Source organism: Botryllus schlosseri, chromosome 5 (assembly GCF_051294905.1).
Source record: "Botryllus schlosseri isolate E-star chromosome 5, Bs_hap1, whole genome shotgun sequence".
Taxonomy (NCBI): Eukaryota; Metazoa; Chordata; class Ascidiacea; order Stolidobranchia; family Styelidae; genus Botryllus; species Botryllus schlosseri.
In genome coordinates this window covers 157515-215088 of record NC_137240.1, presented here as the reverse complement: position 1 = coordinate 215088, position 57574 = coordinate 157515, and the positions used below count along the sequence as shown (strand labels likewise).

At 40.2% G+C, this 57574-nt stretch overlaps 2 protein-coding genes and 2 long non-coding RNA genes across 10 annotated transcripts; 2 read left to right on the top strand and 2 right to left on the bottom strand.

Annotated features, from left to right (window-relative positions):
• Positions 1-2087: 2087 nt before the first annotated feature.
• Positions 2088-12099, top strand: LOC145438484 (uncharacterized). The gene is made up of 3 exons (XM_080315814.1): positions 2088-5187; positions 10090-10234; positions 10769-12099. The coding sequence occupies exons 1-3, from the start codon at positions 4567-4569 to the stop codon at positions 10948-10950; spliced, it is 948 nt and encodes a 315-aa protein (XP_080171940.1). The 5' UTR covers positions 2088-4566; the 3' UTR covers positions 10951-12099.
• LOC145438478 (protein Hook homolog 3-like) lies at positions 12089-42668 on the bottom strand. 7 transcript variants are annotated; one of them, XR_013914944.1, is made up of 21 exons: positions 42528-42668; positions 38531-38616; positions 36233-36305; positions 36077-36127; positions 35179-35311; positions 34385-34449; positions 33406-33564; positions 30611-30771; positions 28952-29180; positions 27769-27882; positions 26413-26523; positions 26137-26288; positions 25356-25496; positions 25072-25159; positions 23413-23447; positions 22695-22847; positions 21615-21753; positions 20729-20800; positions 18933-19057; positions 17419-18181; positions 12089-12312 (listed from the first exon to the last, which is right to left on the bottom strand). XR_013914944.1 is itself a non-coding variant. In XM_080315804.1 (20 exons), exons 1-20 carry the CDS (start codon positions 42567-42569, stop codon positions 12270-12272), a joined length of 2172 nt encoding a protein of 723 aa, XP_080171930.1. In that variant the 5' UTR covers positions 42570-42668; the 3' UTR covers positions 12089-12269. The 7 variants fall into 7 exon arrangements, 5 of the variants coding, with proteins under 5 accessions (XP_080171930.1, XP_080171934.1, XP_080171932.1 ...); XR_013914943.1 differs by lacking the exon at positions 12089-12312 and adding an exon at positions 15595-15730; XM_080315804.1 differs by lacking the exon at positions 17419-18181.
• A 235-nt stretch (positions 42669-42903) lies between these two features.
• On the top strand, positions 42904-44446 carry LOC145438489 (uncharacterized). Its single transcript, XR_013914949.1, has 2 exons — positions 42904-43035; positions 43150-44446. It is a non-coding gene; the product is annotated as an uncharacterized LOC145438489 (long non-coding RNA).
• Positions 44447-45402: 956 nt separating this feature from the next.
• Positions 45403-45802, bottom strand: LOC145438487 (uncharacterized). Its single transcript, XR_013914948.1, has 2 exons — positions 45655-45802; positions 45403-45598 (listed from the first exon to the last, which is right to left on the bottom strand). It is a non-coding gene; the product is annotated as an uncharacterized LOC145438487 (long non-coding RNA).
• Positions 45803-57574: the final 11772 nt, after the last annotated feature.

The window sequence follows — 57574 nt, the reverse complement described above, 5'->3', positions numbered from 1 at the left end:
TGTTAAAACAAGTTTTTATAACTCTGTTTGGTGATATCGAATTGTTCGCATTTAAAATATACTGATTTTCCTCACTTCTAATAGTTTCTGGTCGCATTTTCAAGTTCCAGTAACAATAGGCAAAATACCAACAGTGTGGTTACTTTACTATTCTTCGAAATTGCAATGAAATGTCGGTGTTGGACGTCTGAGACTCATCGAGTCATATGACTTGGTTCGAGTCATGCGCAATGACTCGAGTCCAAGTCGAGTCAATACGCAGATTGACTCGAGTCGAGTCGAGTCATTTCCGTATTTTGTGAAAATGACTCGAGTCAAGTCGAGTCATCAGAAAATCGCGACTCGAGTCTGACTCGAGTCGAGTCATGACTCGAGTCATTACAACCCTGGATACGAGCACTCGAATCCGAATTGGAGTAGGCCTATTAATTCTAAAATCATTCGAGTTGAGAGATGAGTTTTTCGAGTTTTGAAATGATACGCTCATTTTGCCAATAAGAAATAATTTATCGACGAGAATTGTAGTTTCAATACTGTGCGTTTCTCTCTGAGCATACTGGGTTTCTTATAACCAGAGGTCCGTGGACCCCTTGGGAACTAAATCAGGGGATACGAGATGCTTTGTGGCATTAGGTTTCTATACACGCTAGAGCTCAAAATTATTTTCCAAACCAACAAATGAGTGGATACTTTCTGGGCAGATTTAATCATCTCAAAATTTTTCCCCGCGCTTAAGGCGCTATTTCTTGTCAATCGTTTTATGATTTTAATAAATAAGTTGTGTTGAAACTGGACATGGGGTACGATAACATTGATTGAAAACACAAGGGGTGCGAGCCCTAAAAAGGTTAAGAAACACTGCCCTGAGGAAAGTTGTAATGTTTGATTGGCCGTATTCGCAAGATGAAACAGTACAGCGAGCTACGCAGGTATTAGTGGAGATCACATTCTGTGAAGTCGTGATCAATCCACAGCATTGTCACTAAGTGCACTGAAATAGGTTATAGTTATACAAAAACACGAAATACTCTGATGTAGAACTGATATTATATACTTTGTGGTCGCAAAACATAATATAGGTTATACAATATACATATTTGAACTTTCCGCATCATTCATTGCGTCAGGATGAGTGATTCTCAAATGCAGAATCGGGGAAGCACACGCTACAGATTCTGCCTATCCTTATACTTATGAGCAGGGCCGTAACAGCACTTCGTCAGCCCCCCCCCCAAACGTTGGTCTTGGGCCCCCATCACGTTGTTCGCTTTTGCCGCGAAATTAGCTGTACTATTGAGTGAGCAAACGCGAAGCGCGAAAATTTTCGATAATTCATGATAAAATCGGTTTATAAGATGGGGAAATGCATATATATTGCGTTCAATTTCCTGTCCTGTCTGCTCACGTAATCAGATTTACCAGCAGAGCGGAGTGAGGTGTCTTGGAAACTGGAGGGCCCGTAAATAATAATCAAACATCTTCGAGCGCGCGGACCCGTCGGTATCACTTCGTTACATGATGTTATTTCGTAACCTCCAGTCTACTATATCAAAAAATAAAGAATCGCATAAACGTAATAAACTAAAAGACGCACACGATTTCAAATTGGTGTTTCTTCACTTGTATATAATTTTTCCCTGCAGGATGGTATTATTCTTGTGAGATTCAGATTGCCAAGACCCGGCGCCAGTCATTTAGGCGTCTATGAACAATCAAACCTATATGTATTTTGTATATATACCGAAGTTTTCGGTCAGCATAAGGGCAGTCCTTTTCGGACAAGGTTTTCTCGCTGCCGATCGCTCTGGCACACTTCTTGGAGCCGCATGTTACATGGCCTAAAACTTTATGTCTTGGTTCGTCGTGGCATGGTGATGGCCAACGCCGATATGCCCACCTCTATAAATCTTGCGTATTTTTTCATGGGGAAGAGTACCCAATAATCCAGATATTCGGCAGCTTAAAATCGCACATAGCACGAAAAAAAAATTGAAAAAGCTGCCTAAATTTTCAAAAAATACTCTATAATTTATGCTAATTCACGAAATAATTTTGGGCTCCCTTCGAGCTTGCCCCCCCCCCAATTGGGGGGTTTGGGGTGCGGCAGTTACGGTCCTGCTTATGAGTCAAGGTTGAGGTTGGTTGGCGTAGCGTACCTTATGATAAATAGATCAAAATCATTGAGCGATGGACGCCGTCAACTAGCGCGGCATTGATTTGCAACTGTGACGTAGGACGCACTATAGTTCCCACGAGAGTTGAACTTTCTTACCACAGGTATTCAAAGACGAGCGACACCGACGCTTATACATTTGAAGGGCCTCCATTCACTGCAAATTCCAATGCGTTCAGGCAAATATTCTCCTTTTCACGACATCAAAAGAATTATGTTTGCTGCCATCCATCAAATTCTACTCTGTTTGCGGCGTTTGTTTGAGTAAGTGAAAAAATCGGTTCGGAGATAAATTGTCATAAAAGCGAAGTCTTAAACTTGTTTGGATCGCATTTGATAAATCTCTGTCGCCAAGACATTGCGGCGATATCATTTAAGATAATCATATTGCCGTAAGTTCGTTGCGATGAAATCCAACGATGTGCAGTCGTATATTAGTGCAACTGTCTGGCTAGTAGGTGGAACTAGCCGCTCAAGCTGCGCAATAATCGACCAAGTTATTACGTTGAAGTTGCCAGACGCAGAGTCTGGTTATTAGGAACTTTTTAGTTGAATGATCGAATAGACCCATACATGGAGTTTGGTTATTATGAACTTTATAGTTGAATATATTATCCATTTGTATATTGAAGATCTGCACCTCCAAGACGCTCTTCGACCCTGTAGTTGTTTAAAGTCTTTAAACGATAGGTTCTCAACCCCAGGTCCGCGTCAAATTCCCTGCAGGTCCGCCAAATTTACTACAATGCCATATCCCATTACAAGATGCAATAAGTTGGACGCTTGTCCATTTATCAGAGAAATGATCTCAAATTTAAATTGATTTCGAGATTTGGAGCTCATATTTCCATACGGTGTCGTAATGAATAGTTCATGGTTTACTTGGAACTTAGCGTGCGTGTGCAATGGTGCAAGAGTTGTGTCAAACTGTTTAAAAGTAGCCTACAACTCGTCTTTTAAGATCAGTGGAACTGTTCAAACAAAGTTTGTTATATTTCAACAGTACAATTTAGCGACATTCGGAAGTATTATAGAATTTAGCAAACAGCAATGAGGCAGTTCTTTGTGCAAATAAACCTGACAATCAAAATCAAGTCGGATGGTTGTAGCAGGACTTCGCCTTACAGGAACTACATAGAACACCTCATAACAGATGTAATACCGAAAAGCCAGCAGAAAATTTCTCGTCCAATTATAATATAATGTAGTAACCACAAACTTGGGCAATGGGGCGAAGGAGTTTGATCCTGGATAAGTTACCAACAACGCAATCCAACTCAAGGTCTCAACAATAACTGTGATTAAATATAGACGCGCTGACAGATCGTAGGCGAGGAATGAGTGCATCGTTGTTCTGTGGTATGGGTGAGAGAGAGATTGACTGTTTATTTATGTATTTCTTCAGCCATAAAATACAGGAGACAATATTAATAACCTATAACCATGCAAGTCATAAGATGCGGATATTATTTTCAATCGTCAAACTGATATTAGATGGTGGTATTGACAGCGAGACCCGATATAACTGAATTCTTTAAGTCGTAACGTTAACTGTAAATTATGTAGGGCTTGGATTTCGTACTATGAAATACAGCGACTAGCAATGATGGTGGCTTACGCGTAAAATAACTGACGGGGTTTATATTGGGACAGTCGAGCGTGACCTTGTCAGCGACATATAGATTTCTGGATTCATTCGCGGCGCTGTAGAACTGGGTTTTGGATTCTAGCTAGATTAGAACCATGATATTTTCGAAAAATGCACATATAGTCGTTGAGTAAGTCTACGCAGATATTTTGCGTTAACCGAATCTATTTTCGAGCCTACTTTCCTTGAGTACTTTTCAGTTCACCATTTCCACTTCTACTTGAAGAAATTTTGAGATGTTTTTGAAATAGCTACTTCTACTTGTAATCGCGGAGAAATTTTGAGTTTTGCTCCAATTTTTACTATATATGTGCAGGATTTTAAATTCAAGATTTGCAGTTTATTCTCGTGCTTATGAGAATCAAATTTGATTTGATATGAGCTGAACTTGATTCAATGTCTAAGTTTTCGCGACTTCAATAATTCTAACCTAATTTAGAGAAAACTGTGCAGTTATAATGCTTATCTAATTAGGAATGACCTATGCAGCTATAATTCTAGTCTAACTTGGAAAGAACTGTATAGTTATATTCCTGATTCTAATCTAATTTAGAGAAAAGCTGATAATTTTCTGGTCCAGGTATATTGCGTGGCTGCATTGCTCAGCCATAAGCAGGATTTTATTGGATCCAGATTTTAAAATAACGACGGAAACAGGATCGGGATTCCATGTTGCCGAACTGGATTTGATACTGATCCCGAAAAACCATGATTCGTACATATCTGCGTTTTCATTTAGGTTGTTATGGCTCTTGAAGTCCGTAACCTAGTTGTCAGCGACGTGGTCTACCGGCCAAGCAGCGACGTCTTAGACTTCGAAGACCTAGACTCCATTTTCCTCGACGGCTCTCAAAAGTTTCTGGAATCGATCCTAAACGACGACGTAATCAACGATCAAGACTCGATTCAATCCAGACTACCGGAGGTGGAGAGTTTCAGCCGAAAGACCACAACATCTCCGAACGAAAATCTACAATTTTCCGGGCGTGCGTACGACTTTATCCGGCAGGAGCCGCAAATCGACACCGAGGTCGCTTTTCGACACTTTGACAGAGTAGTTTGTCCGAGCCATGAAGGCCCCTTTTCAACAAGAACTAACCATTTTCGTAGAGAAGTCTACGCCCTCGACACGCCCGCTGCAGTAAGAACCGATTGCTCTAATCAGACGATCTGCTGTCAATCTTACATGCAGCTGCATAATGTGACGCCATCTATGAAAAATAACTGTGCAGGAGTGGAAAATTTGAGTCTACAGGCGCCGAACAGCCATGTATTCCACGACTCGAGCGGAATTGAATTCGAAAAGTTTACGAACGAAAGGCCTCCGCCTCCCCCGTATCCACAGAACAACTTATACCCTCAGAAAGTAAGTCCCCCATGCTTGAATTTAAGGTGATACACATTCATTTTCCTATGACTTTGTTGGAGTTTATTTGTAAGATCTGCATTATTTGATGATGCTCTTGGAGATACAGAACTTCAAGCACAATTTAACGTTGCGAGCATTGATTTCGTATTGAAATAAACCCTGATATTTTGGGCAGACGATTTCCCCTGACGAGTGTCAGCAGAAAATATTTGGGTTTAGTTCAAGGTGAATATATTAGTCAATTTTTGTTGTGCAATGTGATTATTGGTGTTTTCCAACCGATATACATTAATGACTGGCGGGGGGGGGGGGGCGAGCTCGAAGGCGTCCCAAAATTATTTCGTGAATTAACATTAATTATAGAGTATTTTTTAGAAATTTATGCAATTTTTCAAATTTTTTTCGCGCTGGGCGCGATTTAATATTGCCAAATATCTTGATTATTGGGCACCCTTCCCCCAACAAAAATGCGCCTGATCTATAGAAATGAAGACTTCGGCCTCGTCCATTACTGCGCCACGACGCACCAAGACTTATGAAGTTATAGGCCATTTAACATGCGACTGCTAGCTTTGACAGCCAGGTCCGTAGACCAATATAATTAATAATCAATAATCGTCAGATTACATTTTCCCCTGCCCAAAACACACACACACACACAATGTACAATGCGAGATACAAGACACACAATGCGATGGAATGAACAGATCGGGGGGTCTCTTAAACTGGCATCCACCTCGACCTAGTGCCCGATGTCAAAGTTTTTTTCGATGTTATTCTTTCTTCGTCGGTCCTTTTTTAGAAGCTATTTCTTGCTCTTCTTCTGACATTATCGGGGGACGAGGAGCCCATAATAACTTCCGACAGCGGGAATCTGACCCGGGTCGCCTGGCGCCTGCGTAGATGGCGCGGACGCTCACCAGTACGCTATCTCCCCCGACTGGACACCGGACAGGCACAACAAAAAAAGGCCATAAATGACGCGAAATCGGCAATGTTCGGGAGGTTTCTTTCGGGCATAGGACTGGACTTTCTCTTTTAGTTAACACAAAAGGATTTCCCGTAAAATGTTTAGAAATAGCAGTTTTCTAGTTGGGCAATCTAAGCTTTGTGATTTGAAGAAGTTCTTCAAAATGCAAATTGCGTACCTTTTATGCGATTTCACAAAATAATCCGCGATCTATACACCGAATTACTAAAAATTTGGCAGTTTTTGACCATGCCACAAATTTCTTTACGCTTTGAGACGATGTTGTACGGTTGTAGGCTGGTGACTGCTACGTTTCCAGTAACGTGAGCATCTTTGTGGTTTATGTTTTGAGTGCTATGACACGGTCAATCGAAGTTTCGAGTATGGCAACCATAATTTCAGTACTCGAAAATTGCTTTGCTTCATTACTCGAATCGTATCATTACAATTCATGCTCGATTCAGATTCGAGCACTCGACCGATTGTGCGCAGCCTGAGTCACTGCAAAGCACGCGGTTTGGAACAGCGAGGTGAATAGCCCTGCTACATTTTTTTGGTCAATTTGACGCACTGTCCAACAAAGGCATGAAAGGTTAGATTGGGGAATGATAATAATTTTTAACAGGAGTCTCTTGTTATACTTTTAAATTCGACACTGAATTTCTAACAAGAAAGTCAAACGCTGAACCCAACATTCTATGCATTTCCTAGTCAAAACTCGCAAAGATCGTCATGTCTTCAAACAGACTAAGAATCGCCAACAGATTTCCTTTATGATTGATGAGAAATGTACGTGGCTTTTCGATTATGACGTCAAACGCCGGGTTGGCGCTCTCGAAATGGTATGGCTGACATGATCCGAATTGAATCGAGTCGCTGCCAACAGCGGAACGGCAAATAAGCCGAGCGGACGTTCTGATGAATTGCGTCGACTTGGGTGTTCTCGCGTATCTTGCGTGAAAATGATTCGGTGCGTTCGACGAAGGTCAGCTGTTTATTCACGACTAATTCAACCGCGTACACGGAGGTCTACCTAGGCTCCTCCTCGCCATCTCATCCGTGTACGCTAGGGGTGTTCAAAAATGACTTTTATTCTCAAATTGTACTGGCTACTTGATAAAATTGTTAGGTTACCTAATTTAAACCAAAACACCAAATTTGGTTCAATTCCAGCCAGTAGTCGCATTGTTATATAGGAGAAGAAAGTTTCTATTTATTATATAAAAATAAATAACAAATACTTCAAAATTTTCATCCCATGAAAGTGTTAGGTTGTCCATAGAACCGATTTTTACCAATTTTGGTTCAATTACAATCAGTGGAAGCGGAGTTATTGCCGTCGAAAAATTTGGATTATCAATAAAATAATATTTACGGTGACCAATTCTTCAATCATTTATTGTGTGCCCACCGTAAATACTATTTTATTCAAATTTAAATTTTTCGACGGCAATAACTCCGCTTCCACTGGTTGAAATTGTCCCAAATTTGGTGAACATCGTTTCTATAGAAAATGTAACACTTCCATGGGGTGAACAGAACATTCTGAAATTTTTGGTAATTTATTTTTATATAATAAATAGAAACTTTCTTCTCCTGTAGCAATGCAGCTACTGGCTGGAATTGAACCAAATTTGGTGTGTAGCCTTAAAATAGGTAACCTAACAATTTTATCAACTTGCCAGTACAATTTGAGAAAAAAAAGTCATTTTTGAACATCCTAGTGTACGCGGTGTCTTATAATTGCCTAGAAGTGGGCCGTACTGCAGGTCGGCCTCACGGAATAAAAATCAAGAAAATTGGCGTGGTGTAAATGACCATAGTAGTCGACAAACACCATGAATACCACAAACAACAACAACAACAACAACAACAACTAATTCAACCCATAGACTCGTACTAACTACTTGATCTTCAAAATGCGCAACTAGAACTAGAACTTGCACAACTAGAAATATAGAACTAATCTCTTTTCAAAACTCGCAACGAGAACTATAGGGCCAACGGCCTTGAATAATACGCAACAAACTGAAACACAACTAGCTAGATTCAATTCCGAAGCAACTCATTCATTTCTATTTTATCGGACCGACTTCCCACATGAATGTTTGATATGGGAGGGTTTTGAGTGACTTTCGCCACTGTTAGTAGTGACGACTCTGAGCTAGCAATGGCTGCAAGAACGTCACACAATTGAAATCCGGTATCAGAAGACCGGGATCACCATTCGCGCCAAAACAACGACGCGTGTTTTCTAGTTGTTCGGCAACTAATTACTTTTAAAAGCGCAGATAGAACTAGAAGACCGTCAACTAACGCCAATGGTAGTTTATACCAAGTCTGTTCGAATCGAAACGGCAAGAATTCTATTATCATTCCTTCCATTCTGCTGTGATTACTGAAAATAGACCAAAAAGGTTTTCATTGGTCCTACACATACGACGTCTATGCTTTATAAAGTTTGTGTTTAAAAGCGCATAGACTCGCAGCTGTGATTCCAAAACTGTGCGAAACTAGCCACAGATTCTCAGGAGTGCCGCGAGTTTTTCTGTGATATTAGAAAATACTCAATAGTATTGAAGATAAGGCATGCAGACAAGCAGGTGCTAATTTATAGCAGTCTATCTTCTTGAGCATTCTGATAAATAAGCAGATGTGACCATGTCCATGAAACCAATCATGGCTTATTGCTGATGAATAGGGTAATGTTCACGTCATGATAGGGCTGCTATGTCTCGAATAAATTTATTGATTCGTTTCAAATCAACTCATAAACAAGAATTCGTGCCGTAAATCACGAGAACATTGTCTGGACTGCAACATACACTTCAACAATACTTCTCGGGATTTGCTGTAAATAGGTGGTGGTAGTCCATTCGGAAGCCATAAATCAAGCAATGGTTTTGAAGCAAAACAGCTCATTGATTTACAAAACGCGCCGTTTTTTAAACGCTGTTTTCACAAAAGAAATGATCAGCTTTCGACGTGTCCTTCCAAATCCTGTATTCCATAAGTGCAATCCAAGTTTTATTGTCATTACCACCTTAATGGTTATTTGAACATTTCATCATTTTGACTGAAATTAAAACTGCAACCGAGAGACATTGCTTAGAAAACGACGAAATGCGGCTATGTTTGTCAATAATTTAGCCTCGTTTCAGTCGAATATATGTTTGCATAAACAAGCATAGCCATCGCATTATACAACGTGAATAGATTTTGAGTAACAGGTGCACAGAAAAACGTAGGAGGAGATTGTGGGATAGGCAAAAACGTATACGACTGGGGTCGAAAGGTTAAAAAGTTTAGTCAATTGTAGGGACTGTTTCTCAATGTCACAAGTATATAAAATCTTATGCAAGCTATAAACGAAAGGGTAATACAGAAATATTCTATATCTGACAGTATAACGTATAGGCTACGTTACGACCTATAAGCACGCCTGGAGCACGTCCTACGAGCGTGCTGTAATTTCGCGGCATTGCTCACCCGCAGCGAGGTCACGTCTCACGTCTCAAGACAGGCGACGCCCTCACTGTCAATAGAAGACTCAAACAAAAGGCACTTTTTTCGCTCCCAACTCGGGCCGACGTCGAAACTTGTTCAACTGACGTTTGCTTACGAGGAGTTACGAGCGCCCTTTACGACGTAGATTGATTGTCGTCACATTACGTTTTGTTGCAAGCGACTTTCTGCAGCAACTCGTTTTCGGAGACCTCTATGTAGCTTATGATAGACTTCGGAATGTAGTTCGGATTTTATCACAATAAGACTTTGACTATAATAATTCCGACAATATATAAATATATCCTTAATTTTGATGGAAACAAACACATTATAGCCTTTACGCAATGTTATGGGAGAACGTGCCTCGAACCTTTCCAAACATGCTAACGGAATATTCTATACAGTTTTCTCCAATATTTCAGCTCGCCTCACTCACGTCATCGGGCGGACCGAAACGAAGACGATCGTCGAGACGAGAAAAAACGATTCATAAATGTACGTTTAGCGGATGCGACAAAGCGTACTCGAAAAGCTCTCATTTGAAAGCGCATTTCAGGACACACACAGGTACGGTACACGTCTACAAGTTAATTGAATTTGCGGAGTAGTTTGCTAGGGCGGATTTGCCGCAGTCTTCTACAAACTACCCAATCTACAGTTATAGTTGACGGTCAACTACTGTTTTTGAGTAGTTCTAGTTCTTGTTGCCAATTTCGGAAAGTGGGTAGTTCCAATGAAGTTTGTACAAGTCTGAGTCGTTGATACAATTGATCTAGAGTCGTGAGTCGGGGTTGCAGCAAAATTTTACCAACTCGTTATTAGATTATTACTTTTAGGGCATATGCACTGTAACTCTATCGGTTCAGGCTATATAATAGGCCCCATGAGTGGGCAAAAGGTGTGTTTATCAAGATTACACCACTGCCTTGGAAAAAATCAGGTAAACGGCACTTCCAGGTACCAAATTGTGCTTTCACACTCTAACAATGGGTGGAAATGGATGAAATAAGCCAATTATTATTACCAAATGTTGATGTCTTATTTTGAGTCTTTCGTGTTGCGGTAATACCTCAGTGACAGAATACCAGTGCTCATTTTCAGGAGAAAAACCATACCAGTGCACGTGGGAAGGCTGCCGATGGAGGTTCGCTCGCTCAGACGAACTGACGCGCCACTTTCGGAAGCACACAGGCTACAGGCCTTTCCGGTGCGATATTTGCGAGAGAGCGTTCAGCCGGTCGGACCATCTCACTCTGCACATGAAGAGACACGAACCGTACTGAAAAACTATGCTCTCGCGGTTTTCCCGTCTTACGGAAAAGCTCGGTACTAACCAAAATGCGGATAAAAGTCAGTGTGGAGAAGAGCGTTATTTTTCTTGGTGACACACAACTTTTAGAAGATGGGTTCCGCGTCATCCGTGGAGAGATTTTTCATGAAAACAAGTTTCGTCATTATGAATGAATTTGTCGGTCCAAATCTTAGACCGCAATTATTATCATTTTCATCGTTTAGCATGAGAGCTGGGCGGAATCGATTAATTGATCAGCGATTCGATTCCGATTCGTTCGCACATTTGTTATTTTTTTAAATCATTTTGGGCGTTTAGGCCAAGCTTTAATTAGAGCATTCGAGTAGGCATACCAATCATGGTGGTGACATAGCAAGACGTAACATAGCCTATCCACTATATACCTTTTATGAGTGACCAACGAAATAGGGAAATGAATTAATGCCAAAGGCTCCGATGATCAAATGAAATTTCGTATTCATAATCATGACCATGTTGAGAATCAAAACGATAGTAGGCCTATATAATTTTCATTGGTAAAATAATTCTTCGTCGTTGCACGATTATCTGAATTCGGTAATCAAAACATTTTTATCCCACTACCGGATTCGGTTCATTACAAATAATTAGGATTGCATTAAAAAAAATCCATTTTATACAAACATGTTCAAACCAAGGCCCTTGTTTAAAGCATGTTTTTTTAAAGCCATGACGTCACGAATATTCAATTGTGATGTCATAGTGAATTGACAATCGAAAATGTAAGGTAAATACGTACTATAGCTGTTGAACCGACTATTTTGAGGGTGCTAACCCTCCTATATCGAATACGTCGGCTATCGGTTGGTTAATTATCCGTAGGCTCATACAAAATGTTTTTGGGAAAGTATTTACACAATTATGACATGATTTTACAACTTAAAAAACAAACAATATTTTTAAAGTCCTTTGTTTAAAACACTGTTAAAACATGTTTTAAACAAAGTGTTTTAAATGCAACCCTACAAATAATACTATTTTCGGACCCGAGTACACGAATCGTTGTGCCCAACCTTATTTAGCATACATATATATTGATATATAAACACGTCTTTCTACCATGCCCGCGTTCAAAATCAATACACGCTGTCATATATATCTATTCATTGGTAGCAATGGTTTATTAATGAGACTGAGAGATATATTTGGCAATAAGGAATCAGAGTTTGCAAAACGCGTGTGCCTAAGCAGAAATACAGAAAAGTTGAAATATGAGGTATACAGGATAGAATAGAAATCATTGATTCGATGCGGATCCCAAAATAAGTTCCGTCACTGATGCATCCACGAAGGTTTGGGCCACGAGGAAATAATTCTAGAATGAAGACGGAATTAGTCGGTTCGTGAATCGCTCTTACTTACGAAATCGACGATGTCAGCTGGTTTGCACATAGGCCTATTCCACACAAGAATTTCGTCACATAGCCTACTATACCATACTTCCAAACCATGTTATGCCCTGTACAATTTAGGCTAGGCTACATATGCGCGGTACGTAAGTTAATTGCGTTGGAGAAAACTTACACCATTTGGCACCTTCCAGTCGTCTTTATAGAGATGAGTGCATGGATGCAATGACAACATGGCACTGCAAAGCTAATTCCTGACCCCTTGACGTTAACGCTTCACACGAGGACCGATCACATAGCGATATGCTACCATCAAACAATGCGGTTATAAAATAAAAGATTCTGCCGACGCCGTCAGCATTCTCCCAAAAATGACACTCTCATGTGCAATTTATTCAGAACACTTCGCCAAAGAGGCGAGAACGACTGTTGTTGGAGGCTTATCTAACCTCCTCGCTATCTGATCCGGGTATATTAATATGCGGGAGATGACAACGAGAAAATTTTCAGCTTTTCTAAATTAGATTAGAATTATAGCTAGGCCTACTGATTTTTCCAAATTAGACTAGAAGTAGAATTATAGCTATGCATTTCTCCAAATTATATTGGAATTACTGAAATTCGCGAACACTTGGTAACTGAATCAAGTTCAGTTGATTTCCAATGAGAGTTCATTCTCATAAGGTAATAATGGTAAATGCTCGTACAGCAATCTTTACTCTTTTCGTAATAGATACAGTTCCACTGCAGCACTTCCATAAAAGCCAAAAATTAAATCAGAGATAAAACGACAGCAGATACTCGTCATTTCGTAGATTAGATTACAGTTAGAATTATAGCAAAGAATCATTTTGCAAATTAGATTTCGCTCGAACTAGACAGCTCGAATTATCTAGAGTCCAAGTCTCGTATATGCGGTGTCTTAAAAAGCCCTGAAGTGGGCCGTGCTGTAAGTCGGCAGATACGGAATTATAACTGTGCTGACCGCCAAGCGTATGGTTGCCTTACGTTCGGAATTTCCCGGACATGTCCGGAATTTCACTACAAAAACCGCGTCCGGGAGGAAATTCTGAGATAGGCCTATATGTCTGTAATTTTGAAGGCTTTTAAATAGGCTCAAATTTTTTTCGTAAATTAACATAAACAATATTATTTTTCAGCAGATTTATGCTATTTGAAATTTTTATTCGCGCTACGCGCGATTACGTCTAACGTGTATTGGTTGGTATGTGGAAAATAATGCACCACCCTCGCAAACAATGCAATCAAAAATAAATGAAAATAATCATCATTTACTGAAACAAGTCTAATTGTAATCGCAATTATAATATAACGGTTATTCCTAGAGTTGATTAAGGTAGTTTGGATGCTTTCGTCAAAAACAGTTGTTCTAAATCAAATTTAACAAACATGCATATGCATTATGCATGCAATGCATATAGTAAGCTCCCAAGAAGTTGCATCGATTACCCTATGGTGGGCCCAAGATCAGTGCTTTTTTGGGGTGGAAGGGGATTGAAAAAATGTTGTTTCGGACCAGATAACCGCCCGACCTAACAGCATAACAGGACTGTCAAACACAAAAACAAGCTCCACCAGACGATTTCATTTGGCACGTGAAAAATGCCCGTTGCAGACCCAAGCAATCACATGAGCTCACATTACAGATTGTGCAATTCAGAACCTATGTTCCACCCCACAGTCGGAAGCTTTGCTAATGTGACGTCATTTCGACTGACAATGTGTTCCATGTTCATACATCATTGCAGAACCCGCTAGCAGGCACTAAAGAGTGTTCGGAATTTGAGTTACAAAAATATGGTAACCCTAGCCAGCGGAAATCTGATTCCATGTGAAACAAGCATTTGGTCTAACCCGCATAGAATCCTATGTTCACACAGTTCGGCTGAAGCAGCATATTCTCCGACATTTATCCATTCTGACGTAGTGAAACTCGTAATTCACTATTGGGAGCGTGCTCCGCTCTTCAACCCTTCCTGGTGTGGTGAACCCCTAAAGTTGAGATGAACCTATGCTTGCTGTATACTCGATACTTCCATTGTACGCATATAATTTATTACTACCAACAGGGTTGACGCCACGTGGACGTCATATTTCAGAAGTTAATTACTCAAAAACCGTCAACCCGCAGGGTCTCAATCACTGGTTTAGTGTGACTAGTTTGACATGTACCATTGTATACACTTCCGTACCGGGCACACCGATTGAAGAGCATTGGTCTATACCAGTGGTTCTCAACTTTTTGACCTCGCGGCATCCGTTGAAGACGAAAAATAGTTCGAGGCACACTAGCACAGTGGTTTTTAGCTTTCGGCACATGATAAGTAGTCTAGCTCAGACGAAGTACTTCTACCTTTTCGGAGCACTCAAGTAGGATTTGCTCTGCTTCAAAGAAGAAATTACGGTATCTTTTGCAGAGGTGGTCAGTAACGAAGTACTTCTACTTTCAAGTAGATTTTGCCTACTAACGCTACTTTTTTAAGTAGTTATGATTTTAGGCTACTTCTACTTGACAGTTTTGTAGGCAAAATTAAGCGTAGAATACCTAAAAACTTGTGAACCGATCTAATTTGATCAATTTTACTTCTCAACTCTCAGATTCGTCGAATTTACAAACGTGAACGTCACTTCTAAAAGAGTTAATTTCTAGCTGATGATTAGGAAGACAATGAGTATTTGATAACTGCCTCGTCATACACGCGCCGTCATGTCTTTTCTTCACTGCGTTCAATCAATTCAACCTTTAGGCATGCTATATGTCGGGTTCAGTGAATTCGCGGGGGATATTGACTGCGGGCACGACAGCAGTTTTGATTTGTTCAAAGTAAAAACTTCATATCAAGACCGTTTCTCATTATTGATCGTTCGCTATAGACTAGAATTATTTAAAGTATGATTTCAAAATTTTGAATGAATCTCTCACGTGCCCCTTGCGAGACGTAAATGACATACTAGAGTGCCGCGGCACACCGTTGAGAACCACTAGTCCATAGTTTAACAAGATTAGTTTCGCTTGGACGGGTTTGGTTCGGCAACGCTTACTCGCTTAGTTTAACAGAGTTCGTATCGAGGGACCATGGTAAAACCCACGCGGTCTGCGCCACCTCGGTTGCCTTCTCGAGCAAACCGTGATTCACCAATGACAACAACCAGTGACCAGTACATGCACTGGTGCAGTCTTGTCATGGCCGACCACAATTTCCCAATTGTATTAGGCGGCAGCATAATTTTTCGTAGAGTATCGCTATATTTATTGCAAGTTAAGAGGTTTGTAAGCGACATGTTATATATATATCACAATGACGAGAAAAAGCAGTGCGACGATGATTTCATGCGATGAATGTCAACTCCGTGTCTCGTAATCTGAAAGAGAATCGAAACTGCGAATCGACCAATTCTACCTTAAACTCACGTTTTTTTAAGGAAATATTTTGTACTGGTCATTCGCGCGAACATGTACTTTTTCCAGAGGTGACCAAAGTAGTCACCATGGCTAGAAGAAGTAACGGCCATAAATTTCTACTCAAATACAAGTAGTAGCAAATAGCAATTTACAAGTGAAAAAGTAAATATTCCAGGCTTAGTTTTGCCTAAAAATTGAAAACTGTCAAGTAGAAGTCGTCCAAAATCATAGCCACATGAATTAGTGCGAGCAGGCAAAGTTAGTACTAGAATACTTGGAATACTTAATTACTCCGATATGGCTACTTCTACTTTGGGCACCTCTGGAAACGACTGTGCAAGAATGGTAGATGCAGACAAATGAATAGGACAGTTTAGCATGAGATAATATGTGCTCCAAACACAGGCCAATGATATTTCAAGATTATGATTTACTCTTGCAGCGAATAGAGTGAAGGTTGGCGCGTTCAGCAAAATCTAATAACAGGTGCTTTCTGGGTTCAATACGTATTACATAGGGCTGGTCAGTGTCCGAGTGCCAGGGCGATTTCGTTCTGAATTGAGTATTAAGCTAGCATTCGAGCATCAAAACAGTATGAATGACACGGAGAGTTCAAATACACACCAAATTTAATCGACTCGATTAGAATTAATACTCGATTCAGATTAGAGTTCTCGGATCATTGCGTCCAGCCCTATACATGATACATTCCACAAGAAACATAAGACAGAGAATTGGCAGCTTTTCCACGCCGCTTATGAAACTACACTTTGCTATTAACAGATAGCGGCATCAAGACTCGATCCGATATTCCGTGGACACATCGGCATCAAAAACAGCAGGCAAAGCAGGCATGGTGACGCAAACAAGTCAATAATAACACCGTGTTAGTCGCGTCCATGCATCCGATCTACGGCTGTGTTAGGTAACTGAAACAGACAAACATGCAGAAATAAGAAAAATGCTGCGCTGACGCCATTAATACGAGCACGCAGCAAATAAGTTAATGGCCACTTAGAGATGTACGGATCAAGGTTGTACCCAAGTCAATATTACTTTTATAGTTTTGACTCGAGTCACTTTCAATTCACCACCGAGTAAAGTCCCAATCCAAATCATAACGTTTATTGCAGCAAACAATACAATCATACTGCCAACGTATTGTTTGCTGCCATTTTGAAGGTCCGTACTTCCAAAAGCCTATCACGTTTACTCTTCATTATCAAGTTTAATCCGTATCCAAATCGCTTGTTGTGAAATTCTCGGATGATATCGAGTGCCTCGGATGAGTATTTGGAAATAGCAGAAACATTTCGATAATGACCAGCTGTAGACAATAAGGACAATTGGGGTGCAAGACTCGTGCAAATTACTGAATATTCAAAATGCACAACTACAACTAGAACTACTCACTCTTCAAAATGCTCACGCTTCAAACATCACAACAAAAGTAGCCTACTAGTTGACCGCCAACTAACTAGATTGATTGTTTGTGCGAGTCGGGCAGTAAGGGTTGATTACATGATATACGAAGGCTCGAGCAGGATTTTTTTCTGTATTTTCACGTTATAGCGTGAAAAACATGATCCGTACATCTCTGTAATGAATAGAGCGCCACATTCAACATGAGCCATCACATCAAACTTACATTGCTTGGTTAAACGACCGGGTATCTGTTGAATATTTTCATATGCAGTTTTCACAATCACATCCCTGGACCGCTAAGCGGACTGGGCACAATGGTTTGAGTACACAAATCTTAATCGAGTATTGAACTGATACTCTCCTTGCCACTAAGAGTTTATCAACATGAATTATAGTTTCGATCCTATTTTCCGCAGTGGAAACCTTGAAACTTGGATTGGTGGTATCGCAGCATAAGAAACATGTCCTACAAGTTATGCATGTTACTGGAAATGACATATCTGTGATCGACCCACAGCATTGTCACAAAGTGAAATGAAATAAGTAGGGGAGAAAAAAATCAAACTATCTTTAATGTGATGTAGAGCTGACATTATATTCTTTGTGGTCTCACGAAAAGGTGCATTTTTGAGCTTTCCATATCATCTATATTGTACTCGAAGCCTAATACTCGATTCAGAATCAAACCACTGCAGTACTCAATTTTGCCCAGCCCCTAAGATCTAAACAAAGCTCATGTCAACTATTTGTAACTTGCATTTGTTGTAGATACATCTTAGCATCAGAGATTGTCATAGTCCCTACTTCAAGTCACGAGGTAAAGAATTTGCATGTCACTAATGAAGTGCAAACAAATGTGCAGGACATATTCCACATTCATGCCGCAAGTTTCACAACACAACGTGACGATAATGTAAAAGAACACAAAATGATGAACAAGCCCATGGAAAATCAATCAAACGAAAATAACCAAAAACACTCACCTTCTGTTCGGAGACACATGAAAAACATAAGATGAATTGGTGAGATGACATCAAATGTATATATTTTATCAACATACATTAGAGAGAGAAAAATAATTCCTTCATCAGCACGAAAACGAAAAAAAATGAATATTATATTCATATTGAAATAGACCCAAGTATGAATATATTATTCAATTGAATATTGAAGTTCCGCACCCCCAAGAAGCTCTTCAAAAAGGAAAAAAAAAAGCCACAAGAGCATCAGATACGCACTTCAAACTACAAAGACACAGAAAATATTGAACGGCCGCAGCACGGGAAACTAAGCTCAAAAGAATCATGATATAAACGCCAACAAAATATCTCCGATCAACCCTGAACTGCCAATAATGGCAGTCACTAACATTGTGCGCAGAATCGGGCGGCTAGTAAACTCGAGTCTAATTTGAGCCAAATCTGATTCCAGTCTGATTTGTGAAATGTTTCTAATTCTAATTTTTAATTCTAATCTAATTGACGGTTTTCCTGTAAATGCTACAGCAGAACTGTATCATGCGAAACAAGCCAAGCTTATCAGATTATCCCCATGTTTACCATTTTGAAGAAAAACTGCAAAAGAGAGGTCAGAAAATCAGGTCAGATAAACCCTAACAGCAGTTGAATAAAACATTCATATTGAAATATTAATTTATTTCAATATGAATGTATTATTCAATTGGAAATTTAAAATTATGTACCCCAGAGTCTCTCCAAACATGAACAAGCATCTTACCTTGCCGCAGAGCCAGGGTGGGTCCTACGGGCTGCAGACGCTTGCCTTTGGCGTGCCAAAAATGACTGCCCTGGGTTTGTATGCGACAGTCGTTCATCCACGGCTTTACGATGAAGCTTCATACCCTGAAGTAGTATTGCGATCATGTGGACTAGATGTGCAAAATGTAGACTGGCTGTCAGGATTGTAACCAAGTCACACGATTCCGAGTCACAACTCAATACGACTTTTATAGTTTTGACTCGAGTCAGTTATTTTCAATTCATCACTGAGTCAAGTCCAAGTCAGGGGGCAAAGGACAGAGTCATAGTGTTCACTACAGGGTTGTAATGACTTGAGTCATGACTCGACTCGAGTTTTTCTGGTGACTCGAATTGAGTCATTTTCACAATATACAGTATTGACTCGACTTAAAATCGAGTCATTGCGCATGACTCGAACCAAGTCATATGACTCAAGACTCAGATGGGCACGACCAACATTTCATTGTAATTTCGAAGAATAGTAAAGTAACCAAACTATTGGGATTTCGTCTATTAGTACTGGTACTTGAAAATGAGACCAGAAACTGCTAAAAGTGAGGAATATTAGCATATTATAGAAGCGAACCATTCGATATCACCAAAGAGTGTTATAAAAAATGGGTTTAACAAGTATAACTGGAAACTGAGCAGTCAACGCAATGACTTGGACTCGGACTTGAGTCATAATACCATGACTCGGACTCAACCCTCTGGTCGCCGAGTTGGACTTGGATTTGACTAGGTGGTTAATTGAAAATGACTCGACGTGACTCGAGTCAAAACTACAAAAGTGAGATTGACTTGTGATGCGGAGCGTTGTGACTTGGATACAGCTCTGGTTCACTGTTCGTTTTCGAGTTCAAGTTGTGTTTGACCTACTTTTCTAGAATTCGGCTTGGGTGATATTGAATATTATGATTATTGATTACAATACACTCATTTTCATCATTCATGACAGTTTCTGGACCTATTTCCCAAGTACCAGTACGGATAGACGAACTACCAACCATGTGGTAACTTTACTATTCTTGGAAGCTACAACGAAAGGCCTTTCTTGGTCGTCCGAGTCTCGAGTCATATGACTTGGTCAATTTGAGTCAATACAAAAATTGACTCAAGTCGAGTCGAATCATGTTCAGTATCATGTGAAAAAATGACTCGAGTCAATACAACCCTGAAAATGGTCCTCAGACTTCTGTGCATGTGACTAGGGCTGGACATAATCGAGTACCCAATGATTTGATTCTGAATCGAGTATTATACTTTGAGAATGATCCAGATCAAAATAATATGAATGACGTGGAAGGTGGAAAGTTGAAATATGTACCGTTTATGCGCCAACATTCCAACAAGGAACATAATGCCAGCACTTTATAGGTACATTGGTACATTTCCAACCTTACCTATTCAATTGCACTTTGTGACAATGCTGTGAGTTGATCACGACTTGACAGATATGTCATTTCCAGTAACGTTTATTCTGTATAGCTTTGAATTACACGCTTCGTGGGATGCGATACGACCAAGCGAGGTTTACAGCCTTTGACAGCGAAAAATAGAATTGAAACTATCATTTCCGTTGATATGCAGAAGCATATCATTTGAGTACTTAGACAAATCATCTCTCACTACACGACTCGATTAGTTGTGCACAGCCCTACGCTTAGTTAGTGCTAGGGTTAACTTCCGGGGTTAGGTTTGGCTCGGTTCAGGGGATATATGGTCACATGCTGAAATGCGGGACAAATGTACAAAATAGTCGGCATCACTCACCATGTTATACCAGGCATTAACAATCATCAGCTCTTCCCTTTCTTTCGTTGCCTTATTTCTTTCTCTCTCCTCCTGCAACAAAATCAGTACTTTGAGAGAGTAGCTAAAAATGAGACTGGCACAAGCTACCAATCTAGTTAGCTGACGGTCAACTAATTACTGCTTTTTCGACTACTTCTGGTTGCGGTCATTAGTTCAAGTTGTGAAAATTGAGCGGTGGTGTAGTTTTAGTTGTGAGTTTTGGAAAGTGAGTGAAGTCTGGTTCAGGAGTCTCAAACTCAAATGTGCTCGCGGGCTGATTTTCCAGTATTGGATGCCTGTACGCCTGCGGGCTGCAGCGTCAAGAATAGGGGTATTCAACGGATTTCCAAGTAGGCCTTATTAGACGGGACCACACACACTCCGCACACTTTGTGAAAATGTGATGTAATATCGTAATATTCACACTTGGCACGAAAAAAGTCCACTTTTAAGTATTTGAATAAAATTGTTATTGTAATTGGCATTACCTGTCAAAATAATGAGATACAGACACAATGCAATGGGGCAGGGCAAATGCATCATGACATCGTAAAAGCTGTTATGTTACCATTTTGCAGCTAGCACACATTTGATGTGACACAATTATTGGTAGAATATTTTAGAATTTGACAAAGATTGATCTGATACCAGAGCATTGCAGACTAATCCGGGTTACGGGCTAACCCTCATTAAGTAGGCCATTGATCATGTCATTGCAAATGTCAAAGTAAATCAGCGTCAGATTTACCTTCGAATATTGTAACAGATAAATAACAGCATAAACAACTAGTTCTCGTCCTAGGTGTGCATTTTGAAAATCCATTAGTTTGCGCGAGTCTGTCGAAAACGTATGCTCGACACCAACCTCGAGTTGCTTCAAAAGTTTGTCTTTCTCGTTGAGCTGAGCTCGCAATTTTTCCATCTGAGAACCCGATTGCTGCTGGTTTTTGTTGGGATCCAAAGTGCGGATCACCGTCTTGGCTTTCTCCAAATATTTCTTGTACCTGCATGGTTGTAATTTAGTCGATTTCGCTGTCTTACTTTTGACTCGAGTCTAGTGCTTGTCAATTCAACTTCGAGTGCAAGTCATGTGCCGCTGAATAGGGGGGTGAAACGGCCTATGAGCTATGCGGCCCTTGTTGAATTCAGCATGTCGAAAATAGTATAATATACATAAAATATATTTAATACACGCCAATTCACCGACTTTTCAATTCCAATTTCGAGCAAGCAGAATTTATAAGAAACAGTATTCTAGCATCAAAAAGCTGTCCAAGTAGAAGTAGCATACAAACAAGACTACCGGAGTATATATGTGAACTTTCAAAGACTAAAATTCACCCTAAATTCAATTATGACATCTTAAATGTGATATTAGACACTCCATTTTATGATGCCTTTTTGATATTATATATTTATATGTGGTTCCATTGAATTTTCTGCAAGGCGAAGTCCTGCTACATTCAAGTAATTTATTTGTGATTGTTTAGTGTCTTTTGAAAGAAATCTAACTTTGTTATCTGCTATAGGCAATATTTTACCGCACAGTTGATTAATTGAAGTTTGTTCAAAAGTCCCAATAGCTTTCACACAGCACTTGCCCGAAACTAGCTGTAGGCTATGTTTGACAGTTTTGCATAACACTTGTGCCGTTGCGACGAACGCCTAAAGTAGAACATGAATTCTCTATTGTGACACCATGCAAAAAACACGTTCCACACTTCTGAATAAATTTAAAATTCCATGTTTATTTCTCTAATTAATGGACTCCACTTCTTGCTTTTGGAATTGGCACATCAAATTCGAATATGTCCACGAACCACTGTAATAGAGCACGGTTTAGAAGTAGAAGTACTCTTTGGAAGTGATTACCTCAAATTAGGCGGAGCGGGAAAGATGTATGTAAAAAAGTCTGCGAATTACTGGTTTCTAGTTAATATCGAACCTTTCTTCCATATTTTTCATGTCTTCCTCTTTCTTTTTCACAAGTTCCTTGAGTTCGTTGACTTGTCGATCTGCCGCGCTCACTTGGGGCTCGATCTCTTCAATGTACGCTTTCTTGGTCTGAAGTTCAGAATCCCGGTCTCGCAGTTTCAGTCTGCAATTAAAAAATGAATCATTACCGACAGGGGACTGTGATGAATCAAGTCTGCCACTCTAGACGTGTTTTGGTCGAAGAAACCCATTGTGACAAGGGCTGAGCACAATGATTCGATTACACAAATGATTCAAGTCGAGTAGTGGGAGATTCCGAGCTCTGAAATTATACTGGTCTTGTAAATAAGAGTGAATTCATCCACAAGAATTACAGTTTCTGCACTATCTGCCATTGTAGAGGGATGTAAACCTCGATTTGTTGGATCGCAGCACACCAAACATGAAGTGCAAAGCTACGCACGTTACTGCTTACTGGAAATCACATATCTGTCAAGTTGTGATTAAACCACAGCTTTGTCACAAAGTGCAATGAAATAGGCATGGGAAAAACAACACCAAATCTTTAATGTGATGTAGAAGTGGCATTGTAATCTTTGTGGTTACGTAAAGGGTACATATTTGCACTTTCCGCGTCTTTCATACTATTATGACGGCTCGAAGTGTAACATTCGATTTTGCCCTAATTGCAACTTTCCAATTAAATTGAATTGAATAATTCAACTTACAAATGTTCTTCTAGTTTCTTTCGCAGTGCTGCGTTCTAAAAGAGAAATATGGTTTCGGCTTCAAAACAACTTGAGAATGCCCGTCGAGAAGCGACAAGATGCAAATTGACAATCTGTTTCATGTTGTTCAAAATCTTTCGAGTCACAAACTATCTCAAGATACTTTCACAAATTAGCAATCGACAAAGACTACGAAAAACATCACGTAAATTACAATACAAAACTTGGAAGCATCACTAATTATTAGAACATGATCAAGTTACAGAGCAGCATAATTCGCCCAAAAATCATTTTTAGAGCCTGACCGAATATCGGTTCGCGCATAATACCAAGTCCCTTTTACAATTCGAAAGAAATATCTGCATTAATTATTAGCTGCAATAAGTAGTGACAATGTTCGTCAAGTCACAGCATGGTAGTATCATTTGCGATTGCTTGGCTGGGAATAGTGACCATTTCGTACATTTTACGAGTGTTCAGATGCAGCCTATATAGATAAAACTTCAAAGCATTTATTTGAAGGGCAATATCTTTTGAATATCGGCTGGATATATCGGTCGAGGTGCTGGTTACAGGTATTATCTCAACGTAAGACCTTGGTAGCTTTCACACCCAATTTAACGTTAAATAAGGTGTGAAAGCTACCGACGTCTTACATTTATATATATCGTCTGCTATTTGCGCAACAAACCCTTCAGGTATTATCTTAAAATTCTGATATTGGTGAGCTCTATCGATTACCGCAAACTATTTCAGAATCATGTTCAAGCCATATATGGAGCAACCATCAAAAAATGACTTCCCAAAATCTTGACTCATCGGTATTTGCGGATTGTTTCACATCGTAATTCCCATTACCACAAAGCATGCAACCCATACTGCATACAACAACAACACTACTACTCACATTAGGCTGGAAAAGAAAGTGTAGAGTTTACAGACACAATTTGAGACAATGGATTGAGATCGAACTTGCACATACTACTGTTCTTTGAAATAGTCTAGTTCTAGTTGAAGATTTTCAATTTTCTTAAAGCTAATTTGTAGTTCAGTACTTCGTAATATCAGTTATTAGATGGGCCATTTTTTTGACTTTTCAAAAAATGTCAAAATTATTTACCAAGTCATCATTTTTTTGCAACCTGCATTTCGATTGTATCGTAGATGTTTGCACTGTCGGTGAACTTATCATTTGTCATTTTACATCTTGTAGCCTACTTCATGGGCCTACCGGTGTATAAGGTCCATTGTCCGCTCATTGTGAATCATAATCGATCAAATGAAACAAATTGGATGACATGTTTAGCTCAACAATCCGCGATATCCTAACTGAAGCAAGACTGTGTGGACACTGGTTCTTATATCAAGAAGCACGTGATGAAAGATTGTGATGCAGACAACATTGTCAGTATAAAGCAAAACAGTGTGCGAGTAATTCTAGCTCCAGACAAAAATTTTGAAAAAGGAGTACTGGTTGTTTTTGTTATAGTTGGTAGATTTGAAATGCGAATAGTTCTAGTCGCAGACTCAATAAAGTGAGTAGTTCAAGATATAGTTGCTCATTTTGAAAGGCGAGTAGCTCTAGTTCTAGTTGAGTTTTGAAATGTGAGCAGTTCCAGTCCCGTACTGTGCACAAGTGAGATGGAGACATCGACTCACGTCTTCATGTTGACTCCCCTTCTCCTGAAGTTCCGTCTGAAGGTCCTGCAGTTGAGACTGGAGTTCCAGATGCCGCTGATTCGATAGTCTGAGAAAACGTGGAAAATCTAGTTTGAAGACCTTCTCGGAGGTACAGAACTGCCATATACCATTGAAGAACATATTGATATCGAAACAAACCTGAAAATTTTATGAAAAGCTGGAAATATTCGGGTGCATTTCAATATGAATACATTGTTCAAGTGTATATTGATTATTGGAAATCTAGTTTGTTGTTTTCAGACCTTGTCTCCGTCTCCAATTCGTTGATACGAGCATTAGCAACTTCTAGTTGCGAGGTGAGAGTTGCCATTCGTTCGTCCCCGAGGTCCACCTGCCTGGCATGGAGCATTTTGTTTTCGTGCTGAAGTCTGATCATCTTCTCTCTGACACATTAGGAAATGGATTGTTCAGAAATAACTTTTTTACTGGATAGTTGATAGAATTATCAGGTTGGTTAAAACACTGCACACCCAATGACGCTCAATTCCAAGCTATTAAGGTTTAAAAAAATATACTGGTTGCCATACATACATGCCATGAAATTGTCAAGTTATCTTAAAAGTCGGTGCGTAGCAAATTTGGCTTCATTCTAACTGACAGAAGCGGAGTTATTGGAGTCAAAATTTTTGGGTTTGAACAGTATATACGGTGGATGTTTCTCAAATTAATAATTGATGAATTTCCTGAAATCCTGAATTTTGTAGATTCAGTATCTTCGCATGTAAGGGATGGAATTGAGTTAAATTTGTTATTCATCATTCATGAGAACAACTTACCAATTTCATGGCGTATCTAATAGAGTTTGATAAAAACTTTACATTTGTTTTCAAAGTTTTTGAAACTGTAATAGCTTTGCTTCTACAGGTTGGAATTGAGCGAGATTTGGTGAGAAGTGTTTTTTCAACCAACCTAACAATTTTATCGATAGAACAGTGAAATTTGAAACAAAAGTTATGTGGGCTACTGTCTCGACTCCACCAGGAAACATTCCGTTATTCTCCTTGAGTGGCATCAACGTCTCACTTGATTTCGAGCGGGGTCATCCCTGGTCCGGAGTCTCCAGCCCCGAGCAGAATCGTGTCCTGCGTCCCGACATTGGACATTTGCTGATGCGACGTCGCCATTTGCAGCTCCTCATTCGTCTCGATGAGAGACTCGCGTTCCAGCGCCAGCCTCTGTCCGCAATTAGGTGAGAATTAGAATGATACATACACGGTTTACGCCAAATGAGAACAGAATTACAACTATAACTACACAGTTTGACAAATTAGACAAGAATTAGAACATGATGATATGAACCTCTTTCTCGGCTTCGAGATTTTTTATTTTGTCGGATTTGGTCTTCACTTCAAACTCGGATTTATCGGCACGTCTCGTTTCTTCCGATAATCTGTTCTGGAGGTCGACTACCTGCAATTCAATAACTCGATGGACAAACAGTACATTCATATTGGCCCCAGTTAATGTTGGGAACAACTATCTTCGAGTCAAGTTCAAGTCAAGACACGACACGAGTCAAGTCCGAGGCATGATTCAAAGTCATTGCATCAATTGCTAGCTTCTAAAAATACAGATCAAGTTGTCAATGATTCTGAATGGAGGAACAAACATGCATGAAAAAGGCGTTTTATCCCTCACGCATGCCCAGACCTGGTAAACTACAACTATCAGCGAAAATATGTAGGATGGAACACGAAACCTTAGAAAATTGAAATGCTGCAATACAATAACAATCTAAAAATCCATTGCATAAAAACATGACAAGCATTGAAATAAACATAATGTTAGCAACTTGAGTCGCATTGGTGAAATTAATAATTAATTCTTATCAATCATATTGGACCTTAATTTCATTAAGCAGAAAGACGAGGATGTGGGTCAATCATGACTTCACACGTAAGTCATTTCATCTTTTGTACTACACAGGGTTGTAATGTTGAATGGAGTCATGCCTCGACTCTAAAACACAAAAAATGACTCGAGTCAATTTGTGTATTTGGCATTTGACTCAAGGCTCGGACCGCCAAGAGAGGCATTTCATTGTAACTTCAAATAATAAGCCAACACAATATTGGCAATTCATTTAAAATTACTGGTGATTGTAATATAGGTCCAGAGACACCGCGTGAAGTGAGGAAACTAAGTATATTATGAATAAGAGGCAGTCAATATGACACAAACAGGATTGTTACGAACATATCGAACAGGATTGAACTCGAAAATGAACTGAACACAATGACTTGGACTAGAGTCATAACACTCTGACTCAAACCTTTGAACCCCGACTTGAACTTGACTCGGAGGTGAATTGAGACTTGACTCGAGTCAAAACTATAAAAGTACAATCGACTGGGACTACATGTTTGGTAAACTGCGTTATGACCAATCGATGTCAAAGCCTCCCACGGTGTACAATAGTATCAAAACTACAATTCTCGTTGTTAAAGCGACCCTCACAGGCAAGGAGAGTATTATTTTAGTATTCGGGAAAAATCATCTCTCGACTCGAATCATTAGAATTAGTGTTAAAAAATATCTGAGTACCTCAATCACACTATGCGCAGCACTAATTGTTTGCTGCAAGCTTTCAAATTCCTCACAACAAGGACCCGAATCTAACAGAGTCAATACCACGGTACTGCCACAAAATCTGACCTGTCTTTTATAAGTATCTAGTTGCACGCGGGCCGCGTTCGCTTTCCGCAGCTCGTCCTCCAGATGCACGGTCTGTTCCATGAACGATGTGTTTTTTTCTTCGAGAAGTTTCACCTGAAAAACACGGTAAATTTGAATAGGCTTTTCGAAGTACAGAACTTCAATATTGCAGCAAACAATACGTTCATATTGTTAAATTTATTCCACTGGAAGCTTTTCGACTGGCTCTCTTCAGCAGTGAACGCCAGTAAATGAGGTTAACCAAGTTCGAAATATAGAAAGAATTTTGTCGTTGTGACGTAATAATGACAAGTACACAAGTCGCAGTAAACAGGGCACGGTCACGTTACAGCACACACAAAATCAGCTGTAAAACAGCCGAATGACGAAACAACACTAATGGAAGATTCCCAGCGTAGCGTGTAGAGATGTTCCTTCTGGCGGCAGAGGATCGGCTTTCGAAGTTTTTTTGAAGTTGATTAAATTTGCCATTCATGCGGACTAGAGTATTTCAAAAATCACTTTATTCTTCAAATTTAAATGGCTATGTGATGACAATGTTAGCTTGGTTGAAAATACGACGCGCACTTACTTTATCTCGATTCCAGTCTGAAGAAGCAATTCAAAAAATAATACTAATTGTGGGTAGTCTGATAACCAGCAAGAAAAGAATTACAGCTCTAAATACTACTTCAGATAAAAAATTTTCAACTCCATTTCTTTGCTTCGACAGGTTGGAATTGAGCCAAATTTGTTGTGCGCCATTGTTTTACGTAACCTAACCCAGCAGTAAACTTTGAACAATTTATTTTTCCACATTTTAAAAATAAATACAAATTTTATAAAAACTAATACCTAACTGCAGAGTTTTCTTAGGCAAATAAACAATTTTATCAACTACTCATTTTATCAACTAATCAAAATTAACTTGATGAAATTGTTGGGGTGCTTGATGCACACATAAAATGGACTCAATATTAACCTGTAGAATGAAAGTCGTGGTATTTTGGTGGGAAATTCAACTAATATTATAGAATTAGTCACCATTAATGCTATAATTTCAAATCGAATCCAAAATTTTCTGACAAGTTGACAATTTCATGAGATTGACCATAAAATTTGATGAAAAAAGTTACCGTGGAACAAGCCTACTGTACATCTCAAGCTCCTATATCAGACTAACCTGGCCTCTCAAATCGCCGAGCTCTTTCAGCTTCAATTTGTAAGTCTCAACAGCAGCTTCTAGCTTGGCCGCTTTGTCTGAAGCCGATCGCAGGTAATCGATTTCGTCCTTGAGCATTCGGGACTCGTCCGCCAGAGAAGAGAGATCATCCATGCGCGACTGAGACTCTGACAGTTCTCTCTCCAAAACCTCGCATCGAAGCTTGAAGTCGTCCCGTGCGCTCTCCAGTCTGCAATTGAATAAGGTATTCATATCGAAATGAACCCGAATTATTCGTGCACACCAGACTTCTACAGACCAAGGCATTTTCCAAATGCGCAACTAGAACTAGAACTACAAATACACACTTTTGAAAACTCCTAACTAGGAACTAGTACTAGGACTTATGACCTATAAAAACCGCACCAATACTGAATACCAATTACTGAATTAAGAGATGGGGTTGACAGAAAAAATTGAATATTTTTTAAAATCTTTGTTATGATATATTCAAAAATTTAAAACTACTACGTGCTCACATCCACCAGTTGGAATCAAGCCAAATTTGGTGTGGCCCATTTTTTAGGCAAGCTAAAAATTTACTCAGTGAACCCCCGAAATCCGGAAAAAAAAGTTATTTTATTGTGAAGTCATGATCAATTCACAGTATTGTAACGATGTGCAGTGAATTGGGCATGTTGATATAAATACGTGGTTGGGTTGGCCGACATATGAGCAAGCAACACAATCAAAAACGATAGTGGAGCATGCTTCTTTCATTCAGCATGTGACTTCAGAACCCTAAAAGTAACCCTAACCCGGAATTTAACCCACATGCCCAATCGTCGCATGCTCATATGACTATGGACCACTTCATTGTCTTTAATGTGCTATAAAACTGGCGTTGCATTTTTTGCGGCTGTATAGGACAGGAAAGGACGTAGTTTATTTTTGTCCTTGATGTTTTTGCGGCATATACACCGACTCATGATACACATACGCACGATCTGCGCATATGCATACCATGAGCGCATGATGTGCATATGCCGCTGGACAAGGAAGTGCAGATATAGCCTTGTACGGCTTTCTAAGTCATGCACCACCCCTCCATGCTATCCCAGTAATGCATGAGCGCCAAGCAGGGAAGCCATGGATACCAGTGTTACTAATCAGGTCTTTGGTCTGACCCGGCCGGGAATCGAACCCACGACCTACCGATCAAGAAGCCGGTCGCTTAACCATTACGCTATCTTGTCGGCTACATAAAAGCTACATGTTTGAACTTTATTCATCAAAGGAAACGGCCGTATGCATTTTCGTCCTCAGTGTTTTTTGCAGCATATACACCGACTCATGATCTGTGCATATGCATACCATGAGTACACGATGTACATATGCAGAGAGACAGGGAAGGTGCAGATATAGCCGTGAAATGCTCAAGTCTAGCACCCCCCCCCCTCCATGCCATCCTGGTAATGCTGAAGGCTAAGTGTGGAAGCCATCAATACCAATGTTACACATCAGGTCTTTGGTCTGACCAGCCGGGGAATGAACCCACGATCAAGAAGCGGGACGCCTCACGATTACGCTATCTCGTCGTTCATCATTTATGCCGTTACGATAACGAGTGATAGTCGATTCGACACAGAATGGAATTACTCAGGAACTCGATTTTCCCACCTATACGTCTCTTCCTGGAGTAATTCGATCTGTTGCAACATTTGCGAATGTCGGACGTTGCCCGGCGAAGAAGGATCGTCGAATTGCTCTGCCGCCAAACGTTCTTGCAACTGCTCGTTTTCCAGCTGGATGTTCGACTTCTCTTCGTGGAGAAGTGCCACCTGCACAAATTTCAAGAAACTACCGAACAGATTCTATGTAGCAGTCGTCGTCAGCACTGAAGCAGGAGGAATGAAGCCATAAATTTTTACTCAAGTACAAGTTCCGATCTCAAAGTATTCTAGACCTATTTGTTTGACTTCAAGTCGAGATAGATCTTGCCTTGAGCCACTAATCAACCAAAATACAACTAAGCACATTCAATGAAGACTGACGATATCAGAATTTTTAAGGGTAATTATGTGTCGCGTTGACGAAAATAAAAGGCCACTTTCCATACTCGACTCCCGACTGACCCATTTTTTGATAATATTGCTGTGATGTGTAGTTAAAAAGGATCCGCATTGCAGAATTCTTGTCATTTATGTTACCTAACGAAGACGGATTTATGGAGTACCGTAATAAGATTACCGAGCAGAAATCTTCCTTACATGTTCATTAGCACTTGAAAAGGAACTGCTGAGTCCTGCTTTGACGTCATATCAGCCTGATTTCAAACACCTTGCAGCCCAGGTAGAGTGGAGACGCACCGCATCACCACACAATAATAAACTGCATTTCAATGTCACGCAACAAATTCGTATTTTGAATTTCTGTGTTGTGGCACTTTTATAGCTAAGAATTTCGCTATACGGCTGACATACGGCGACCCTAGAAGTTTCACAAAACAACTGACACATGCTAACTGTAACTGAATCACCATGGTTTGCAGTGGTGGTCAGTCACGAAGAAATAGCGTACTTGTATTAGTTCAGGTGGTTTTCTGGTCAAAACTGGAGAGATGACATAATATATTCTTGTCCTTGATGTCTGGAATACTCGCTACTTCCCGTGATTCATTCCCTGCAACCAGCAACAGTGCAGCGCCCGTTTATTGACTTTGAGGGCATTTACAGTGCCATGGCCGGAGAAAATTTTCTATTTCCGGAATTAGTGCAATAGTAGCTTTCGTTTAAGATCGGTTTTGATGATTTTTTTTTGTGTATTTGATCAAATAAATCCAAAACTATTTTCTTTTATAAATGCCTCTACAGCAAGGGCGCGCAACTTCTCCGGTAGGCGGGTCGGATTTGGAAAAATGAAGTATTTGGCGTGCCGGATTCCTGAATCTATACATTATTCACGGATTTCTCCGGCTATACAAGAAATAAATCATATTTAATGTAAACTTCAAGTTTAAGCATGGAGACCAAAAACAGTATTGAATGAATTTATTAATGTAATGTACTTCAATAGTTGTAGAAGTGAAATTAGTCATCTGTGGTGAAGCAAAGTTTTCAACAACTTCTTTGAACTCTGGCCGCATGTAGAAGCCCTTAGTAAAGACTGCACATGAACATCAGTTAGATTGTCTTGTTAATGTTTATGGTCGAGAAATCTCTGCTTGCACATGTATATAGACTCACGGGCATCTCAAAATCCCGTCTTGTTGCCCGCCCCTGTTCTGTGGGTTGTAATTGAGCCAAAAGGTGTGCAGTGTATTTTGTAGTTGACCTACCAATTTTGAAAACACTTTTCATTTATGAACAGCACTAACCATTACGTTAGTCATCTATTGTTTAGTATAGCAGTTCAATCACGTCTTCTAAGAAAAGTGGTTGCTGCAAAAAGGTTTTTCACACACTCCACTTTAATCTGAGACCCATCAATTTAGAGGGCAGAGCATACACTTGTACAAACTACTGGATATAAGACTAGAACAACAACTAGAACGAATGACATTTAAAAATCCGAAATTCCCCAACTAGAACCGATCTAACACACTTCACCCACGAAGCATCTCATTTATTTTTAATGTATCGAAATCGGAACAGATCGACGGAAACGGGGTGGGATTTCGACCCCAAAACACATGCCCTGGCTACAAGATTTTCAAAGTGCGCAACTACGAGTAGAACTATTAAAAAATCAGTAGTCAGTTGACCCTGAAAAAACTGCATTGGTAGTTTGTACAATACGGCTGTTCAAAAAGAACTTTTTCTTCAGATTTCACTGGCTACTTGATAGAATTGTTAGGTTGGTGAAAACAACGCTGCGCACCAACTTTAACTCAATTCGTACCAGTAGAAGCGATTTTCTTGCATTAGAAAATTTTGAGTTTATCATTAAAGAACAAAAAATAACTTTTCAAAATTTTTCTGTCGACCCCATATAATTGTTATGCTATCAATAGTGATGATGCACACCAAATTTGGCTCAATTCCACCAGAAGCGAAGTTATTGCAGTAGAAAAATTTGGATTTGAATAAAATAGTATTTACGGTGACTAACTCTTTCATTATTTATTATAAAATCATGAAATTGGAAATTTTTCTACTGCGATAACTTCGCTTCTAGTGGTTGGTATTGAGCCAAGGTCGGTGTGCAGCGTTGTTTTCACCAACCTAACAATTTTATCAAGTAGCCAGAGAAATCTGAAGAAAAAGTTTATTTTTGAACAACCCAATTGTACAAGTCTGTCGCAGAGAACAGAATAGCTGATTTTTAGAGAGAAGGAGAGAAAAAATGGACCTGATCAAATAGAAGAGAGCATTCTTCTCTTAAAGAGGAGCGTTCGGAAAACACCATCGTTAACTGATGGAAGAGAAAGGGAAAGTGAGAGAGAGAAAGACAGAGAGAATATACTGGCTCTAAACCTGGTTATCGAGCTCGTGGCATCGTTGGGCGATTTCCTCTCTCTCCGCCTCGATTTCTTTGATCTTGCGATGTAGCATTTGCAATTCCTGCGACGCCTCACTGGTCCCGGCAGAGTCGACCTGGTCAGAGCCACAGGGGACATAGTGCTGCATCAGTTCCTGAAAAAAAGATTATGGCTTGGTAGAGGAACCAACAGTGGGCACAGTAGGGCAGACTCGGACTACTGGATCATTCTAGTCTTCTAACTGGGCTAATTAGAGAAAAATCACGGCATTCTAATTTCATTTGAATTGGTGGAATGTTTTTTACGCTATCATTTGTAATCCACTCTAATTTCTGCTCTCATAAAAAGGCTACAGGAGAATTGTGTCGTTCGAAACGAAGGAAAACTCGCTGAATAAATCTTTTCAATTCTCAGGCTCATGAAAATCAACTCGGATTTGATAAAGTGAAATTGTTTCATGTTCCACGTTTCAGGCAAATACGCTAATTCTAATCAAAATGAAAAATGTTATTGGAAATGGCATATCTGTCAAGTCGTGATCAATCCACAGCATGTGCACAAAGTCCAATGAAATAGGCGTGGCACATTTATAGTATACTCATTTTCTCACTTGTAGCAGTTTCTGGTTGCATTTTCAAGTGTCAGTTCCAATAGACGAAATCCAATAGTGTAGTGACTATTCTTCGAAATTACAGCGAAATGTCGGTCTTGGCCGTCTGAGTCACGAGTCATATGACTTGGTTCGAGTCATGCGCATTGTTTTGAGTCCAAGTCAAGTCAATACCGGATTTTGCAAAAGTGACTTGAGTCAAGTCGAGTCATCAGAAAATCCTGACTCGAGTCATTACAACCTTGGTCTTATGTGATAACATGTGATACTTGAATACTCGACTCCGAGTCGTATATGCCCCAGGTGCTGGCTTTTGTCCAGCCCGAGGATAACAAGTGGTCGGAAAAAATTGTCCCGGACATACCTGGATTGCTGTCATGACGACATGCTGCACGTCCTCGTCCAATTGCATGATTTCTTCGATGTACTCTGCAAGTGTTACAATTGGACTAGCGGCAGACTTGGACATACTACTGGATTTTTAACTAGAATGACTCACCATTCAAAATTTGCAATTATAGCTAGAGGTACTCACTTTTCAGAAATGGCAACTGGTACTACAGCTACAAATATTCACATCTCAAAATTTGCAACTACTAAAATTTTAATTTCCATTATTACTGGCCATCCGATTACATTGTTAGGTTGCCCAAAATAGGCCCAATTTCAACCTGTAGAATTCTACATTCAACTTCACTACTTACCCATCATTTTTGCTGTGCCGAAAAATTGTCATTTTTCAACACAATTTGTCTCGAATTCATTTCAAATAAGTCAGTACTTGTGGAACCAAGCCAATTATAAATATCAAGACATGCTAATAAGCATTAAATCACGTTCATACATATCGAGCAACAATTTCTCGTCATAGGTAAACGATAGAATTGTGCACCGTAAATACTGTTTTTTTCTTCAGATCCAATCATTTTGTTTCTACGGGTCACAAGTGAGCCCAATTTGTTATACGTCGTATTTTAGACAACTTAACAATTTCATGGGGTAGCCAGTGAAATTTGAAAAAAAAAAGTTATTTTGCCTGTCAGCATGTGGGCATGTACGTCATACGTGTCGTCGTTAATGTCAGGATAGATTTCGAGTTAGTTCAGAAGGTAAAAAGTCGCATACTCAAATGTAGAGCAATAAACAGAGATTACTTACGATGTTTTCTTGAGCAATTCACAACGACACCTAGAATTAACTGAAGCAGTCGACCCAGTTGTTGTTTGTCTGACTGTTCCGAGATGGCGGGGATATCCGGCAGTTGGAAGCCAACTAGCTCATTTCCAGTCACCTACCAAATATATATTCTTAGAAAAGGATTTTGAATCACGAGTAGCGATTACTAGAATCTGAATCGAATATTCATTCTTATGATTCAAGTCTTATGATTCAAGTCGAGAGATTATTTGTCCAAGTACTGAAATGGTTCGCTTATCGCCACTGAGAGTTCGTTTATCAACTAGATACTATTTTTCACTGTGGACGACTGTAAACCTTGAATAGTCGTATAGTCGCATCACAGCACACAAAACATGTAGAATAGTGCTTCTTAACCGGGGGTCCGCGATACCTCTAAATTTGCAAAATGATTGATGACCTAATTTGTATTTTCTTTGATTAGAGAAATCACGAGGCAGTTTTGCTTCATGAACTGCTAAAATTTCAGGGCTCCCATCAACAGTATGCCCCCGTCCGAGATGGAACATCCTATTGTGCCAACTCAATTTACTTGGTGGCTTCCCAATAGCTCACTGATAAAAACATATTGCCGTTGAGGGATGTTTAGTTGGGGTTCGTGGAAAAAAATAAAATATAGTGCCGTATGGTCAAACTGTTTCCAAAACTTGAGATTTGAAGTTGTCGGGCAGCATATTAGTGAACAGTCATTTGAAATATGCATTACTGGGTGTACCACTTGAGATACTCCCAAACGAACCACATTTTGGGAACCACTGTTCTAGTTTTATGGCATCACGATGAAGGATACTTGGACACTCGACTTGAAGATTGAGATCCTCACTTTTTGCCGCAACCTATGGACGAAGCAAATACTGACCTCGCGAAAATATTCAATCATCTGATTTCGGACCTTCTTCAAATTGTTTGTCTAAATGAAGAGGATAGATAGGAGGAGGATAGGACACTGTTGACGCTCGAATCACACAATTCAGAAAAAAAAACGCAGCTCGTAATGAACTCTACAAAATCAAACCTTGAGTCTGAAATTGTCGCTGACATTTTGCTTGATTCGCGTCAACCACGTTTCGTTGAAAAAGTCTGGATCACTGGAAAGACAAAAATATACTTTTGGCAACATCATAGCCAGAGTCCGAACGGAGTAATTGCCGTCGCAAAATTTGGATTTGAATAAAATAGCATTTACGGTAGGGGTAGGCACAGCTATAGTGAATAATTAAAGAATTGGCCACCGTAACTACTATTTTATTCAATACCAAAATTTTTCTACGGCAATAACTCTACATCCACTGGTTGGAATTGAGCTAAATTTGGTGAGCATCGTTTCTATAAAAAACCTAACAATTTCATGCGGCGAAGAGAAAATTTTGAAATTTATCATATTTGTTTTTATATATTATATAAAAAACTTTCTTTTCCTGTAGCAATGCGGTTACGAGCTGGAATTGAACCAAATTTGGTGCGTAGGCTTAAACTAAGTAACCTAACAATTTTATCAAGTAGCCAGTATAATTTCAGAAAAAAGGCCATTTTTGAACACCCCTACTGCGCAAGCTTGCAACCTCGTAAGTCGGAGCTTATGTATTGGCCTTTGTAGAAATCGACGTCTTCATTATGGAAGTCGCGACGTATCTTCCAATTATCTTCTAATTACTGAAATTCGATCAATTGGTTAAATTGCTCACATAAGCGACAGAACGTAACGGAAATGCATTGCGCTTTTTCAAAATCACACAATTCAGGTTCAAGTAGTTACTTGCGTAACGGAATTCTGGGTATGCTGCTGCTGCATGGGCCTACCAAAAAAAATTCCTAGTTATGCTCGGCATACCTGAGTTCAGCGCCTATGTATGGAGATAATATTTGAGCTGATTATACTTAGTAACAAGTTTGTCAAAATTAGGGATGAAATTCGGTTGTGCCGATTCTTAGAACAGGATGGAAATTGGAATCTTTGAGCAACAAGCTGTTCATAGATTTGCTGATTCTACTTTAGCTTCATCTCCAAGACACACAATGCTGCTTGCATCATAACCATGTTTCCGTTAACTACGTTAGGTATAGGTATAGGTATTACAAAAAAGTACTTGTACATATATCGAGAACAAAAACACAGCGCAAATCAAAGCAGAGCCCTAAAAGTAATAAACTTGCTGGTGTTGCCACCAAAAATCAAACTCGAGAACCAAATTATGTCACTTTCGTTTTTACTTTCTGTGATATTTAGCAATTGAGACCAGTCAAAATGCGTGGGCTTTGAGGTGGGGATATGGTGCTTAAAATAGAAAATAAACATACAAAGACTATAACTTATCATTTTCATGTCGAAATATATTAGAAAACGTTCAGTCACTGCAATAATTAGATTTTAGAACGCATTTTTTCAATATTTTAAAAACGTTTGAGGCATCCGCAGGCTGCACAAACGGTGTTGCGGGACGCATGCGGCCCGCGGGCTATAGTTTGTCCAACTACGCTGTACAACCATGGCGTGAAGAAGCAACAGGGTTTTGGCCAAGTCACAAGGCTCCGAGTCAGAAGTGAATCGGACTTTTCTAGTTTTGACTCGAATCAAGTCGAGTCATTTTCAATTCAGCACCGAGTCAAGTCCGAGTCCAAGTCAGCGAGCAGCGGGTCGAGTCCGAGTCATGATATTGTGTTGATTGCTCTGTTTCCAGTTAACGTCTTATTGAACTCATTAACACTATTTGGTGATATCGAATCGTTTGCATTTATAATATGCTAATTTTCCTTACTTTTAGCGCAGTACCAACAGACGAAATCACAATAGCGCCGGTACTTAACTATTCTTCGAAATTACAATGAAATGTCGGTCTTTGCTGTCTGAGTCTCGAGTCATATGACCTGGTCCAAGTCATGCGCAATGACTCGAGTCCAAGTTGAGTCAATACACAGATTGACTCGAGTCGAGTCATTTCCGTATTTTAAGAAAATGACTCGAGTCAAGTCATCAGAAAAACGTGACTCGAGTTGAGTCATGACTCGATTCATTACAACCCTGAGAAACAATACAAGAATGTTTTCAGAATAAGAGAGAGAGAGAACATTAAGACGGTTTAAAAGGGGGCAGATTCGAGCTGGGAAAGGGGGTAGAAGAGGGTTCTCCGATTCAACCCAGTCTATGCCACTGGCATCGCCGATTACGGTAGCTGTAAAAAATATCAGCAATTCCCATGACATCAGAGCATGGTTCTAATCATAAGAAATCACACAGCTTGGGTGTTTCTTTGATGAATGGGTCCCTACAAGGACTCTAAATGAAACAAAGCATGGAACAAAAACAAAAACTCACATTTGGTTGAGTATTTGCGCTATTGCCACTCCATCTGTCATCTCTAAATAGTGTTGGTGCGGGGCAGGAACATCAAATTGTGAAAGCTGAAATGAAAAAGCACAGATAAAAATGGCAAGTCCTCTCAGAATCATTTCCATTGCGAAGAGCAATTAGGAATATTCATTTAGGGCAGGGCACAATGATTCGAGTAGTGAGAAATGATTGAGTACGGTACCGGCAGGGCATGGTATGGAATGGGAATTTTCCACACTCCATACCCGCCCAAGCGTTCCATACCATACTTGACAATTTTCCATACCATAGCAACATTATTCCATATCCGTAAACCGGGGTAACTTTGGACAATTTTCAATAATTCCGCTTTGTATCTTGGAAATGCTAGGGTGAAGGGGAGGCAAGTTTTGTGTTTTTCAGGGGCTGTGGAGCAAAGATTAGAATTACCTAGTCAAAAATCTTCATGGTCAAAAATAAGTACCTTATTTTTGTAAATTATCTGTGTCCAAAGTTAAGTACCTTATATTTGTAAATTATCTGTGTCCAAAGTTACCCCTGTAGGGCCTGCATGTGAGGTAACTTTGGACAATGTAGTTTTTTTGTATGCCTTTACACTCTATTGCTTATGAAACCTCGGCTTATTTGGTAAGAGTTGATGAGAGCAGTGGCTAAAACTGAAAGAATAGTATATGTCTGGCCTATTGCATGATTTTTACCTAATCCCCCCCCTAAAAAAATCAGTAGTATATGAAGGCTAATGCCCCCTTATTCATCCCTCATCTCAATTTTCCCCATGCCTTCACCAATTGGGACTTATAAACAACATATGGTGATAAGGGGTATCCCACTGGCAGTGTTAGCAATCGACAGCAAACATTAAGCATGTTACCGTGATTTATTGCCGATTTCAAATATATCACTGTTCTTTAAAAGATACACTTTCCCTTTCCTATGTCCTCTCATGGATATATTCGTCATAATTTACGATATCCCATATTCAGCAGGTGCATCTTTAGGAGTATGTGATAAGTTTCTGAAGTAGCTTACACCTGATTACAATCTCTCAGCTCATTGCCTACCCATTTTTTCATATTTTGCAAACTCGTAATTTATTAACCTTCTCAATTCATTTTAGAAGCCATCAGGCCGGTCATAACCAATATAGGCCTAGGTGACGATACACTTTGACACAGATGAAGCAGCCACTTTCCAGAGCTCTAAATATCACATTTTTCACTGTCCAAAGTTACCCCGTTCTGATAAAATTTGACGGGGCAACTTTGGACATCACATTTTCTTGTATTGATCCAAGGGTGAGCCCACTGAGATTTTTGCCGTGGATTAAGACTACTTGGAGCAGGGGTCGCCAACTCAAAACGGGTCGCGGGCCACTTTTCAAATTTCGTAGAGCCCGCGGGCCGCATGAATTCGATATCGCTGTAAAATAGGCAGCCACGTTCTAAAACTCTACTTCAGTACAACGGTGAGCTACCTAACATAGGCGATGGGCATATTGACCACAAAAGAATTAATATTTTATTAAATGAATACAAATACAACAAAAAACCATAATCTTCAATTTTATTTTATTTTGAACTGTTAGCTGTGTACGATACCTGGAAACGCTTTTCAGCGACCAAGGAATCGATATTGGAACCAGCGAGATACGTTACTAGCTGAAAGACCATCTCCACGTAAAGCTTGATCTTGTGGGGAAGACCTAATCCAGTCGTTCCCAAACCTTTTTAGACATGGCCCCTTTATGATATTGAAAAATCGTCATATCATAAAATGCAACCAGAATGCTAGCAATTCCAACGGCTAGTTTGATGGCATGGAAGGTTATGGCTGTTGGTGAGAGAATTCTATAAGATGAATTCCGGACAATATACACAGAGTCATAACTATGAAAATGAGGTAAATCGCGTTGAGCGCGAATATTTTTTCATTTGAGCGCATCTCCGCCTCCCCATTCAGATGCTTTTGCGCTCCCCAGTTTGGGAACCACTGCCCTAAGCCATTTCTAAGCGTGTCGGACTGTCGGTCTTGGCAGTGTTTTGGGCCATTGCAAGTCAAGGCAATGTGCACTGCCCATTCATATCAGCAGATTCCCCCGCGATGGAAGGCTGTTGTCATCACCGCAGCCGTTTTAGCTAGTGACGAATAGTGATGTTGGGCACAGGAGAATAGGTTGTTTTGAAACAACAACAATAACTACATGTTGAAACTATAGTCAATTTCAGCATTTGAAATTGGATTTCTTAGCTTTCTTCCGAAATCTCAAATCAGGTCGCGGGCCGCAGAATATGACTTGGTGGGCCGCGTGTTGGTGACCCCTGACTTAGAGGTATCTGTTGCCGAGATTTGAATCTATGAATCGCATGCTATCTATGTATGGTTTTAAGAAGTTTAGATGAAATTGACCCCCGCCATGAATTTATCAATGTTGGGCCAAGTTTATCTGGTAGTGAAATGAATCCATAGTATAGACGTGATTCTTATATCTTACCATGCATACTATCTATGTATGGTTGTAAGAAGTTTAATGGCCATCAATTTTGATGAAATTGACCCCCGCCATGAATTTATAAATGTTCGGTCAAGTTTATCTGGTAGTGAAATGAATCCATAGTATAGACGTGATACTTATATATAGGCCTACTTATATATCCCAGACATAGTATAGACGTGATACTTATTGTAGAGTGATACCTGGGTGAATCTTGGCACGGCTTGTCTTATATAACATGGGAGCAGCGGTGATTCTCAAAGTTAAAGTAATTAAAAAAAAAATAATAAAAAATCAAGAATTGTTCAAAAACACAATACATCGATTCCATACAACTGATACAGCGTTATATCCACAGGGTGGTACAGCTTATAGCCACAGGGTGATACAGCTGATACACTACAAAAAAAAATTAGACAAATTTGGTCTCAAATTTAAGAAATGAGGAGGATTTGGTCTCATTTTCAACAATTTCAGTCTCACTGATGGTCTCATTTTACCACCCACTCACCATAAATGCTATTTTCGACTCAGGCAACCATATATATATTGATCTGAATAGTGCATGTGAGTAGTAAGTGACATGTACCTTGATAACTATATCTAGTGAATATCTAGTAAACTCCTTAGTACAGTATCATCCCAACACTGCAAATTCTGGTCTCTCTCATGCTTCCCCTTCGCTCAGACCCTAACATTGAAATGGATGCCCCCAAAGCACCCCTACTATTTTCGATCAGTTCCGGTATTACTTTTAAGACAGAAAGTACTTGGTAAGACTAATTTGTCTTTAAAACTTTTTCTGCTAAAAAATCGATTTGAGACCAAACTTGTCTAATTTTTTTTTGTAGTGTACAGCTTTATATCCAGAGGGTGTATACAGCTTTATATCCACAGGGTGATACGGTACCGTACAGCTGATACAGCTTTATATCCACAGGGCCTCATTGAAGTGTGTAGAGGAATAGCCAGACTGAAATCGGCGGTTGTTTTCGACAACATGTTGTGCATGACAGACGGATTTCTCGCGTGATTGGAAAATTTCATCTGCATGACGGAAATATTTTTCGCTTTGATTCAATTCCGAATTACTTATTAAACGACACAATGTGTTAAAATAGACCTGGTATACGCCGGACTAAGGCTACGCCGTATATTCGCTGTTACGCAAATGCCACGCTTGCTTGAGTTCATTGTAAAGCGCAAGCGCCTTATTCTGGATCTGGTATCGCTTTGTGACGTCAGCATAATTCATTAATCGGCGTGACCAGATATAAATGCTCGCGTGACGTTGCGCCTGCCGTTGCCATCGATTCCACTATGGGGGATTAGTAAAGGATGGGTAAATCATTTGAAATGTTCCAGCACGCTATAATGTGACATTCCTGTTACAGTGCAGGGTTCATACCCGAATGTTGACGCTCACGGATATGGCGAGACCTTTATGAAAGTTATCAAGTCGGTGTGAAATATATATATATATATGCTTACCCAGTTCATGAGAGAGTCGCACAAAACTTCTGTTTCACCCATCTTTCACTTTTCCTTGACCAATTTGTATGATGACTAACAACTGTATTAAAATGTACCGACAAATGTCAAATTTACATCATAGGAACAATCCACAAAGCAAGGGTTCTTGAACTGGGGTCCGCCGACTATAGTTTTAACGTTAGTTAGGGGACACTGTAAAACCCGCAAAACCAAGCTATATTGGCACTTCTTCGTTATTCCCCACACATCCAGAAGTGATCACCATGAAACAAATAAATGATTTCCATGAACATGTGAAAATTTATAAACGTCAAAATGAATTGTTTTTCGCGTTGGGATTAGGGTTAGGGGAATGTTAGGGTCGGCTGGGAGATATTAGGGTCGGGGAAGGGAATATTAGGGTAGGGTTGCGGGACGTGGGTGCTAGGGTAGGTTATGGCCAAGGTTGAGGTAGGATATCCCAAGCTTAGGGATAAATTTGGGGTCAGGGTATCCCAAGATTAGGGTTGGGAGAGAGAGAGAATCTTTATTCGTATACATTACATATCAACATAACACTACAAAAATGTAACAGTGAAATGCGACATGCAAGGTAGACGGGAGGCTCGATATGACATAGTCTGGGAATATTGTCATCATCACCCCCAACCCTAACCTTAGGATATCCTAGCCCCATCCTTGACGCTAAAACCCACCCTTATCTTAGGTTATCCTAACCCACCCTCATGCCTAAGATATCCTAACCTAACCCTAATATCCCCATCCCGAATCTTAGGATATCCTAACCTTACCTTAATATCCCCTCCCTCATCCTAGGATATCCTAACCTAACCCTAATATCCCCTCCCTCATCCCAGGATATCCTAACCTAACCCTAATATCCCCTCCCTCATCCCTAATCCTAGGATATCCTAACCTAACCCACCCTAATATTCCCCCATCCCTGATCTTCGTGTATCCCAACCTTTAACCTGAACCATGCTAAGATTCCCCTCCCCATCCCTAATCTTCGTGTATCCCAACCTTTAACCTGAACCATGCTAAGATTCCCCTCCCCATCCCTAATCTTAGGATATCCAAACCCTACCCTACTATCCCCTCCCCGTCCCTAATATCTCCCGACCCTAATCTTAAGATATCTCAACCCTAATATCCCCATGCCCCATCCCTAATATCCGTCAACCCCACCCCAACGCGAAAAACAATTCATTTTGACGTTTAGAAATTTTTCTGTTTATGTTCATGGGGAAGCATTTATTGGTGTCATGGGGATCATTTTTCCGATGTGTGGGGAATAACGAAGAAGTGCCCATCCAACAAGTCGCTGCTGAAGAGATTCGGCGTCCTAAACATAGAAGATATGCGGAAACTAGAAATCGCCAAGTTTATGTATCAGTTCCACTGCGGTCGTTGCCCCGAATATTTCAATGACTTCTTTACCTCGGAATCAAAAGCGCACAAGTACAACACACGCGCGTCCACGTCGTCCAAATATCATATGATCGACCGAAAAGATCATCGCTCTATCAAATATGCCGGACCTGATGTGTGGAACAGTATCCCGCCGGCCATCCGACAGTCGACGAGCATGTCCACATTCAAGTCGAAATACAAGCAATTACTACTAAATAAATACAGTCCATCCTCAAGATTGCCGGACCACGACTGACCTATCGATCTCGCTTTCCATGACATGCCGCCCTATTTATTGTCGCTTTCTTTTTCTATACTATCTTCTTTACTTTCATTCAGTGTGCATGCCTCCTCTTTACATCGCCTAGGCCAAGGTGGGTGTCAGATTCCATAGACTGCTCCTTGTCGCTTCGACACCTTCCTGTCTTTTCATTGTATCGCATTTTTTTGTGGTGTATTGAACTGATAAAATTGCTAATAAACCAATGATGATGATGATGAAGTGCCGGTATATTCAGGTAATAGTATAGATAACTAACCTACGGATAGATGGGCAACACGTGATTCACGGTCGAGAGCCCAGATGCCGTCAGATTTGTTGTCGCTTCATAGCATGAAGCGGCAGGTTGTTGGCCAGATTGATGTTTGGTGCAGATAGGATACAGGGCAATCACAACAGGTTATTTAGTGATACAGTACATAGGCACTGGCGCGGCTATCATTGCATTAATATCAGGAGGATATTTCATGAGCAAAATAAGTCATGATATTCACTCCATTATTAATTGGTTTCAATATTGTCTTCGGCTGAGATTTCCTTGAACTATTTTGGTTTCTATAATCATTAGAGCGGCCATTTTTGACATGTCAAAATTTGTCAAAATCGTAGTGGTAAAAAGTTGCCTATTTCTGAGCCAAAAACGTTTTTTGATGCTAAACTACTTCGTTAGGACAGCTATAGTTCCTACCAGAAATGAAGATCTAAGAAGTTGGCTACAATTTTAACATTATGTGGTCAAAAAAACGCCCAAATAATCAGAGATAGGTTTTACCGTTTTAGTATGTATTGCTAAATAAAGAGAATATGTTCTCATAATCCAGTCATAATTGATATGGAATAATTATATTTCGAATTACTGACTGAGGATATCATGTGTGCGTAGGGCTTGGCACAATGATTCTCGAATCTGAACATAATATGATTGCGGTGGAGGATGCATCAACGAGTCACAACTGGAGCTATTTCACTTCAAAGTCAGCTGTCATAAAATAATCCAGTTTTTGGGCAACATAGTCTTCTTGCTTTGCATGTTGATACTGCCTAGCCATGCAAAGATTCCTCCTATGTAAAAAAGAGGTAAACCAACACTATGGCTGAAACCTTGACGTTGGTGTGTTGGCTTTTGTCCAATATCAGCTGGCAGTCCACTTCGCAATGGTGACATATCAAACTGACACATATATCCTCAGTATTTATTATTTTCAATATTTAATATTATCTTATATATATATTATTCAATCGACTTTCGCTTGGGTATTGGGGATGCATCGTAGGGCTTTGCCGATCTTTTCATTGCCTTTGATTGGGTGACATGATGGATGTCGTACGCTAGCTGTGGAATATCCGGATTTGTCCGTCTTCTCCCCATTTGTCTCTGCAATCACAATCCCAGTCAATAATCTAACGCCTTATTACGTTTAAGTATCTTACTAAATTTCCAAAAAATGCCTCTAGCACATCTTGCGTGAACGTTCCAAGGGCCAACTTGGGCATTTCTTCGATGACACGATCGCATAGACCCACCATATTCCGTGACGTGAAAATTAGGCCTAGGTTATTGCTGGGACAAACAAGATTCCATTAGATGGACTCTTTACTGATCCAAATCCGTAGGCTCCTGAAAGGCCAATTTTTCTATGCTCCGATCCTCAGCATCTCCTCAAGGTGGCTTTACCTGATAATTTTAGATCATATTATTGTAGTACGGTGAGCACTACCAGAGGTGGTCAAAGTAGTCAAGAAAGCTACTCAAGTAGAAGTAGACGTAGCGATGAAAAAATCTACTCAAGTATGAGTAGAAGTACTTCTTCCATAAGCAACCTAAAACTACTTGGAGTAGAAGTAGAATTGACTGACTTTAAAGCTACTCAAGTACGTAGTTTTGAAAACTATCGTAATTCGTTCGCATGGACTGCCAAAAGCTATGAGGAAGGAGCAAAGAGCTTGATTCATATTGATGCATCCCAGGCGGGGTCAATTTTTGACAGAATAGGCAGTCGTCCATATCATGGGATGTAAATGATAGTATTGATATGGAATGTGCTACTAATTCTTTGTTTACTTGAACACCCTGTTTTAGAGAATATCATGGCATGGTGCCCTCCCCCATAATATAAGGCGCCTAGTTTAGTCAATGAGCAGTGGTGACAAGTTGTGTCGGATACGGCTTCAACACTTTGCGCGATTAGTAAACGTTAATTAAAAATATGGCAGTTCGTATCTTTTCAAAATGTTTACACAATAACTGAAACAATGACAATAATGCCCGTAATTTGAAGAAAAATACAAAAAAAGCGGTAATATATAATGTGTCGTTTGTCCAGAAAGTTTCAACGGTGGTCTGCTAGAACAGGTCTAAGTCTAACGTTAAAAAAAAGTAAAGGTTCACTTTTCCGGATTTGGACACGTCATGCGAAACGATAGTATCAAATGTTATGGTGGGAGGGGGGGGGATACTTACTGTGATGCTGTGTGAACGTAACCAGATATCTTAAATTATATCCAGTGATACTTTTGTTTAAACATATTTGTCACGCCGTATCTACTGCGCGCGAAGCGCAACGAAATTCTGGGTATTACTTGACTAATGAAAATTAAATGTTAGTAGGCCTACCATGTGAAAACAGTCCCGAAATTCCATACCCGATATATTCTTATATCCTAACAGCCACACGGAACTCTCTATTCATCGAAAGCAGAGGGATCTCGATACATGAACATGAATAAGCAGAGGGATCTCGATACATGAACATGAATGGGAGAGGGCAAGATATATTATGGACGGATATCCAAAAACTGTTTGACGTGGAGTTGCGCAGCCTGGCACTTTACCAGTCCGGATTTACATTGGCCCATGTTAATTTAAATCCACGATCTAAAGTAGGCAAAAAATATGTTTGACACCTCTGGTCTAGATCAGTGCTTTTCAACCGGTTGGCTGCGGCCCACTTGGGCCGCGAAGACATTTTAAGAAACGATAATAGATCCCAATTTGTAGATCTGTTCTCTACCACGAAGACCAAGTCGAAAAATGTCAAAATTTTCAACGTTTTCTTCCACTTTTGGATGATGATTCTGGAACATATAATTGACGGACCTGCGGGGCTCGTGCACTTTCGGACTAAACTCACTACAGCCTTACGGAGAAAATGTGTTTTTGGTCCCAAAGTGCATGAGTCCCACAGCTATTCGCTCTATTGTCTGTAGTGGTTTGAACGTTTGTCGCGAAAAGGTGTGTGGTGGGCCACGCAATGAAATTTGGATGGAAAGTGGGACGCGAACTGAAATAGGTTGAGAAGCAGGTATTTTCGGGTCATCATGTAATTTTTTAGAAATATGCTGCAAGTCGTGGTGAGCCAAAACGAATGATGGCAAAACCCACAATGGAAGGCCTAATTTTCACGTCACGGAATATGGTGGGTCTATGCGATCGTCTCATCGAAGAAATGCCCAAGTTGGCCCTTGGAACGTTCACGCAAGATGTGCTAGAGGCATTTTTCAGTCGAGCTCAGCTGCGCGCCTCTTCAGATGCACTGTCTAAGAATTATCAAGGTGAAATACACTAAGAAAAAGTTGATCAAGTCCCTGCATTAATTCGATTTTTAGTACGCATTGTATCAATATTTTTAAAAAGTGTATTTAGACTCTTGCGGGCCGCACATAACGGTGTTGCGGGCAGCATGCGGCCCGCGGGCCGTAGTTTGCCCACCCCTGCGTTAGATTATTGACTGGGATTGTGATTGCAGAGACAAATGGGGAGAAGACGGACAAATCCGGATATTTCACAGCTAGCGTACGACATCCATCATATCACCCAATCAAAGGCAATGAAAAGATCGGCAAAGCCCTACGATGCATCCCCAATACCCAAGCGAAAGTCGATTGAATAATATACATAATATAATATTAAATATTGAAAATATTAAATACTGAGGATATATGTGTCAGTTTGATATGTCACCATTGCGAAGTGGACTGCCAGCTGATATTGGACAAAAGCCAACACACCAACGTCAAGGTTTCAGCCATAGTGTTGGTTTACCTCTTTTTTACATAGGAGGAATCTTTGCATGGCTAGGCAGTATCAACATGCAAAGCAAGAAGACTATGTTGCCCAAAAACTGGATTATTTTATGACAGCTGACTTTGAAGTGAAATAGCTCCAGTTGTGACTCGTTGATGCATCCTCCACCGCAATCATATTATGTTCAGATTCGAGAATCATTGTGCCAAGCCCTACGCACACATGATATCCTCAGTCAGTAATTCGAAATATAATTATTCCATATCAATTATGACTGGATTATGAGAACATATTCTCTTTATTTAGCAATACATACTAAAACGGTAAAACCTATCTCTGATTATTTGGGCGTTTTTTTGACCACATAATGTTAAAATTGTAGCCAACTTCTTAGATCTTCATTTCTGGTAGGAACTATAGCTGTCCTAACGAAGTAGTTTAGCATCAAAAAACGTTTTTGGCTCAGAAATAGGCAACTTTTTACCACTACGATTTTGACAAATTTTGACATGTCAAAAATGGCCGCTCTAATGATTATAGAAACCAAAATAGTTCAAGGAAATCTCAGCCGAAGACAATATTGAAACCAATTAATAATGGAGTGAATATCATGACTTATTTTGCTCATGAAATATCCTCCTGATATTAATGCAATGATAGCCGCGCCAGTGCCTATGTACTGTATCACTAAATAACCTGTTGTGATTGCCCTGTATCCTATCTGCACCAAACATCAATCTGGCCAACAACCTGCCGCTTCATGCTATGAAGCGACAACAAATCTGACGGCATCTGGGCTCTCGACCGTGAATCACGTGTTGCCCATCTATCCGTAGGTTAGTTATCTATAGTAATAGGGTCCATCAAACCACTAGGTGTCGCCAGACTTTAGGTGGTAACCGCCGTTGTTACGTACGCGGATGCCGTTATCAGAAACCTGTAGGTTACTTTCTCGATTGTGTAAGGGTATTTTATATGGAAATAATGGCTACAACATATTCTACGTGGACCATGAGCTCGCTATAAAATGAACTAAAACTTCGAAAACTTCTGGTGCTGAGCTGGTAGCCGACATTTAGTTGACAATTTCACATTCTCACCTAGTTATCAAATCGGCCTTATTTCCTTCCGTAGAAGCTTTCCGAAGTTTTAGTTCATTTTAATGCGAGCTCACGGTCCCCGTAGAATATGTTGTAGCCATTTTTTTCATATAAAACACCCTTACACAATCGAGAAAGTAACCTACAGGTTTCTGAATACGGCAACCGCATACGTAACAAAGGCGGTTTTCACCTCAAGTCTAGCGACACCTAGTGGTTTGATGGACCCTATTGTAGGTATCTGTGACCACATTACACATCTAATATATTCCTATAGAACACTTGTGCGCAAAATGAACTGCACATCAACAACAGTGTTAAAAGAACATTTGAAACCCTTAAAACACTATTCTGCACAAACAGAAAGATTGTAATAAATATTCACTGCAAATCATATCACTGCAACAATGAACAATCAGTATTGGCAGGCAGCAGTCGTCCTGGCAGAATTTCGTGCTTATATGAAACACCACTAAGGATAATGTGAAACACTATTTTTACTGTACAACTATAGATCAGAGATGAGCGGATTTGGAATTTCCATGTCCTAATCCAATTCAAATACGAACTTTCGAAACCAAATCCAAATCATAATCCATACCTTTTTCATATTCAAGTCCATGTCCAATCCTAATCCGATTCTAACTCAAAATTCAGACAAAATGCTAATTTATGCAAGGGAGGAATTTGAAAATTTTCTTTCACAACCAACGATTCGCTTGATTCAAAGATAATAACTTAGTTACCTAACTTAGTTACCATTAAAGGTCAACTGCATCTTGAAAATGACTTTGCCTTATTTCGTACGTTATGTGGTTAGGAATATGAATAATAAAAAAAAAGTTGAAATTACATGATAGTTTTCAAGTAATTTAAATTATAAATCGAAAAGCTGAAAAACGGATATGAAATCATTCAGCTATGAAATGACGTCATGTGAGTGACACAGTAGAAGTCCTGGTATAGCTCAGTGTGGTGAACAGGTAGTTATTCGTGTTGGGATTGACTTTGATGCTGGATTTGATTGTGAATATGGAAGGTATGAAGAAGATGAGGCACGTAGGTACATCTTGTGTCGCGTATGGTTGCTCGAATACGCGATATTCGGTACCCAAAGTGTCTTTTCATCGCTGTCCAAATCCTATTGCTGGAGAGGATTATGAAGACTGTGAAAGTGATATCCAATCCCTGCCAAGTGACGATAGCTTCCACCCAACAGAGTTAGATGGCGAGTCAGAGTGAGTACTTGAACAGTGTAATCATATTCGTACCAAGTCTTCACCAAGATATTGATCTGAATAAAGTTTGTCGCCATTCGCTTCCCATGACATGCCCCCCTATTTCTTGTCGCTTTCTTTTTCTATACTATCTTCTTTACTTTTATTCAGTGTGCATGCCTCCTCTTTACATCGCCTAGGCCAGGGGTTCTCAACCTGGGGGCGCGAGAAATTGACGAAGTCAGTATAAATTGTACGTGTCTGAACATGTGTTTCACATCCATTATGAGAAGACGATTAATGAAGATGAAATTTATTCCATATTCTAGAAAGCTTGCAAAATACAAACTCTAGCAACAGCGCTCAACTGAGTATAGTCTGATTTCAACTTCATTTGAAAAAAGTTTTGAAATTCTTTGGAAATATAGAGAGCAATTCCCACTTGTAAGTCATTCATTGCTTCATAGCTTTGACAGTAGCCTAAAGCTTGTCGCGCTGGGCAGCTCTTGTTAGTAGCATGCGAACTGCACTGCCTAAGACAGACTTAGATGCAACATAGGTTGCCCGGTTTCGCCCTCAATTAGGCTTTAATCAACACAATTAATTCATTTCGAAAACTGATCAAATTTAGCCTGGCAGGACAGAACGACGCCTTGCTCTCTTTACTCACTACCAGCATCAGGATTAGTCTCAGGGTGACCTACATTGAAATTAATTAATGGATGTCTTGTGCCATGTTTTTTTTGTTATTTTCAAACAAGTTTGAAGAAATTTGTCAGCAATGTAAAAGACTCAACAACTGGAATGCAGATTCAAAATTGGCGTAAGATAAACCTTATGTATACTATTAGATCAGGGGTGGGCAGCCTGCAGCCGTAGAAGGGAATTGGAGCGGCCGTCGACGCCTAATAACCTAACCGTTAATATCGCTGGTCAGCCCGTTTCCAACACAGATAATGCCAAATATCTCGGGGTTTTACTGGACTCGAACATGTCTTGGAAGAGTCATATTCAGTCCCTAGAAACTAAATTATCACCGAAGTGCGGCCTGTTCTACAGCCTTAGGCGCTTCATGCCAGCATGGGTTCTTCTGATACTCTTTAAATCCTTAATCCAATCGAAGTTACACTATGGCATCCTCTGTTGGGGGGCTGCCAGTAAAACTGCACTCAAGCCACTGCAAAAACTACAACATAAAGTACTCCGAATCATAGCTAGGGCCCCAAAGGGGCCTGGCTGCCCATCCAACAAGTCGCTGCTGAAGAGATTCGGCGTCCTAAACATAGAAGATATGCGGAAACTAGAAATCGCCAAGTTTATGTATCAGTTCCACTGCGGTCGTTGCCCCGAATATTTCAATGACTTCTTTACCTCGGAATCAAAAGCGCACAAGTACAACACACGCACGTCCACGTCGTCCAAATATCATATGATCGACCGAAAAGATCATCGCTCTATCAAATATGCCGGACCTGATGTGTGGAACAGTATCCCGCCGGCCATCCAACAGTCGACGAGCATGTCCACATTCAAGTCGAAATACAAGCAATTACTACTAAATAAATACAGTCCATCCTCAAGATTACCGGACCACGACTGACCTATCGATCTCGCTTCCCATGACATGCCGCCCTATTTATTGTCGCTTTCTTTTTCTATACTATCTTCTTTACCTTCATTCAGTGTGCATGCCTCCTCTTTACATCGCCTAGGCCAAGGTGGGTGTCAGATTCCATAGACTGCTCCTTGTCGCTTCGACACCTTCCTGTCTTTTCATTGTATCGCATTTTTTTGTGGTGTATTGAACTGATAAAATTGCTAATAAACCAATGATGATGATGATGATGAATTCAATTAGTATGTGTTGGCGGCCGTAGATATTCAAATTGCAATTACAAATTCACTCCCGCATTTTCGAGAGATTTTAATTAATCTTGAAATTTTCTTCGCCCTCCGCGCAATTCAACAAGACTTCATTTTTCGATTTTAATGCAGTAGCGCCCTTCTTAATCTGAGCCGGAATGGGAATTGGCAAGAAATAGCAATTCGTTCGCGGCCCTGAAAAATTTTCGCGCCTCGCGCGACAATATGCACCTCCCGGCAACTATTCATAACATTGCCACTCGCGATTTCGGTGCGTACAATAGGCCATTGTGAAAAGTAGAATAGTCCGGACTTCACCGGGAATGGATGTGGACGGTTTACCGTAGGAATTTTGCGTCCTGATCGTTCATTGCGGCTATGCCCGGGAATGCGGCCTTACGCTACATAAGCAATCGAAATGTGGTCATGATTATCAAAAACGTTGCCCACCTCTGTATTAGATGATGTGCTCTTTTTGACATGACGATAAATGCAAGGGGGGTCAGGGGGGCGCGAGTTTTTTGACCATCTCCAAGGGGGGCGCGTGTCAAAAAAGGTTGAGAACCACTGGCCTAGGCCAAGGTGGGTGTCAGATTCCTTAGACTACTCCTTGTCGCTTCGACATCTTCCTGTCTTTTCATTGTATCGCATTTTTTGTGGTGTATTGAACTGATAAAATTGCTAATAAACCAATGATGATGATGATGATGACATATCAATCTCGGAGAAAATAGGTAAATCCAATTCAAATCCTAATCCATTCAGAAAAAAATCTCTAATCCAAATCCAATCCAAATCCGACAAAATTTCCCAAATCCTGTTTTTTCAAATCCTAATCCTAATCCATGCTCATCTCTGCAGGACCGCATAAACCAACATGTCCCCAGATTTATCAGAACACGTGCGTCACGCGATGTGAAAAGCTCACCCTTAACTCATCCACTTAAGATTGATGCTGATCGATCAAAGGCCATTAATTCTGCCATCGGCAAACATCTGTTGGATAATCCGATTTGTGCGAATAATTATCGAGACGACCGATTTCGAATCGTAGGTCGAGGCCGTTCACAATTCCATTTGTGTGCCTTGGAATCAACTTTTATCAAAATACATCAACCAAAACTCTGTCAACAAAAGGAGTTCGTGTATCACCTAAAAATAGTACATTGAACGCTCTCTCATTCGAAATTTCATGCTGGTGACGTCATATTTTGTGATACGATTGTTGATATACAATGTTCTTTCCAATTCTCTACTAGTTGCTGACGATTACCCCTGACGAGTGTCAGCCGAAAATATTCGGGTTCATTTCAATATGCATTACCATCACATATCCGTGAATTGCCTTATAATAGATTCAAAAAAGCCCTACTTGATCACCTCTTGTCGTTACACTAACACTGTTGCCCTACCTCGCCCAGACATTGCTTCATTGATCATTTGCTACCATTGTTTAATTTTTTTCTATTTTCCTTTCGTAACTAAACATTTTTTTACAGCCAGACTGTTCTGAGTCAAGTGTACCTGTTTGATGCTGGTGTGATCAGACTAGATGACCTTCACGGTCTTATCGATCATTCCTATCTAATACCGAATACTGTGCACGCATATTTTCTGTACCACCATCACTGCCGCTTGTTATGTATTTTGGTTCGATGAAAATAAAGACTCTCTCTCTCTCTCTCTATACTATTTAATCTGCTATAGATGTAACGGCAACGATCGATTTTGCAGCTTCGTTCCGCTTCGCTGAGGCTGGGGTGGAGAATTGTTTTGCGTAAGCGACTGTAGGATTTCTGGCAATCCAAAAGTTATCTTCCCCAGCGCAGAAAGTACTGAATCCGGTCCTGAATGATGAAAAGATATATAGTCGATAGGCGAAGCTTTGCTACTGTGACGTAATATTCACATACATCATGTCCACTAGGGCTGCAGAGGCGTGTAGTGTCATAGTGGATTGACATAGAAAATATAAGGTAACTACAGCTCCTTTGACGAAATATCTGTACTATTGTTGTTGAACCGACTATTTTGAGGGTTACAATCATCCCATATCGATATACGTGGGCTATATTGGGTGGTAATTGACCGTAGGCTGATAGAACATGTTTTTGGAAAGTATTTACACAATTATGGCATAATTTTACAACTAAAAAAAAACAATAATTTTGTTTTGAAAAAAAGGCGTTTATGTTTAAAACACCGTTTGTTTTAAATGCAACCCTAATTGTTTCGCAGTCTTGTGGTGTATTGAAATGATGAAAATTGTAGCAATAATTCAGTGCTATATTACTTCTGACTCAAAAGTTTCCGGTTTCCAGAGAATGCGATTTCATTGTAATGAACCACATTCCAACGTCCATGTTTATGGTTAATATCTCTTGTATATTGTATTCCACACTACATAATACAAGCAATATTTCTAGTAAATGAATACTAGTCGGTCCCGAGATTACGGGGCCACGACCTGACGTATCGATCTCGCCTCCCGTGCCACGACACCCCCATTTCTGACGCTTACTTTTTTTTTTTATGTAATTTTCTTTTTTATTTTCGTCAAGTGTGCACTGTGCAAATGCACATATTTTTATCCAACATTTATCCTCTCTAAGCCTCCCTGATCAGATTTTCCGCTGGGGCCGATTGTGTGTTTTCGAAATTTTGGGCACATAATTATTGATGATGCATCTTCGGATTGTTATTATACTCACTTTGTTGCATAGTGGCGAGATAGCGCAGTGGTATAATCCACGGCTAGAACACCAATGGGTGCGGGTTCGAGTCCGACCGAGGTCGACTTCCGAATATCGATACCTAAGTGTTGGGGGTTTACCTAGGCTCCTCCTCGCCACCTCATCCGTGTCAGCGGTGTCTTACAAAAAGCCTAGAGGTGGGCCGTGCTATAAGTCGGCAGTTACGGAAAATAAGAAAGAATATCGGCCTGGTGTACATGACCATAGTAGTCGACAAACATCGTGAATACCCCAAAAACAAAAAACTTTGTTGCATATTTTTATATCTTGACTGTTACGTTGGTATCGTTTCACTCTTATTTGTCTAGGATTAGTAATTACCGCCAATCATTATTTCCTCGTGTGTCGTGCTTTGTATTTATACCCTGTGTTCTGTTGTCTCGTGGTCTTTTCATTTAACTGCACTCTGGATCGTGTCGCTGCCGTAAAGTTATTCTGCTGATAATATACTGATTCTGTATTGCAACCTCGTCGTAGTGTGAGTTATTGTTCAAACAAGATCAAGAACATAACAATTGGTGTCAGAAGTCGGATTCAAAGTTATTTCTGCGACGAATATATATCATGGAATCGGGTATTTTGAAAATTCTTGAGAAGCAGCAAGAGATGATGGTGCAACAACAAGCAAAGCATGACGAGGCAATGGCAAAAGTCATGACAGAAATGGCGCAATTGACGCAGAGGTTGAATCCCGGGGCGTCAACATCTGAAGCAGCCGCTCCCAAGTTTGATTCGTTCGCAAAATCAAAAGAGAAATGGGACCAGTATCTGCAACGATTCAACTGTTGCCCTACCTCGCCCAGACATTGCTTCATTGATCATTTGCCACCATTGTTTAATTTTTTTCTATTTTCCTTTAACTAAACATTTCTTTACAGCCAGACTGTTCTGAGTCAAGTGTACCTGTTTGATGCTGGTGTGATCAGACTAGATGACCTTCACGGTCTTATCGATCATTCCTATCTAATACCGAATACTGTGCACGCATATTTTCTGTAACACCATCACTGCCGTTTGTTATGTATTTTGGTTCAATGAAAATAAAGACTCTCTCTCTCTCTCTCTCAACCATCACCTTGCAATTTACGGCATTTCCAACATGGGTTATACAGTCACATGCTGAAGTGACGCATGCTGTTGTGTTCCATGCTGAACTGTCGTTTTCCATTGTGTCGCATGCTCATATGTCGGGCAACCGAAACGAGCGTGTCTACTCTCATGGGTCGGACCTGAAACGTACTCGCTCCTACGTAATTTGTTTGGGGCTGCTGATGTCAGTGCGCAAACCTTCGATGCGTTGACTGAGAAGTTGTCTACACACTTCAAGGACTCAATTCATGTGCAAGCAGCCAGGTACGAATTTTACAATTGCAAAATGCAGCCGGGACAATCATACGCCGATTGGATCGCTACCCTACGCGGAATCTCCAAGGATTGCAACTTCACATGCTCAAGAGAAGGCTGTGATCAGAGCTACGTTGATGAGCTAATGCGCGATCTCATCATTAAAGAAACGCCGCACGCGGATGTGAGACGGCATTGTCTAACACAAACCAATCCATCCCTCGGCGACGTTCTCAAAGTAGCTGCAACATACGTGAGAACGCTGGAAACCGACAGGGTTATCCAGGGCGAGAGTAACGGTAAAGATACTTCCATCGTCAACAAAATGACTGGAAGCTATCAGAAGGGGAAAAAACCTTCCAAATCCATCCAGGGCAACTTCCTGGAAAGACAAATCCTGCAGCCGCTGTTTCATCGATCACCAGAGAAAAGACTGTCAATATCGACATGCAGTATGTCAGAAATGTGGTCGTAAAGGTCATATCAAACCTGTGTGCATGTCTACCAAACCTAGTGTCACACAACAGGTCACATCCGTCGATTTCTGCTCAGTGCCACTCCTCTCCTTCGACATCGATCAACTATATCGACGCGTGGGAAACCAGCTCTGGATCAACTCCAGCATCAACGGCATTCCGTTGCCGACACAGTGGGTCACTGGTGCACCCTCCGCCATGGTTGGATTGACTGGGTACAAAACTTTGGGGTTTCCGAAACTCTCAGCATACCATTGCTCTTTCGTAGCGTACGGCGACAAGCCACTGAAAGGGAAAGGTATTTGCACTGTAACCGTGCAGGCGGGTTCTGAAGTTCGAGTTGGCTTAAAATTGGTGGTTCTCGACGAACACCGTGGGCAAAACATTTTTGGTCTTGAATGGAGCGATGCTTTCTCCATGACCGCTAAGGGAACGTCTGCTTTGGATGCAATTTCCTCGCAGATGGTCAAATCGCAATCATGTAATACTATTGACATTTCTGATTCGTACGACAAATTGGTATCTTTTCAGTCCAAATTTCCCTCCGTTTTCTCTAATGTATTAGGACGATGCA

What these genes read in the sequence shown, in the direction of transcription:
- LOC145438484 (XM_080315814.1), top strand. Translation starts at nt 4,567, where the DNA reads ATGGCTCTTGAAGTCCGTAACCTAGTTGTCAGCGACGTGGTCTACCGG. An exon ending in ACAACTTATACCCTCAGAAA is followed by an intron (nt 5,188 to 10,089) that starts GTAAGTCCCCCA and finishes CCAATATTTCAG; the next exon opens with CTCGCCTCACTCACGTCATC. An exon ending in GCATTTCAGGACACACACAG is followed by an intron (nt 10,235 to 10,768) that starts GTACGGTACACG and finishes GCTCATTTTCAG; the next exon opens with GAGAAAAACCATACCAGTGC.
- LOC145438478 (XM_080315804.1), bottom strand. Translation starts at nt 42,569, where the DNA reads ATGGGTGAAACAGAAGTTTTGTGCGACTCTCTCATGAACTGG. An exon ending in GAATTGGAGACGGAGACAAG is followed by an intron (nt 25,160 to 25,355) that starts GTCTGAAAACAA and finishes ACGTTTTCTCAG; the next exon opens with ACTATCGAATCAGCGGCATC. An exon ending in TTAATGCCTGGTATAACATG is followed by an intron (nt 19,058 to 20,728) that starts GTGAGTGATGCC and finishes ATACTACTTCAG; the next exon opens with GGTATGAAGCTTCATCGTAA.